The sequence below is a fragment of the Gossypium arboreum genome, chromosome 9 (genome assembly GCF_025698485.1).
Source record: "Gossypium arboreum isolate Shixiya-1 chromosome 9, ASM2569848v2, whole genome shotgun sequence".
NCBI classification, from domain to species: domain Eukaryota; kingdom Viridiplantae; phylum Streptophyta; class Magnoliopsida; order Malvales; family Malvaceae; genus Gossypium; species Gossypium arboreum.
Genome location: NC_069078.1, coordinates 8,617,295 through 8,689,383, shown reverse-complemented (window position 1 = coordinate 8,689,383; position 72,089 = coordinate 8,617,295). Strand labels below are relative to the sequence as shown.

Here is a 72,089-nt window from a genome sequence, read left to right as displayed (position 1 = left end):
TGGATGATAATTAATGACAATTTCGTAATCCTTTAATAATTCAAGCCACCGTCGTTGTCTCAGATTCAAGTCTCTCTGAGTCATTAAATATTTGAGGCTTTTGTGGTCCGAATATACATGACACCTCTCTCCAAACAAATAGTGTCGCCATATTTTCAGAGCGAATACAATGGCAGCTAATTCGAGATCGTGAGTTGGATAATTTTTCTCATGTGGCTTCAATTGCGTCGATGCATAAGCTACAACTCGACCTTCTTGCATCAACACACAACCCAGCCCAAGTAAGGATGCATCACTGTAAATGACAAACTCTTTACCGGATTCGGGCTGCACTAGCACTGGAGCTTCAGTTAAATAGGTTTTCAATTGATCGAAACTTTTCTGACATTTTTCTGACCATTCAAACTTAACATCTTTTTGAAGTAGTTTCGTCATTGGTGTGGCTATCATCGAGAAACCCTTTACAAACCGTCTGTAATAACCAGCAAGTCCCAAAAAGCTTCGAACTTCAGTAACATTTCTCGGAGGCTTCCAATCGAGTATGGCTGAAATTTTGATCGGATCAACTCGAATACCCGATGCGGATACCACATGTCCCAAAAAGCTAACTTCTCACAACCAGAACTCACATTTACTGAACTTAGCATATAACTGCTTATCCCGTAAAATCTGTAACACTAATCTCAGGTGCTCGGCATGTTCGATTTTATCTCGCGAATAGACCAAAATGTTGTCAATAAACACAACTACGAACTGGTCCAAATATTGTCTGAAGATTCGATTCATCAAGTCCATAAATACCGCAGGGGCATTAGTGAGCCCAAACGGCATCACTAAGAACTCGTAGTGACCGTATCTCGTTCTGAAAGCAGTTTTAGGTATATCTGAGTCTCGAACTCACAACTGATAATAACCCGATCTCAAATCTATCTTTGAAAACACTGAGGCTCCCTTCAGCTGATCAAACAAATCATCAATACGCGGTAATGGATATTTTTTCTTTATTGTCACTTTATTCAATTGACGATAGTCGATGCACATTCTCATGGTTCCGTCTTTCTTTTTTACAAACAATACTGGTGCACCCCACGGTGAGAAACTCAGTCTAGCGAAACCTCTATCCGTCAACTCTTGAAACTGAGTTTTCAATTCTTTCAATTCTGTTGGTGCCATACGATACGGAGCTATCGAAATTGGTGTAGTCCCAGGTACAAGTTCGATGCTGAATTCTACCTCTCGAACGGGTGGTAATCCCGGTAATTCCTCAGGAAAAACATCTGAATACTCACAAACCACTGGCACTGATTCAAGTTTACTCTTTGCTATCAAGTACGTACGCAAGATATGCTTCACACCCCTTTTTCACATATTTCTGAGCCAACATCGAGGATATTATTGCTGACAATCCGTTCAGGTCAGTAGACTCAACTCGGATTATCTCATTATTTGCACATCTCAAATCAATGGTCTTTCTTTTGCAATTTACAACTGCATCATGTACAGCCAACCAATCCATACCGAGAATAACAGTAAATTCATCAAACGGTAAAAGTATCAAATTGGCTGGAAAATAGGAACCTCGGATTATTAGGGGGCATTTTTTACACACCTTGTCGACAAGCACATATCGACCCAAGGGATTCGACACTCGAATTACGAACTCAGTAAACTCAACAGGTAGAGTCTTACTGGACGCTAATGTTTCACATACGTAAGAATGAGTTGAACCAAGATCAATTAAAGCAAGCACACTAGTACTATAGAGAGTAAATGTACCAGTGATAACGTCAGGGGAGGATGCCTCCTCTCATGCACGGATGGCATAAGCTCTGGCGGGGGCACGAGTCTCAGATCGAACAGCCGTATCAGTAGTCCCTCTCTGATTACCACCCCTGCCTCCTGTATTTCTCGGTGGTCTACCTCTAGTTGTTGTACCATTCGATCTCCCATCTTGCATCTTATTTTTCTCATCAGGTTCTGTGCAATCTCGAACGAAATGATCCCGTGAACCGCATCTATAACAGGCTCTGTTAATAGATTTACCCTAACATTCACCTACATGTCGTCTTCCACACTGTGGACATTCGGGTTTTTCTTGCCGATTGTTGCCAACATTAGCAACCGAAGTAGCTCGAGAGTCTGTTGATGGTCGCTCCTTAATAGAAATTCCTGCAGTCGTCTTTGATCTATTAGTATCGTCTCTGAACTTCTTTGCAGTCGAGAAAGAAGTTTTACCCATCGATCTTTTGTGAAAATCTCTAGCTTCAGTTTCAGCTTTCTTTTTCTCCTTTTCAAGCTCTTCAGCCTTACAAGCTCGTTCAACCAGTGTTACAAATTTTTTTAGTTCTAAAATACCCACCAGTAGCTTTAAATCTTCATTCAATTCCTCTTCAAATCTTTTACACATGGCAACTTCATCAGCTACACACTCCTGAGCATATCGACTGAGCCTTACAAACTCATGTTCATATTCGGATACCGTCAAATGGCCTTATTTAAGCTCCAAAAATTCTTTGCACTTTTGATCAATGAATCGTTGACTGATATACTTTTTACAAAACCCCGTCTGGAAAAAGTCCCAAGTAACTCGTTCCTTTGGAACAATCGAAATCAAGGTTTTCCACCAATAGTAGGCTGAATCGCGTAATAAGAATATGGCACACTTTAGACACTCATCGGGTGTGCAAGATAGCTCATCAAAAACATGGATGGTATTATCAAGCTAAAACTCAGCCCTTTTAGTGTCATCAGTAGCGGTGGCTCGAAATTCCTCGGCCCCACGCTTTCTAATCAAATCAACAGGAGGTTTACTCATCCTCATAGGATCAGTAGTTGCTGGTATTATAGGCACCGGAGAAGGATTATTTAAATTCGGGAATTGTTGAGCAGTCGGGTTTGTTTAGGCATATTGTGCAACCCACTCATTCATCATGGTAAAGAAGGCATGTTTAGCCCCATCATCTTATTACTCGTAGATGGTTGAGGTTCAACAGGCGCTGTCCGTTGCGTGGGAGCAGGCGCTACACTCTCAACGTCATCCGCTAAGGCTCTCTTTGGAGTGGATTCCATTTACAAATCAAAACAACAATTTCAACCGTCAGAAGTCATCACACTATCATTTAATAGCCTTATGGCATGTATATCTAGATTCATACGCACTACAGTAGTCCTAGAATCGACTAAATCGTAGCTCTAATACCAATCAAATGTAACACCCCTAACCCGTATCCGACGCTGGAATGGGGTTACGAGGCATTTCCTAACATAACACAACTCAAAATAATATTCATTACATTTCATACTTCGTAACTCAATCTCATGACAAAACTTATCCTTTAAAACTTAGACATAATCAAACAGGTATTAGCAACTAACAAAAACTTATGCATGTGATAAAATATACCATTTCATGTTTGATACATTTACTGTAACACCATATACTTTCCTTATTCATACATAGTCGAAACACATCATTAATCATCATCAAATTTAATCAAAACAAATAAATATGTATTAAATTTATAATAACCCTATCATACGATTTGATCCAAACAATCCAAAATACTAGCTCAAATTATATACTATAATCATATATAGAATACCAATTTACAATTAATCACTTATATATATATATATATATATATACTACATATAACTTCCATTCAAACACATGATATGATAATTTGAAAGAACTTAAACATTGTCCAAAACGTATAACACCAATCATATATACCATTCATTAATAACATATAGCATTATATCCAAAACGAATTAAACCATGACTACACATAACCAAATTCAAACTTAATAGTTAAGCCATATTCGCATGACTGAAGTTTTACATATTAAGGTTCGAACAAAAATACATATTTGCCTATACATGCCATAATGTTAAATTAATATTTACTAAAAAGGGTACCAAAACGTTTCAGATAGGTGTGATGACTTCAACGATGGTTCCAAGTACGCAAAATGGGTCGAAGGAAAATCTAAATAAGAGACAAGTAAAAACACCAAATGAATTTTCAACTCAGTAGTCGTAAGCAATAAAATGCAATAATTGACTCAGATAGTGTCGAAATAGAATTAAAAAGGTTCATATATTACCTAAACCATTAATTCAATACTAGTCAACTACCACTAATAAATCAAAATATTACATAACCGATTTCTCACATGTAAGGCTCAATTAAGAAATTTTGCACTCATAGTACCATGTTAACCCGCACACAAAGTGCTTTAGAAATCCACACGCGAATCTACGATTCAACTCTGCACACATAGTGCCAAATAATTCCGCACACATAGTGCCTTACAAATACGCACACATAGTGCCATACAAATACGCACACATAGTGCCATACAAATACGCACATATAGTGCCACTTAAATCCGCATATCTAGTAACCAAAGTTATTTCGTTATAAATAAATGATTGATTCAAGTAACTAAATATAACTAGCCACAAATCTTTCAATCAAGAATACATGAACGTGAGTAATTCCTTTATGACATGTATATACCAATTATGTATAGAATAGCCAACTTCAATTGCTTATAGACTTACCTCTTGTTGGATAAAAACAGCTCTAATCGGCTACTCGATGTTTTTCGCTTTGCCCTTGCTTGATTCCCCTCCTTTAAGTTCTTGAGCTTAATCAACCCCTTAGGAAGGCCGAATGTCCTAGAAAATTTCCTCCTTCTTTCCCTTAGTTACGGCACTTGCAAGAGGAAGAAGATGACCACACTCTCTCCTTTCTTATTTTATTCATCTTTTCCTATTAATTTATTTCTTTTATTTAATTTATTTTAACCATTAGCTAATTGAAAATTATAACAAATTTAACTTAGTGGAAGAAGCATCATTACTTGGCCGGCCATTACTTGAATTTTGGGTAATTTAACATGCAAATCCAAACTTTCACACTTTGTAATTATTTAATCCTTTCAATTACCTATCATAATTTTCTAAGTTTCTCAACTAAGTCCTACTATGAAAATTTACATTTCTTAGACTAAATTAATACATCAAATTTACACACATACACCACCACACATAGAATATACGTAGTTAAATTTAAATTAAATTTTTATGACTCGGTTTTGTGGTCCCGAAACCACATTCTGACTAGGGTATAATTAGGGTTGTCACGGCTTAATTATCTCCTTTTTTACCACATCCATCATATTCGAGTTTAATTGCCTTTAGGCCTCTAGCCTCGATTTTACGTTTTTCTCCAAGTAAATTCTATGTGTGCATGTCAAGGGGCTTATTCCTTTCAAATCGGCAATGGTCCAACCAATCGCGTCCTTATGACTTTTCAGTACCTGGATCGAACTTTCTTCCTCGAGCTTAGAGAGTTTGTTGGAAACTATGATTGGTAGGGCATTACCTTTCCCCAAAAACGCATACTTAAGATGTTCGGGAAGCGGTTTCAATTCCAATTCTAGAGCCTCCACAATAGAAGGTAAAAGTTTAGTATTTGATGGAGACAATAACTTATTAACAGATTCAAAGTCATCAGATATAAATTCAGATTTATCTTCATAAAAAGACTCAAAAGTCTTATCTACTAATGAGTCGATTATGTCGACACGATTTACGCTCAAAATTTTGCTTGGATGACTAATAGCGTCATAAACATTAAACTTCATGATCTCTCCATAAAATTTCATCATAAGAGTTCCACTTCAAACGTCGCTCTTAATGCTAGCGGTACTAAGGAGAGGTCGACCCAACATGAGGTCCGAAGATCCAATAGTGTTATCCTCCTACATCTTTATCACATAAAAATCTACAGGGAAAATAAGTTCATTAACTTTTACCAGTACGTCCTCAATGACTCCTTCGGGGTGCACAACAGACTTGTCTGCCAATTGAATTATAACACTTGTTTTCATTAGAAAACCCGCGTTAAGTGATTCATAAATAGAATAAGGCATAACATTTATGGAGGCCCTTAAATCACACATGGCCTTCTTAATTCCCAAATGGCCTATTTTGCATGGTATAGCGAACATACCCCTATCTTTGCATTTTTCTGGCATTTTTCGCTGTAGCACTGCGGATACATTCTCACTAACACTTACCTTTTCATTACCTGTTAGTTTTCGTTTGTTGGTGCAAAGCTCTTTGAGGAACTTGGCATACCGTGAAATCTGTCTGATGGCATCCAGCAGTGGTAAATTGATCTCGACATTCCTGAATGTTTCGAGGATCTCTTTGTCTTCCTTACTTGTTCGACACAGATTTAATCGTCCTGGGAATGGAGGTTGGATTTTCGCCAGTGGAGGTTTCGCTCTGACCTGTTCGTCATTTTCAGGTTTTTTTAGCGGTTTCTTAGCCAAGATTTCTACCAGGAATTAGTTCCAGTACCTTTCCACTTCGCAGCGTCACTGCATTTGCGTTTTGCCTCAGGTTTGGTTCTGTTTATGATGGTAGCTTCCCTTGAGAGTTCAATCTCTCAATTGATGTGATCAACTCATTTATGGATGCCTCGATTTTCTGTTGGAAATCTTTCGTCTCTCTTTGGAAATTAAGAGTTTGATGTTGAAAATCAAGGACATTAGCTACTAATTTATTGACCATGGTTTCTAGAAAATTGTCTGAATCTCGAGGCTATTGTGGGAACCGATTTTGGTTTGACTGGTTAAATCATGGGTTGGCCCCATAACTTAAGTTAGGGTGATCCCTCCATCCTGGGTTGTAGGTATTAGCGTAAGGGTCGTATCGCCTTTGTGATGGCCCAGGAAAATTTCCCATAGCATCTAATTGAGCCATAGTATTATCATTCAAACTGGGACATGCATCAGTTGTATGTTTAGGGGTAGCACATATTCCGCATAACCGGGCTGTCTTTGCTTTTTCTGCAACAAGAGAATTCAAAATATTAGAAATTCTATCAACCTTATCTTCTAAGGTCGAATTACTTAGCTAGTGAACCTTTCTAAGGGGTTCAGGATTGGCTCAAAATTGCTGAGAATTTGTAGCCATTGTGGAAATTAAGTCTCTTACTTGTTGTGGACTCATGTTGAACAACGCTCCTCCTCTCGCGGCATCTACCATATTCGTCTCCATGGGTTTCAAGCCTTCATAAAAGTACTGGAGCAAAGCCTGTTTCGTTATACCGTGTTGTGGGCAACTTGCACACAACTTCTTAAATCGCTCCTAATACTCGTACAGAGACTCTACATCTTTTTTCCTTATTCCCATGATTTCTCGTCTTAACTCGGCTACATGCGACGCTGGGAAAAACCTGTTGAGAAACAAACGAGACAATTCAGCCCAAGTCGTTACAGATCCAGGAGGTAAATAAAATAACCATTCCCTAGCAGAATTTTCTAAGGAAAAAGAGAAAGCACGCAGTTTAATTTGATCCTCAGTTACCCCTTGAGGTTTTATACTAAGGCAAACCATATGGAATTCTTTCAAATGCTTGTCGGGATTTTTGTTCTGTAACACCCGAAAAGTTGGAAGTAGTTGGATCAAGCCTGACTTTAATTCAAAATCAGTATCTATAGTAGGATACGCGATGCATAGTGACGGTTGTTCCGTCGGTGCTTTGGCCAGTTGCCGAATTGTCTGAGCCATAGGTTGAGGTGCTAAATTAGGGTTTACGTCAACCCTAGCATTAAGCACTTCTTCTGGGGAATCTACTTCTACTTTTTCGCCTTCAAAACTTTGAGTAGGGTTTTCGTTAACCCTAGACTCTGCTTCGTCGTCGATTCTGATTTTTGGCGGTGGATTACTTTGAGTCCCAACCACCGCTGATTGCTTTTTCTTTAGCTTTGTTTCCTTGCGATTAGCTCTTGCAGTCTTTTCAATCTCTGAATCAAACGCAAGAGTTCCTGGAGCAGATCTTGTCATAAGAAACAAAAAACAAGATTAGTACGTTACCGATCCCCGGCAACGGCACCAAAATTTGATGCGTCGTTGAGAGCACCAAAAATATTGGATTCCCTGTAAAATAGTAAAAATAACAATAAAGGGGAAGTAGGGTTGAATCCTTAGGGACCGGATTGTACAAATGCTCGTTTCTTGAAATCCTGAACAATTTCTTAGCCAAGAAAACCTGCGTTCTTGAAAACTAAAAAAATAGAATTAAGAATTTCTATTTGGAAAAATAAAATAAAAATAGAATTTAAAGTGAGTTGAAATTGCGAAATTATATAAATTGCGGAAATTAAAATGAAGAATAGAAAAATAAACAGAGTTTGGGGAAAAAAAGTTTCTTATATGGCGAAATTCCAGCCTCCGGTTGTCTCGTTCCACCTTGGGTTCAATCGTTGGCTTTTAAGTAACCCTTCTCGAGCAGGATAAGCCAGTTATAGTGGAAGAGGACGCCTACGACCACCAGCTCAAGGATTTAGACTTAAAATTTGGCGGAGCTTGACTCTAGCCAATAATCGCTTTTGTGGGACTATCTTCTGCTATATCATCACTTCCCAACGGCGAATACCACGCCGTTTTGTCTCTTGGATTCGCCAACCTCTGACGCAGATAGTCAACGAACTGACTGTGCAATCTTCCCAAAACGTACAAAGCGGCCGTTCCCTGCACAAGTTGAAAAGATCACCTATTAAGGGACATGGACGGAAGCGTCAGCCCCGTAATACGGAAAAGTGATGAATACCTTGTTGAGAAGGCTAAGCGCGGGTTCTAAGCCTCATGAACCTTTTTGGGGAATTTTGACAACCTTAGGCTAGATTAGTTTAGTGGCTCATGAGTTTTGGGAAAGAAATAAATAAAATAGATATGGGATTTTTATTGACGAAAATATGGAGAGAACAAAAGACAGAGTTTTTGGGAAATGGAGTGATTACAGAAAAAAGAGATGTCAAATATATGCCACTCTATCCCCTATTTATAGTACTAGAAAACCTAGTCTATTCCTAATGAAATTCTAAATGATAAATACAAATAAATAAAGATAATTAAAGATAAATAAAGATAAATGAAAATAAATCCTAGAATTAAATCTAAATAAAAATCCTTAATAATTATCCTAATATAATTGAAATTAAAATAGAGTCTTGTGCTATAAAATCTCTTCTTTTGCATTTTAGTCCTTGGGTCTTCCATGTTTGCATTTTTGGCACCACTTCTCTCTTTCTTTGCATGTTGGCCCATTATATCTTCAAATTCACACTTTTTGCCTTTAAATTTTCTCTTGCCTTCAATTTAGTCCCTGAAAGATAAAAGACCACAAAATAATCTAAATTAGTAGGATCATACTCAAAATAATCATGCAATTAGCACATAAAATGTGTCGTTCTAGAGCATTATCAAACTCTAATATTAATTAGAAGTAGAGTTTTATCTCATTTATATGTCCTATGTCTATAAACATAGACTTTGGAGAAGCATTGTATGCATCCCTATAGTCAATGAAATTCATACGTTGTCTTTCGCTCTCTAGTTTCTTTATTCTTTACTTTTCTAATACTTTATCAGCACGGTTTTATTCTAAACTTCATTCTTTTTAGAGATTTCTAAACTTTTGTTCTGAAAAAAAATCTAAAAAAAAAAAAACAAAATCATCACTCAAGTTAAAAATTGTTCCTAGTAGGATTGATCCTAAGAATCTTTTCTACAATCTTCAATAACCATTTGATTACCCAAAAAAAACTCATATGTTGTGCCAAAAAAGATGCCAATACTAATGTGAAGGCTCAAACCTAGAACCCCTAATACACATATCACCTTATATAACTCGGCTACTATAAAGCTTTGAATCTTTTTGCGCCAAGAATTTTATAAACATGTTTATTTGTATTTGTTCAGATTTATTCATTCAAGCATCGAAGATTAGATTTATTCTTCGAGGTGTTGAGACAAGATGTGGAGATTTGCAATAATTTTTTTTTAATATTGTATTTCTAGATTTATTTTAATTTTAATTCATGATTGATTTGATTAACTTGTTTTATTTTTATCTTTACGAAAATAGTGAAAGATTTGATCTTAGCATCATTATTTTTTTTCAATCTTGGATTTATTGAACAAAATTTAGATTGGTAAGGAGCTTCGACATATTTTTATTAAGGTATAATTGTGACTATTTTTTATATGTTTTAAATATGATTGAATTATTGAATTAGATTATTAAATATTGATTCATAAGGTTTACTAATCAACCTTCTTAATCTATTATTTTTAAATGAATGTTTAAAATATACATTGATTGTTGACTTGAATATAAGTTTTTGTGATATTGGTTCCCTTTAAAGAAAGAATCTATGGGGACGTTTAGATGTCCATCACGTATTTGTCGTACATCCAAATATTTTGTTCAACTATATTAATGTTCTTTAAAGAAAATATATGTGTCTTGCTAACTATGTAACAATGAATACTATCCTTAAGATAGTAAAGGATTTATCTTATTTGGTACAAAAACAAACTAATATTATTGCAATATATATGGTTATACAAAATTAGTTGAAAGCTCCAAAAGAGTTAATTATTTGGAAGTACAAAATTTGTTGAAAACTCCGAAGAGCTAATATATCAATATCTAAAAGAACAAAATTTGTTATGGTTAATGCATTAGTTTTAAAAGATATTCTTTGTAAATGATCTCATATTGTGATTGTGAATGGGGAAAATTTATATTTAGTATGAATCGTTCTTGCTATAAATATCTACATTTTTTATAAAGAGATTCAAATATTGAATTATATTATGTATGATATACCTATCTTTATTTTGAAAAGAATTGAGGAATTTTAGGATTTGATTATGAAAGAACCACTTGAATGATGGACTAATTTAAGAGAAAAATATGACCATTGAAATATGATAAATTTATCTAAAATTCATTGTGATTGGATGCATTTGAAGTTGCAATATTGAATTTACAAGTGAGTATAACTCTGTAGTATTTAGATTTCTCAATTTTGTGGGGATAATATTGCTAATGATAACTTGTTAAAGAAAACTTTTTCAACTTTTTATGCTTCAAATGTGCTCTTGTAGTAGTAATATTGTGAAAAAGTTTTAATATATCTTCTACACTAATATCATATCTTACTTGTGGTTGAATGAAATAACGAGCTATTAAATGAAAACTGTATAGCTCATCCTACTAGATCTACTTCATTCCCTGAAGTGAATGCAGCAATACATAAAAAATCTGAAAGACGTAATCTTGGATGTGGACGTGTAAGTTGCTCTATAATAGTAAAAAATGGTTGCCATTATAATTCTTCTCACCAAAAGTGGAAAAATGAAGATAATGTGAAAATGGATAATAAGATTGATACTAAAATTTAAATTAATAGTTTCATCCTATATGTTTCAATTTTTAATTGGTGTGCATTTATGAAATGCTTATACACTTTGCTTAATTTTGCCTATACACCCATGCAAAGAAAATATTTGTTTGTATGGTTTTAGAACTATCTTACTACAAAGTACTTAAGGTATGTTATTAAAATCGATGATAGACTATTTTCTATCTATATGAATATTATCTATATTTTCTCTAGGTCACTATCTACATTAATATGATTTAATCACATGAGACGGTAAATCAAAAGTTTACTAGTCCAAATACATTAATTAGCTGGCATGATCGGTTAGATCATCCTGATCAATAATGATGCGACAAGATGGAAATTTTCAGGGATATTTATTAAAGAACCTGAAGATTCTTCATTTATTAAGTGTTGTTTGTTCTCAAAGAAGATTGATTAAATCTCACTAGCAAAAGTTGAGATCGAACCTTTTGCATTTTTGAAAGAAATATGGGCTCATTTATCCAACAAGTGGATATTTTAATATAATTTTGGTAGATGCATTTACAAGTTAAGCACATGTAAGTTTTCAACTCACTACTTGTAGTTTGCAAGATTACTTGTTTAATTATTTGTTTAAGAACAAAACTTTCAAATTATGCAATCAAGATAATTCTTGCTAATGTTTGCGAGTTTATCACTCAGGTTTTCAATAATTATTTTATGCTAGATACTCGGTGCGAGTAAGTATTGCAAAGCGTGATGTTTATGCATATAAAATGATTTAGCAAAATTAATAATTAAATGCCTCCAATTAGTAGCTAAACCATATTTTTTTAGAGCAAAAGTTTTTGTATATATGTACAAGGCTAAAATAAGAAGACACAATTCAAGTTGTATTAAATTCGTAAAGTTTGTGGACCAATAGTTCAAACATCTAAAGGTATAAAGCTAGTGGGGTACAAATTGTGAAAAGATATAATTTTTTTTTGTGGTGGATGCAATAACCTTTAGATATATTATTAAGTCTGTCACTTTATGAAATATTTGACATGCGTCTTATGATTGTTGTTACAACATTTTACATGAATCACAATATAGTGAAGTTTATATTAAAATCCTTGCAGGATTTAGAATGTTAGAAGCATATAGAAATTCCTAAGAACTTGTTCACTCTGTTTGCCTAAATATTTATATGAATTGAACTAATTTAAACATATGTGATAAATTCAACTTAGTGAATAATAGTTGAAGAAATATTATAAAATGATCCAACATGCGCATGTATAGAAGAATTATGATCAAAGTTTGCTATGACTATTGTTGGAACTCCTGAAGAGATCAAACTATATATCTTCAAAAGTCTTCCTAACTCATCATGACTTTCAGAAAAATGATGATATAAATCTTTAGCAAATTTGTTCAAGTGATCATTTGAAAAGTTAGTATTCAAGATGGAATACATAAAATATGAGATATCATGTAATGTAGTCATGAGGGGAGTATTGAGATTTTGTCCCACTAGATTTTCCTAGTAAGATTTTTAATGAGGCAGCATGTTATATGTATTATAGATGAGTGAATTTCTTTTTTCCTCCACTAAGAATATTTTTCTCAAAGGGTTTTTATCTTAGTAAGGTTTTAATGAGGCACATTATCTACTAATGAACATCCAAGGGGTAGTATTATAAATATTTTATTATTAAGTGGATGTCCATAAAGATCAAAATAAGTTCAATGTGTTTTAAGACTCTAATATTAATTAGAAGTAGAGTTGTATCTCCTTTATACATCTTATGTCTATAAATATAGACTTTAGAGAAACATTACGTATATCCCTATTGATCAATAAAATTTATACTCCATTCTCTTTTCTTTTTTTTTTACTCTCTATCCGTTATTCCATAACAAAACCAGCTATATATCCACAATAAAATTATAAAAATATATATTTATATTATGTCACTTTTGGAAACACTTAAAATATAGATTTATTAATTTACATAATAATGTTAAGATAAAGAAAGAATTATAATATAATCAAAATTATTTAAAATATTGATTTAAAATTAAATTAATGCATGATATAAAGCTAGTATGGCTCCTACCACACTTTATATTGGGCTGATTGTTCTTTAACCAAATTATAGAATACATTTTCAAAGTTAAAATATACTTTAAGTCTTAGTACTCTTGAGCATTTAAAATTTAGTCTTTATATTTTTCTTTTAAGAATTTAATCTCTCTACTTTTTGGATTTAAAATTCAATTCCAATTGTTACCCCATTACATTTTAATTATTTTAAAAAAATACTCACATGGTAATCATGTAACAAAAAAAAATTACAAATGATGTGAATTTAATAGATAATCTTAGCAATGCTAACAACTCTTAAAAATTACATCATCGTTTTAATCAAAATAAAATATTGGGGCTAATCAATGAACTTGTAAAAATCAAGGTACTAAGTTATGTCAAGAAGTTGAAGTATAATGATTAAATCTTAAATTTGAGCATAGGATAGGGATAAAAAATGAAACTTGACCATTGTTATATAATCTATAGAAAAATACGGTTAAGCCATGTTGCCACTTTCATAGTCTTTTTTTCCTTTTTCTTTTTCTTTTTTTTTTCTTTTTGTTAAGACATTTATAAATTGTTGAAAATAATCACCTTTAGCCTTTCAACAACAAACAACTTGTTATTTTTATTTTTGACTCTTGTCAACATGCAAAGGATATGATAGTAAAATACTAAGGTAATTAATATTACATATAAGAATGTAAATTATTTGAACTAATTAATATTATTGTAAAAGTAAATGACCAAATTATGTAAAATTAAAATATAAATATTAAATGTTAGATGTGAGATGTGAGAATAGTAGAGAAATCGAAATTGCAATTTTACCATTATCTTATGATAACTAAAAAGAGGGAAATCATGCCATTAGTTAATCGAAATAATTAGCACAGTTAATAATTTTAGTAACTAATGTAGATTTTTAAAAGACTTATTCTAACTTATCATGCCAATATTTTTTTTTGTTAGAATAGTATTTTGTTTTAAAAATTCACATAAAAATTTAATCGAAATAATCAACAATATTAACTATTTGGACTAAACATTATGAAAAGAAAGGAGCAAATTATTGTAGAAATTCAACTATAAAGATTAAATCTTAATTTTAGGCCTAGTAGAGGGACCAAAAGTGATAATTGACCAATTGTCTGTAAAATGCAAAAGACTAAACATGTGTCAAGTACAGGGACTAAAAGTGATATTTGACCAATATTATATAGACTAAACACGTGCCACGTAAGACCCTCCTTTTCTATATAATAGTATAGATATCTCTATCATATTTCATTTTGAGTTTTGAACTTTGATAGTGTTTCTGGAAAAATAAAAGAATGTTTTATTATTTTTACATAAAAAAGTAATTTAAAATTATTTTGTTTTTTTATTGTGTGCCAATTTATGTCAAAACTGATTTACATGCTGTTTTAGCTCGATTCGTATGGATATTGTTGTCAATAGGAATACGTGAGTTCAAGTGCGCTGAAACGTATTATCTTTCTATTTATGGTCAAAGAGGTATTATGAGTAGTTCTTACACTGACATCAAAACCTATGATATTAACCTTTTTTTTTTCTTTACTTTCTAACCTCTCATCCAAGTTTAAATTTTTAGATTTCGCAATGACATTTTATATCAATACTAAAAGGATCAATTTTAAAATTATACATGAATTTTAATTTTATGTGTAATCTAATATACAAAATTTTAATTTGGTGTAATTATATATGTATAACTTTAATTTTAATTCAATCAAACACATTTAAATAAATACATCAATTTATTTTTATATTGAATAAATATAATTATTTTTAATGCAATATATAAACATAAAATGATTTATATCAATAATTACATTAATAATTTATGAGAATTGAATCAAATCAAATTTTATGTATAAAATTACACAAAATCAAAATTTATGTATACTATTACATATTAAACCAAAATTATTGTATAATTTTGAAATTTATCCCATACTAAAACTTAAAATTCTCAAACAATTATTATCAGCATATTTCTAAAGGTAAATTACAAAATGGTCACTAAATTTTGGTAAAATTTTTTTTTTGCTATTAAACTATGAAAAGTTACATTTTAGTCACTAATGTTATTAACTTATAACATTTTCATCACTCATCCGTTAAAGGTGGTTACAACCTTAACGGTAAGGTGACACATTAATTCAAGGGTTAATATCATAACTAAAACATTCACTTTAGTACTTTTACAAATTATTAAAAAATTCTAAAAATATCAAAAATCTGAAAAGTCATTATTTATTTTTGAAATTATAAAAAATTAATTATAATTATGTTAAAATTTTATAAAACATTTTTATGATAACATGTAAGACATATTGGAATATAGACATTGAAGAGCTATCCTCATCTCTGGAGATTGAATAACATAACCTGAGAGATGAAAGCATTATGTTAAAAGCTTGGCGCTGTGAGTTGAATTTGATTCAAATTATAGTTTAAAACCTGCCTAATTCTTAACCATACATCTTTCTTGTTTGTTTGTATCTGTTGATTCCCCAGTTTTTGTATACGATCGGAACCAGAATGTGGTAGAGGTGAACAAGACAGACTACGACGAGTCACGCAGTGCTGATCATCTTCTCCACAACTGGACAGTTAGAACTGGAAGGGATGTGGACTCGATTACTATTTCATTAGCGGCAAAGGATTCTGCTACGGTGGCATGAAGCTAGCAGTCGGTGTTCAACATCTGCTCCATCGAACAAAAAGGTTGCACCGTGTTCCATCGTCTACAGAGGCCAGCTTGTTTTACCAGCTGCTTTCGCCCTCGCTGCACCAGGCATTCGTTCCAATCTGGTAGTTTAGGGATCGAGATGGAGCGAACGATTCCTTCATCATTTGTGAAACAAATCAAACCAAATTCCATTTCTTAAATTATTAGTGCGATTTTTCTTCTTCTTTTTTTAATGATTTTTAACCTTTTTCTTATATATTATAATTTTAAAAATATTTTTATAATTTCAAAAAATAAATAATGAATTTTCAGAATTTTTATATTTGTAAAAATTTTTAGATAATTTTTAGAATTATTGTTGAAAACATTGTAAAAGCATCAAATTAAATGCTTTCGTAATCAAATTAAATATTAAGCCTTAAATTAATATGTCACCCCACTTCTCCGTTAAAGATGTAAAGGCCATTAACAGACAAATAACCAAAACATTATAAGTCTGATAACGATAATAACCAAAATGAAACTTTTCATAATTGAAACCACAAGTGTAGTGACCCTATTCCTAACCATAATCCCAATCTAATCTAAGTTTTTCATATCATGCTAAACAAAGTCTACATCTATATAAATCAATACAATTACATTCCATCCATGCAATGGACCTGAATCCCTTCTCGAATTCACGTTACCTCTTTGATTTCTGAGATTTTAGTAAAGCATCCATCGACTTATCAATATCGTCTTGACAAGAGAGATTATTGATTTCAATAGGAAAAAAAACCATAATTATACATGTTTCTTTTATATATTCATAAGTTAATTGTCAATCAGGATCTATCGTACATTCTGAACCCACAAATCTCGGAAGCCCAAAGACCTGCTTACGACTTGGTAAAAAACTCGTATGCTTCCCGGTAACGATCTAATACAACATTATATAGGGGGTGAATGGGCTCCAGAAGATTTGAATACGGACCTAATACAGCACGAGGCAAGGGTGGAGAATCTTCGTCTTCCAACCAGCTACGTTGACACACAGAAAGGCCGCTTAAACAGTAGCATGTATGATAATGGTCTCTAGACTTACCAGGTTTGTCTCTCAGTCCACCATTCAGCTCCTGATTCCGAAACAGGAGGTATAAAAGATATAAGCTCATTTGAACAACAAATATTGAAGCCTAATTTGATTTGGAGATAAGTTTTGACAAATTAAAAAAATTTAAAATACGCAGCTAGTCCTACTTGAATGAAATATGATATTTAGTCCCTGTAGTTAAAATTTTTAAAAAAAAATTACTTTTCGGTTTAAAAATTCCGATCCAATCATTAACATTATAAGTATTTTACATCAAAATTTTTATCAACACACCCATGTAATCATACCAAATTCAAAAGTAAATCCTTATGTATAAGCAAATTTTGACCGAAAATATTGTGTTTTGGACTATTTTTAAATTGAAAAATAAATGTACTATTAAATTTTTACCCTTTTAAGTAAAAAACTAAATCTCAAACTTTACCAAAGAACAAGGAAGCATATTGAGTCAACCATGTTTGAATACTGAACCTGTGAGCATAAAAGAATGTATTGCTGCAAGGCCAAGCTGTTGAAAAGAGGTTCCACATTTGCATGCCCCTTACTATGATTATGATCAATATCGATAACATTATCTTGAGATGAGGTATTGTGTTGATCTGCAAACAAGAAGACGAAAAGCAAAATTAAAATACAACTCCCATGAATTATAGAGAGAGAAAAAAAAGAAAACAGAACTGAATCAGGGACTGCTAAACCAGCATACCTCCAATCTCGGAATGACTGCCGCCCAGAGATAAATCCCCATTCAAACCTTCTTCTCCAGCTGCATCTGATGAAGTGGTGGTTTGCGGACTTTCTTCACCACTACCTTCTCCATCTCCCAATGGTATTGGTTTTACTTCTTTAGTAGAATTTAATCTTTTTAGTAATGCAAAAATTCCTCCCTGATCACTTTCCTTGGTTTTATTTCATTTCAACTCGATAAAAACATGAATAAGATGATAAAAAATAAAAAATCACCTGCCAGAATGAGTAACAACCGTCAACCAGTTTATTAGTTCTGCCCTGAAATCCACCCTCCACTCCTTGTCGGAAAACAACCCAATCCTATAGAACTCAAAGTACATGTTTATTATTAATATACTCACAAGAGAATGCTATCATAGTTAGTACAAAGAAAGCTAACAAACTTAAAGAAGTGAAATGATATGGTCTTACAGTTAAGCCAGACAAATCCAGACTATCGACCTCATTGATTAAAATCATTGTCGCCAACCCACAAAAGGTGTACCTGATGAACAAATTAACACAACTTTAGGAGACTCATATTGAGTATTGTGAATTCCAAAACGACATATATGGTATTCATGAGGAAGTAAACAATGAATCAAATTTCAAGGATAAGTAATAATTTTATAATTTGAAACACATGCAAAGATGAGAGCAGAGTAGAACATACCCCCCATGAGCTTCAGAACCAGGTTCCCCAGAAATGCCACCTTCGTAAGTCTGGCAACTTCAAAAAGATGCAATAAATGATTTCAGTCACATGGATGACACAATAAGAATCAAGACACAGCTCAAGTAATCATTAAGAATATGCATTCAATCCAAGGCCAACCCATCCCATAATATTATTTTGAAGTATATGTCGAAGATTAAGTCTTGTGATGCCATTGAAGCAGAACGACAACATGTACTAATAGGGACACTAAGAGTCTTCATTTTTCCTTTCGGTATTCAACGCTGCCAAGGATGGACCCTGGTCAATGAAACAAAGTGGCCAACACTACTACTGACAGACGACATGGCTATTGGCTACAGTAAGAGCTTTCCTTGGTTATAACAGTGTATATTCATGCTAACCAAAGCGCATCACTCAGTCCTGAGAAGCATTCAAGTTTACCACAATTCAAAACAACAGAAAGTGAAGACTACAATAAAAACACCTTGATTTCCTGGGAATGAGAAATATGAGTAGAGGTTCCAACCTTGAAGCACCTAAGACGAGGCTTTTTATGCATGCCACATCAAATAAATGCGCTTACTAACAGCAACAAAATGTAGAAAGCAGACATGGAAACCAACTAAACCTAAAATAGATTTACGACGAAAAAGGAGGAAAACAGATTAGCTGCCTTAAATAACTACCTCAAAGCAAAGTAAAAGCTAGATACTGACCTTAAGATGTAATTTCCAACATTTTGAACAAGTTCATCATCCAAAATATTCAGGAGACTTGCAACCTGGTCAACAAAGATGGCTGACTTATCACAAAGAATAACCTTGAAAACAGTGGTACATAATTTAAAAACAAAAACCGATAATATATTTATACATATGCAACCAAAGGAAACATTAGATCTATAATAATTAGTGGAGTTTTCCAAACAAAACAGTGATATTATTAACTTTTCAGCATACTGCATACTTACTGAGATGGCTGTATAACATGCTCGAACATCAATTTCTCCACCATCATGCATTCTGCGAAAGAAATCATTAAAAATGCTTAAAATTACAGTCCAAATACTTGTTTCAAGGACAAAGATACAAACAAGTTGAATTTTCCTCATACCAAGAACATGATGCCACATACTTAAATGTAGATAGATTCAACTACACAAAACATTAACCTCCAGATACAAAGTCATTCTTAGTGAAGCAACTTCAAAGAAAAAATTAAATTTCATGATATCCACTAGAAGGTGGGTTCAAACTTGAAAAAAGACGAAGAAATGTGTCATACCTGAATCCCCCACTGGCATCTTTCATTTGCCGCAAAAACATGTACAGTTTTTCTCTGAAGGAAATTGCAAACTTCTGTTAAATAGCTTCCAATAAAAACTTCAAATTCAATTATTGCATAACCTGACCACCTATTAATTGATGACAATGCTTTTTCACCACCCAGAGTAACAAGTGAATTGACTGCAGCATATGTTGTTGCAAGGTGAGGCATCTGGAAAATTAAATTAAATTCATTTAGTTCTCTCATATATAATTGAAATGCAATATAACTTGAAAGGCGGTAAGAGGATACCCACACAGCAAAATAGAATGTTTCATATAAATAAGAATCATTCGAGAATAGGCCATCTCCACTAATTACTGTTAGCATACAGAAGACAGTAGGTAAGAGTTTAACAATGATCATATCCAAAATTTTACTTGCCTGTCCAGGTCCACCAGCATAACCACCATTAGGACCCTGTCAGCAGTAAGAACAAATATACAAAGAAGTATCAGATAACCATTCAGAAAAAGAAAAGAGCAACATAGTTAGCCAGTGCGCAATGAGCTTGAGCACCATCAGCACCAACTGGAAGCACCAGGTTGATATGTAACCAAGACCCCAGAAAACTCTGAATCTCCAAGTTTAGCAAATCAGAAAAACGAAACATTTTTTTCATGGAAAAACAAGAATGATAGTTCATTCTATACCAACTCTAATCAACTTGCGACTAGCAACAACAATAAGAAGGTTCCCTACCACACTCCTAGATAACTAGTAACTAATAACAGATAACTTGTCCTTGATAACATGTTAGGGAATAAATAAAACGGATAATGGAGAGAAAAATAGGGTGAATTACTCAACCGTGACAAGAAAAAGGCTTATGATGAAAGTTTTTTAAACCTAAATCTCCATCCTTAACAATGGTGGCCAAACCAAGTATCTATATGTCAAAGTCCTAAGTAAACTAAAAGAAATTAAACTCCTAATATATGTTTCAACCAATCATACACTTTAAGAGATACGACTGAATTACAAATATTATCCTAAGTAAATCTCTTATAAAGTCCTAACACAATCTAAACTTACCATAATCTTCACTAAAGATTCCTAACCTTATTTTAATCAAAAACAAAATCCTATTGGAAGCATGTGTGGTTTTATCTCCTCATGCTTGTATCACAAGCTCTAAGCTGGTAAAACATGGAGTAGGGCACACGCACTATGGCATATCAATCAATGTGCATAAGCACAAGACTTCTTTAAGTAATGCATTTCTTCCAACATAAGGCAACCATACAACTAGCCAAGAAAATACTCTGTAGTAATATATCGGAATAGAAAAGCATAATAAATGCAACTTATCCACTTGCAATGCTAGTTTTAATCTTCTAACTGATAATCAGAACATACAAAGCATTTTCCAATTCATTGAGATCAGCAATGCAAATCTTTATGCCGTGTTTAAGACCATATCCTCAGTAACTCAGTAATAACAACCATTCTTCAAACCAAATTATTAATAATAACAGCAAATGCTAACGTGATTATTTCACTTATAATGATGTTCAAGTTGGATCGATATGTATATACACATGCATATCAGAAATTTGGCTACCTGACAACGACTAAGAAAATCAATAGTATTATCTTCCAATTCAGGATCTACAAACTCGTCCAGTAAAGCAATCGAATGAAGTATCCAATAACAAATCCAAGGACGACTGCAGATTAAACAATAAAAATTACAATTTTATTTTGAATTGTAATCAATTGAAGTACTGATTAAAAAAAACAGCTAAAAAAGTGATCTACTTAGCATCTAATACGCAGAAAGAAGGACCGAGCCCTGTTAATCCTTTCGTTAAGTACTCCACATGATTTTCTCGTTGAAGCTCCAACCTGTCAGAAAAAGTCGAATATAAAATCCAAAACAAAAAAAAGTTTCTAAAATTTAGGGCTTTAGGGATTTACATGAAGGATTGAGAACTCGGAGGCAGGTTGTAGAACGTTTTGAATATGTCGAAGACTTGTTGCTCAACCAATATCTGATCCCGCTGAGTTACGGTTAAACTCCTGAACGATTCCATGGTTTCAAAATCGGCACCGGTGATCAGTGGACTGAGACACTGAGTTGACAACTCGCTTTGATTGCAGAGAAAAAAAAAAAGGAGGAAAGAAAAAAGGAAAAAATAAATTGGGGGAGAATTTAACTGTTTGGTAACGGAGATAAGATAATTAGTGACACTTAGTAATGCGAAGTTATTCCATCGAAGTTATTCCATCAGAAGATTACCTTTATCCATCCCATTAGTTCAAATATTTGTGAATATCTAAACATATGTTCTTTGTCCGTTTTATTGTCTGTATTCGGGGTTTGAGATTGTCTCTTAGTAATATTATGTTCAAAGTTCAAACATGTATTCTCTTTAAGGGTATAATGTCTTTATTAATGCATCCAACACTTATCGGTTTTCATATCTACTCATTAAATTGGGATATTAATATTTAAATAACATTTAATTTTAGATATTCTAACTACTACCAATTATAGATTTAAAGTAAATATAGATATTTATTATATAAAATTTTTTTTAGTTTTGAGAATTCAGATTCTAAAATCCATCATTCAAATTTACAATATTTTTGCAAACAATATTGTTATAGCTCCCTCCACGAACAAGGATACATGGTAGGTAGGAAGGCCAACCGATTGATACACTCTACTTACTACCGACTGGAAGGTTGCCAGGAAATCAGATCTTCTGTTTTAAACAACCAGAAGAGCGAAAGGTAATTGTCCAAGAAAGATGACCACCCATCTCTCCAAACACCTGCCCTTCTATTAAAAATGTGATCTCTTTTGTCACCAAACCCCACGTGAGTTCAACTGCTCCATACCACCAAATCAGAGTGAATGACAAGATTTGTTTCATCACAGACATCCTCGTCCCATCGAAGATATCCGCTCTATGCATCTTGCAATGATGGCTTGATGGCAAGTTTAAAATGTTAATACCATCCTGCACGAGACCTTTGCCTATAAATGCCTCAATAGACGATGAAGAAAGGATCGGCTCTCCAAATATACTAGCATACACCCTACCAACTTACTTTCATAGCTTCACTATCAAACCCTCTCCATCTCTACTCTTTATAACCTCTAGCTCTCCACCCGGACTAGGTGAATCGATTTTCATCGTCACCACCACATCCACCTCCTTACTCCTCGCTTGTTGTATCATTATATCAACAAATATATTTGGATTCGGATATCCAAATCCATTATCAGTTTTTCATTTTAAAATTTAATTTAATTTTTTAACTTACTAAATTCAAACATTTAAAGGATTAGTGTTGATACACAGTATCAACGAAGATAGAAAAAGAGGTAAATTTTAGGGTTGGGAGAGGGAAAGGTAGAGGGTCTCAAGCAAATGTGGCAGAAGATTTAGTGTATTAGGGTTAAGAATAGGGAGGAGTTCCTCTACTAAGTGGTATCTTAGAGTATTTATAAGTTAGTTGGGGTTTGTACGGTAATATAAGGTAAAGAGAATTTTGAAAAGAATTGAATATGTGAATTATTGAAAGAAAAAATAGATTTTTATAGTTGTACATCACAATTGAAAAGAGAAAGAAAAGGAGACCATGACTCAACAACTTTGAATAAATCAAATAAATAACTATCTTTAAAGAAACCGGAATTATTATCCAAACAACCTAAAAACATATAATCAAATCCTAACAATTCATTTCTTGAACTAAAAATACTCTAAGTATTTAGTTTTTGTCAGCTTTTGCACAGACACTCAAGAATCTTCTCAGCTTACAAAACTAATCCAACTTAAGAGGTTTGGTCATCACATCTACTAGCTGATCCTGTGTCTAATTTAGCCAACACCCTTTGTAACCATACTGCTTGACATGCACATGATGTTGCAGTAATAAATTTAGCTTCTGTGGTGGACAAACTAACTACTAGATGCTTTTTAGAAGACCATGAAATTGCTCCTAAGCTTAATGAAAACACATAACCAGAGGTACTCTTTCTATCTTCTATATCTCCAACATAGTCGCTATCAGTGTAAGCAATAAGTTCATATTCTCCTCCCTTCTTATAGAAGATTCCAAACTTAGTAGTACCCTTCAAGTATCTCAAAGTTCATTTTACCACCTGCAAATGTAGCTCAATAGGATTTTTCATGTATCTATTAGCAAGACACACCATAAACATCATGTTCGGCTATGTTGTAGTAAGATACATAAGACTACCAATAACTTGCTTGTAGTAAGTCTTATCCACTTTGACTTCATTTTCATCCTTTGAAAGCTTGAATCCAGAGACTAATAGAACCTTAACAGAATTACTCTTATCCATTCTGAAAGGTTTAGCACCTTTGATGTATACTTATTTTGATTGATAAAAAAGCCATCAGATTTTTGTAACACTTCACTACCAAGAGAATACCTCATCCTCTCAAGATCTGTCATGTCAAATTCATTCTTCATAGAATTTTTGAACTCAATTATCAGCTGCTCATCATTACCATAAACAATAAGATCATCAACATACAAACTAACAATTACCGTTTTCATGTCTAGCCCTTTTATGAACAAAGTATGTTCATAATCGCATTTCTCAAATCCTTCATTTATGAAGTAAGCATCTATTCGACTATACGAGGCACGTGGAGCTTTCTTAACTCCAAGTTTTTTTTTTAGTTTATACAACTTCCCCTTATTTCCCAACTGAACATAACCACTTGATTGCTCTACAAAAATATTTTTAGTTAATTCACCATGCAAAAATGTTGATTTCACATCTAATTGGTAGATAGTCCAACCTCTTTGAGCTGCAAATGCTACAACCATTCGAATTGTTTCTATACAATTAACAGGGCCAAATACTTTAGTATAATCTACTCCATACCATTGCGAATACTGCTTCACAACAAGTCTAGCCTTGTATTTATCCACCTCTCCAATCTCTTTAAATTTGGTTTTATGAAACCACTTCACTTCTACCTTCTTTGCTCCATTTGGTAATTGGGTCAATTCCCATGTATTATTTTTCTGTATTATTTTTGCATCCATTTCTCTCATCTATTTTTCACTTTTAACAGCTTTTTCAAAATGAACAAGATCGCCAGCTGTAGACATCACCAAATAAGCTTCATTATCTTTTTCAGAAAGTCATTCTCTAATCTCATAATTTCTCATCCAAGCCGGTGGTGCCCTGTTCCTCTTTTCATCTGTACTAGAAACATCATCTTTAATTGAAATATCAGAAGAATGATTCCCTATGTCATTATCAGCTTCAGATTCGCCTTCCTCTTCAATCTCATTAATTTCAGTCACTGCATTTTCCTGATCTCCCTATTCTAAGTCACACACAGCAATGTTTTCATACTTTTCATCCCAATCCCATGCCTTATCTTCTTTGAACACAACATCCCTATTTATTATAATTTTTTTTTTAGTTTGGATTGTAAAGTCTATAAGCCTTTGACTCCTCACTAACCCCCAATAAAACGCACCTCATGCTTTTATTATTTAATTTGGTTCTTTTAAAATCAGACACATGAACATGAGAAATACAACTAAAAATACGAAAATACTCAACTGATGGTTTGACTCCGCTCCATGCTTCTTCTGGTGTCTGATCTTTGACAGCAAGAGTTGGGCTTCGATTCAGAACATGTATTGTGATAAACCTCAAAAGTAATATTTTTTAATCCCATGCTTGGCATATTTTCAGATGGTTTATCATAAGATTTAGTGAATTTGATGCTCCTAATCCTTTAATTTCATGTTTTATATCCAGATGATCATAGGAAAGCGAAAAGAGTAAGAAACGAGCCAAAAATAGATAAAATAGACCCAATTCAGTGTTTCACACGACCTTGATACTTCCACACGGGTGATTCACACGCTCGTGTGATACACATGGGTAATTCACATGCCCATGTTCCATGGCAATTTTGACTTAAAACCATATCAGAATTACACAGGGCCAGAGCACCTTCACACGGGCGTGGCCCACGACCATGTCCCTATCGAGCCCAAGTCTAATTCTATTCGAAAAAAGCTAATTTTGGGCTATTGTGGGCATTCCAAAGTCTATAAAAACACCCTAGAAGAGGATCAAGGAAGACACAAAGATAGAAGGCAGAAAATACTCGAAGACAGCCATTGAAATTATCTCGGAAGCAGGATTTACTTCAAGACAGAAGATCTCCATTCAATTTCTATCGAAGTTTTTGGGTTTCTTTATGTTTTGTTATTTTTCCAATTTTGAGATGTTTTCTCCCATTATTATGAACTAAATTCCTTAGATACCTAGGGAAGATGAAACCTAAGACGAATCTTATTATCTTTTGAATTATATGATAAATACTTGTTCTTATTTTTAATTACGAGTTTTAATCCTTGCTTTAATATTCCAGAATATTAATTCAAGTTTTGATGTGCTTATTCAGTGGAGCAAAAGTCCCTGTTTAAGAGTAGGTCTTCCATAATTAAGCGGAGTTGCATGCAATCCTAGAGATAGGACAACATAAATCTATTGAATTAGAGTCAAATCTAATAGGGGAATCCATAGATCAAGTTAATGCGACAATAAGGGTTTTAATTAGAAAGAGATTTCGATTAATCAACCTAGAGTCAGTTATTTTTTTAGTCTCGAGAGAGATATTAACATAAGCTAGGGATTTCTATGGATTAAGTAAAGTGAATAAATCATCTAATTAAGAAGTAATAAGTGAAGTCTAGGTGGATTTTTCCTTAAGTATTGTCTTCTCCATCGGTTTTCCAAAAAGTATTTTCCAACTTTTATTTCTATCATGTCCTTAGTTAATTAGATAATTAAGTTTAGTTTAGAAAACATCCCTCCAATTCTTAGGTTAGATAATAAAAGGATAGTAATTACTAGTATGTTTAGTCCTTGTGGATACGATATTTCTGGTCTCACATTAACTATACTACTGTTCGATAGGTGCACTTGCCTTAGTCGAATTTTTAGTTAGTTTAGCGACTATCATATTATCCAATTGATTGCTTCAGGCCAGAATGTTTCTGGAATCTTCTTTGTGAAAAACATGTTGCGTACCATATTCATAATAGTTTTGTTTTTGCGTTTCGCTACTCCATTTTGTTGCAGCGTATATGCAACTACCAATTGTCTTTGAATGCCATTGTCATAAAAAAATTTTGTGAATTCATGTGATGTAAATTCTCCTCCACAATTAATTTGTAAATATTTGATAAATGAATTTGATTTTTTCTCAATACAAACTTCAAAATTTTGAAAAATAACAAAAGCCTCTACTTTTTCTGTTAGAAAATAAACCCAAGTTTTTTCTACTGAAGTCATCAATAAAGTAACCAGGTACCTTTTTTCCACTATTTGAAGCAGGTTTGATTGGCCCACAGATATCAGCATGAATTAATTAAAGAATTTGTGCCGTCCTCCAAGTGCTTTTCTTTGGAAATGGTGCTTTGTGTTGCTTTCCCGCTATACATTCCTTGCAAAGCTCTGATGAAGACTTGAGTTTTGGTAAGCCATTGACCATCTTCTTCTGTTAGAGTGTTTTCAAACATTTATAACTCAAGTGCCCATATCTGTAATGCTAGAGTTGTTAAACATTTTCTTCTGTGGTTGTATTGAAACAAGTAGGTACTGCAATAACAACATGTAACTTGAACATTCGATTTGCAACCGTCTTTGTATCATGATCAACCTTTTCTCAGAGTGATATACCCTACATCTATCATGTTGAAATAGAACAGTCAGCCCCTTCTCTTGTAATTGCCTCGCATTTAGTAAATTATTCTTCAATTTTGGCACATAAAAAACTCCTATGATGATCTGCACCATTCCATCCATTAGTGATCTTACATTTTCCTTTCTTGTTACAGCCAAGCTTGTGTTGTTGTCTAGATTCACTGTATCTTTATAATTTTTATCATAATTGATAAAATATTCCTTCATCATAATTGATGAAATATTCCTTCTTTCCATACATGTGATTGTTGCATCTCGAATAAAGGAACCATGCATTCTCTTTATTAACATCTTTTGTATCCAAAAATGCCATCAATAGTATTTCTTCTTGAGTTTCTGCATAGTTTGCCTCTTTATTTGAGCATTCCCATTGAAAATGTCCTAATTTGTGACATTTGTAGCATTCCACAGTGGCTTTATCAAGATTCTGTCTGCCTTTCCCCCTTCATTTTCCTTTATAACCACCTCAGCCTCAACCTCTTGAACCAAACTGTTCCCTAGAAGAAATCTTCAACGCCTATGCTTATTCAACTAAAGAACTCGTGTTGATGCGTTGTTCATCCACCAACAAGTTATTCTGTAATTCATCAATAGTCAAGATACTTGTATCTTAAGATTTTTCAATGGAACACACAACATAGTTAAACTTGGAAGTTATTGATATCATAATTTTTGAAACCACTTCAGCATCTGTCTTGTTCTCACCATTTGTTTTCATCTTATTGACTATTGTGAGAGTTTGAGCAAATTATTCTTTAACAGATTTACCAGTCTTCATTTTAAGAATCTCAAGTTCATTTCGCATAGCCTGTAGATGTGCATGTTTTACTCTTGTTGCAACTTGAAATTTCTATTTCATAGATTTTCATATACTTTTGGATGTATCATTATTAAGGATTGTCTCAAGGATTGAATGATCTAATGCTTGAACTAGATAGTTATTTTCCTTCAAATCTTTCAGCTTTTGATCCTCGACCTGTTTCTTCTTTGCCTCTGTTAGGGTTTTACCTTCTACTACTGCAGGTACCACATTTTCCACTATGATCCAATATTCATTTAATCGCAAAAAGATTTCCATGAGCATTGCCCAGTAGTCATAATGTCCATCAAATTTTAGAACAGCAGACTGCACAAATGAACTCTCTATTACCATCTTCAATTACCTAAAAATATCACTTAGAAAGCTGCTGCTTCTAAATTAATCAGGTCCCATGAGGAAGCCTTGATACCAAATGTAAGGTAATGTAAGGTAAAGAGAATTTTGAAAAGAATTGAATATGTGAATTATTGAAGGAGAAAATGGCTTTTTATAGTTGTACTTCACAATTGAAAAGAGAAAGAAAAGGAGTACATGACTCAATAACTTTGAATAAATCAAACAAATAACTATCTCTAAATAAACGAGATTTATTATCCAAACAACCTAAAAACAAATTATCAAATCCTAACAGGGTTCCTACTCAGTTATGCTACTTAATGGGCCCTAGGTGGCCCAATAAAAGGTCCAAATAGGTCCAAATTGAGGTAGAGATATAACAATAGTTCCCCCCAAGTTAAGAGGTACGTTATAAAGTGACTGTGCCTTGAGACTATCTACAGGTTTTCCTCGCTAATGGTAGTCATTGCAAACAAAGTAGTTGGGTAGAGGGTACAGTCTATTGGCTAGTTGACCCGAGAATATACGATACCTTGTAAAGCTTTTGAAATCCATGTGTACCCTTCTTAACAATGTGTTTACAAATGGTATTTCTATTCATAGTTGACTTGTATAAACTTTGCTTTATGATTTAACGGGTGGTATGCCCATTAGCTCGACAATTTGAGAATGTATAATGTATACTCGAGTGGTGTGTTGTCAATTGAAGGATCCGGAGTTATGCAGTAGGAATGTGTCGTATGTATATCGCGGATGCAATTATTAGAAATGTAAAATAGATAAAGTTCAAGCCATCTGTTAGCAATATAAAATGTAAGAGATGTGACTCATTTGTTGGTAATATGAAACGCAAGAAATGCATACTATCCGTTGGTGATATAAAACGTAAGAAAATGTATTATCCGTTGCGTAAGAAATGCAAAATGCTTTGTTAAACTGCGAGCAAAATATTCATTGTTATAAATCATGGTAGAGAATATAGCTTTTGGCCTAAGTTTTTTACGAGTAATATTGGATAAGTGCATAGGAAATGTGGTTGATCTGGAGAAATAAAGTGCATGTGCTCGTAGTTATAAAATTTATTCATTAACTTAACTTTGATCTTTATGAAGATGATGTGCCTCACTTTCGTAGAGAACCTAAAAGGTTCATGGAGGGGCCTGAATGTTGAAGATACACCCCACCTCTTTTGAAAGCCCAAAGGAATCACGAAAGGACCTAAATGTAAAAGATATGGCTCACCTTCACCGCAAGCCTAGAGGGTTCATGGAGGGACCTAAATGTAGAAGATATGCCTCACCTCCACCAAAAGCCCGAAGGTTTTATGGAAGAGCCCAAGTGCCTTTGCTCCCAGATGCATAATGGGACAATTACGAAAGGTGGTAAAGTGGCATACTCCCAAATGCATAGAAGGAGGCTTACGAAATATGGTAAAGTGGCCTTGCTCCTACACGCATATGTGGAGACTTGCGAAAAATAATAAGATAACCTTGGTCCTAGACGCATAAGAGAAGGCTTACAGAAAGTAATAAATGGCCCTACTCCCAGATGCATGGAGGAAGGCTTATGAAGACAATAAGATGGCCCTGCTCCCAAACGCATGGGGGGAAGCATACGAAAGGTAATGAGATGGCTTTAGAGGAGGCATATGAAAGGTGGTAAAGTGGCCCTGCTCCTGAACGCATAGGGGAAGGCTTACGAAAAGTAATAATGTGGCACTGCTCCTAAACACATGAAGGGAGCTTGTGAAAAATATGGTGGTGTTGCTTCCGCATATGGTGAAAGGCTTACATAGATCCAACTCCCAAATGCATGGGGGAGGATTACGATAAGAAATTGTTGGTCGATTGCACTATTGTGGCTCTTGTAGCCTGAAATTATATGAAGAGTAAGGTCCTGCCACAATGAATCACCACCATCAGTCAAGACTACTTGGCTCGAAATTACGTGATGAATGAAGAAATGAAGATATAACATGTAAAATTATAGATATGATACAAATATAGATGATGAATGTAACTACTCATGGGAGTCCTTCACAAATTCCCTTGTCTAATGGAAAACACTATATATATATATATATACCTATATGAAGTCATTTCCATGGGAACCCTTTCACCACCATCTTTTTTTATTAATACAATATATACATATATGCATGACGTTTGTTTTCATAAATATATAAAATATAATACATGCATGTGGCCAGAGATAAACTATGCACTTTGAGAGCATGATATGCCAATATGAAGAACAGACTCTCACCATAGTAAATATCGATTTTATAAATTTAGGATGATTAAGTAGCAATTTTTTAAAATTTAATATTGATCCAAATAAATAAACAAAAAGGCAAGAGTCATCAACAATTTAAGGGTAAAATTGAGAATACTCAAACGACAACAAATCAAAGCATTTATAATGGCGGGTGATAATCGTACGTGAGGCTTGCTATAAATCTCTCATTAGCCTTAACTTCTCGTCTATTTTCTATAAACATGTCTACTCACTTTTAGTTTTATTTTATTTTCTTTTTAATTTTTTTTAAGGTTAATTGAAGTTTGATTCAATGGATTTGTGAGATTTAATTTATTCTTTAATATTCATACATCTTTTGCTTTAATTATAATTGCTCAAATTTATTGAATAGATGACCAGTATTTAATAGTTTAGAATGGTTGTCAACTCAAATAGAATAGTTAAATCTGTAATTGTCTGATTTATTCTAATATTAATAACAAACTGCATAAATCATTTCTGTCGTGTTAATGTGTGATCTAGTTTAAATGAACCCCTTTGTTGGTTAGGGGAAGTAATTTCAAACGAAATGCCAATAAGGATATGACGGAATCTGTATCAGCATTAAAAGCTGTTGGTCAAGAAATGGGGTTTAGGCACATCATAGTCTAGCCACTAAGAAACTTCAGTTTTTAGAAGAAGACCAATTGGGGAAGAATGCCGAATCTTCCCTGATAAAAGAACACCAACATATGACGCTATTAATGACAGATTTATATAACAACTAAGCATCTTCTCAAAATACAAAACAATCAATTATAGTTTCAGCTGAAATAAATACTAGAATTATGAAGCAAGCAGTCTTATTAAGTTGGATGTCAGTGACAATGCAATTCCTAAACCAAAAAAATGGCTTCTAACCAGCAATTTTATAGCTTGGATTGACTAGATTGTCCTGGCCGGAAACAAGTTTAATTGATTCAATAACATCACCGACCTTGACGTCTTCCAAAAAATCCTCATTTTCAGTCACATATCCGAACACAGCATATCGACCATCCAATATATTGGCATTACTCGGTGTTAGTTCACTTTCTTTCAATAGCCAGAATATCTGGCTTGAGGCAGAGTTATTCTCGAACTCCTGTCAGAAATTGAAAGGGAATGTCAAGAGAAAAGGAAACATAACAAAGAACAACTGATGGAAAAAATCGAGTTAATAAATTCTCACTTCTCGAGCCATTGCCATGGTTCCGAAAGCATTGAAAGGGAGCTTTGTTTGAGCCTTGTACAGACCAAGCTCCTGCCAGGAGACAAATAGCAAACTCTTTCAATTCCGGTTAAACTTGAAGCATGGATTTGAACTAAGTTTTGTTTCATTTAGCTCGAAACGCTAATATGAGAGAAAAAGAAAGCTTACCTCCAGTGTTGCTTCATATACAGGTGCTTTCTCTCCATCAACCATGATTTCTAATGGTATTGTCCGAGTTTTCTCGGTACTAGGATCAATAAAGCCCTCTGCAGGACCATCAGGATCTCCGGTTTGAACAACAAACCCATCCGCTGCAGCAAATCCAAGAAGTAACTTAAATTCTACACATATCTTTGAAATGAACTATGATTACTAATAGTAATTAGTGTAGATGTCAACTTGATGTCTATAGTAATCAATGGCAACTATTATCACACTATCGACATTCTATTTCCTTAGTGGTATGACAAATGAAGCACGTGGTAATATAACAATCTTTGAAAATTTCCCTTCTAAAGGCAACCAGCAACATTCGAACGATAAAGGAGAATCAAGAGTTACCTCTCTGAATTTCCATGCCATCATAGAAGTGCCTTTGGACGAGGTCAACAAAATTCCCAGCTGTTACCGGGGCATTATACCCATCGAGAACAATACGGAACACACACTCCTCTAGATTCGGGTTGTCTTTGACTTTAACCTTCATATCCACAGCTGCTCTCCCCTTCAAAAGCGGCATATTCCTATATTCTTCTGGTACTTCATATGGGAAGCCATCTACCATATCCTCTTCAACACTGCAGAAATCCAATTCCCGAGGAAGATCTCAGCTGCAGTCAATGACAAGGTATCTCTATGAGAATAGTTTATTTTGTAAGAGGCTTAACTTTTAAGTCCTTACTAACTGGTTCGATGAAAGTATGACACGGTTTTTAAGGCATTATGACCAGATATCTACAATTAACAAACTAAACAGTTTGTTTGAAGACTAAATTCGTGTATGATACATTTTTTAAGGAATTATGAATCAAGGCACTTCACGTATCTGCAGCTTAGTAAACTTACCACTACATGGATCATTTTCAGGTTGGTTTCAGAAAACAGATGGAATTTAAAACATTATATAGTTTTTGAATCAAGTCTTTCTTAGTGGATGGATGATCTAAGCAGCAAAAGATTTTTTTAAAGATTTGGGATACTCACTCTCCAACATATTGAAGCAGCTCCTTCTGTTTAGGTGCCACCGCATCTCTATTCCGATCCTCAACAATCTGTTGTAGTTCCTCCATCCCGACTTCCAGCTTGTCAAGCAATTCTGCTCCACGGTCCTTCTTTGCTTCGGCTAATCCCGAGATAATTAACATTTTCCCTTGCTTAAGAGCTCGAGACGCTTGCCTCACATTCTAAGATTTTATGAACTATCACCAAAAGCATATAGAAATATTGAACTTGGAGTTGGAATAAAAGCAAGGGAGACTTACTCTCTCGACGGAATCGAGTGCCTTGACACCGGCAATCTTGAGAGACTCGGTTATATCTTCAAGTGGTTTTTGCACTTCTCTAACAGCTTTATTGTTAATTGGCAATGCATATCTCAACAAAGCTCCAGGGTCTTTAATTGGAGGCCCAGAGATTAAAACAGATAAATCTGGCAATGGAGGATTAGCTGCATATGCATCAAGTGATGGGATTCCAGTTATTAACTCAGCTGCCAAAATAATGGAGATTGCACATTCCTTCAGGGAAAATGGCCTCCCTTTCTGCAAAAAAAAAAAAAAAACAAAATATTTTTATTACATCAATTGCATAAAAACTAATCTTTACCACCAATTTCTGCTAAAAAAGAAAAACAAACAATCTATTTCAGGTCAATTGCATAAAAAACCAATCTTTACTCGGAAAAAAGGAAAGAAATTAACTTCAGTATTCTACTTTACATTGACATTCATCACTCATATTATTTGATCAAATTCATATAGAAGAAAAAAGATGCTAGCTTTTCACTAATGATCAAAAGGTACCATTATAACTCAAGAGAAAAAACCCAACCTGCCCATTCTGAAGCTTACACTGAACATGCTTGTGAGGATTATATTTGGGAGTTGCTAGAAAGGTTGAAGCTTTAGTGGGGAGTGTTGGGTTAATCCATTTAGAGGCAGCTAAAGGAGAGTAAGAGTTACAAGAGATAACAGCTGCCATGTTAGCACTTATACTATAAATCAAAGATTTCACGGGGAAAAGAAAAGGAGATTTTTGTTGAGATGGAGGAAGAGATAAGATTGCTGGGAAATACAACTTCTATGGTTAAAAATATGCGTATAGTCCCTATACTTTTCAAAAATTAGGAATTTAGCTCCTATACTTGTAATTCTAGGAATTTAGTCTTTACTTTTCATATTTCAAAATTCAGGTTAAACTATTAATTCAATTATTTTCTTTCTTTATTTTTTAAATTCAGGTTAATTATAATATCATTTTTAGTTACATGACTACCAAGTGAATAATCTTTTAATTTTAAAATGTCACATAAACAAATCAAAAAATATACATATTGTTAACAGTTAGACCTGAATTCTGAAATCTAAAAAGTAGATGGACTAAATTCTCATTTGGTTGCTCACCTTATCCCTTAACCATGAGATATGGGGTTCAATCCCCACCCATTGGAATGGAACACATTTCATGGTTAGTCATTTACCTCTTTAAAAAGCACCTGCTGCGAGAAAATTAGTCATTAATATCGACAATGGACACTTTAGTTTCTAGGGGTGAGTGTTCGATCGAATCAAGTAAAAAAATTTCGAGTTAACGAGTCTTATTTTATCATCTTAACTCGATTTGAATTTTTTTTCGAATCAAGTTGAGTAAAATGAAATTCAAGTCAAGATCGAATCAAGTGAAATTGTTTGAGTTAAATTAAAAAATTAAACATGTCAAATTAAAATCTTGTGACAATATAATTAATTTTAGGTTAGCACATAAATTTGAAACCATATATATTTAAAATTTTTTCAAAGCATACTTTAGTACAATAATCTTGGATAATTAATTAACTTATTTTAGAAAATTATTTAAAATGTTTACTTTCTTTATATATTCTTTATAATTTTTAAAACATATAAAATTTGAAATTTATGTAAATATTTTAAAATTTTGAACATATTTTAAATTTTTTTATAATTTTGTTGAGAGAAAGACAAGTTTGTTTATGTTCAAAATTAAAAGGAACCAAAGAGGTGTTTACGTCAATCTATTATTCGAGTTATTCGAATCGTAAAATTCAATTAGACTAAAACTTGAAACTTGAATTATTTATTTAAGTTGCTAATCAATATTAATTTTGACAAAAAAAATTGTAATTTTCGAAAAATACAACAAATTGACTACATCTTAAGCTAATAATAAAAGGGGTGTGTGATCCATAAGAATTTTGGAAGTGTCAGTTAAGAAACGGATGATGTTTTAGACTGAATTTGGCCACCATAATATGTCGATTTTATCAGAACAGCACTGCTTAGTTCAAAGTGTTGTTAATTATTGTTTCCTCATTACCGGCAGACATAAATGTTAGTTATATGAAGTATCTAGTTTCTTTACAAAATGCTCAACACATCATTATTACATTTCACATCATTTAATTATTCCAAACTTGGTCTTTTCCAAATTAGTTTTTAAACAAATTAATCCATTTCTATAACATCCTCAAAAATTTGATAATATTACACTTTAAAATTATATCAAATCATTAAATTTTATGAATATTTTATTTCAATTTTAAAATTCAAAAGAAAAATTAAGTCATGATATTTTCCAACTTCAATAATTAAACTTTTTTTTATAACTCAACCATTATTTTAATTCATTTTACCCCAAAATTATCAGCTTTCTAATAAGAATGTGCCACCTACCACGTTTTTATCAGTAACATTCTTTTCAGCTTTAAAACAAATTATAACAAAATTGAAATTTAGATAGGAGCAAAAAGGTTTAGGTGGGAAAGTTAAAAAAAGAAAATCATGACTTAAAATAAAAAATTTTAATTTAAAGAAATAAAAAAAAATAAATCTTTTGTGTTTAAATGAAGCTCGAACAAAACACAAAGGAATTCGGAAGGTGAGTTCATGTCACATATATTGCTTCTGGTATGTGCATTAAAAGTGATTGGGTAATGACTGTTATTTACGCTTCAACTTAATATATATATATATATATATATTAACCTCTCAACAAATTTTACTTCTATGTTGAAAAAAATTAATATCGATTAACTTTACTGACATGATCACATCAGCAATTAATTAATTTCAAGGTAATTGCTCGTTGTAATATATATATATATATATATATATCCAAGAATCATTAAAGTTATGGCACCGTCCAGTCATAATTTCCAGATTTATAACCTAAAACATTATCACAGCATTAATTGATCCATAGTAATTCCACTCTATAAAATAAGCAGCAGCACTTTCCTTAAATCCCCCGGACTCACAAATATCATCTAATTATTGGTCTGGTTGATGCACAAAACACTAAACCATTCACATAATTAATTCAAATCATTTCCAGGCAATGTCCCCCTAAAATATACATATCATCTTTTTTCTAAGACCAAACAGAAATGCTCCTACACATCTTCACTTTACCTTTTTAATAAAATATCATTTAAATGATGTTCCAAGAGACAAATTAACTTTTACCTTAACATTACAACATTCACTTCAACTCACAATTGAGTTGTACGTTACAACATTCACTTTTTCAAACAAGTACTTTTTAAAATAATTTTATTGTTTTTTTAATTTTTATAGAGCTCTTCTTTAGATTTTTTTTTTTAAAATTATATATATTTTGAGCAATCTCAAAGTGCCACATGAACATCTCTTACTGATGATTTATATAAAATAAATTTAAAAAAAAAAAGAAAAAAGAGATGACATTGTTTGACAGGAAAGTTCAGGAGCTAATCTAGACAAAAAATATGTTTAAGGAATTGAAAAAAAAATATCAAGGACTAAATGTTGCTTTGTGCCACAACTTTACCAAGATAAAAATAAAAGCAAAAGGGAAAAATGGAATATCACATTCAACATTGCTCATAGTAATGAAGATACCACAGACCTGGAATGACTAATTCAAGCTCATCAGACCGAACCCGGAAACAGGAAATTTTCAAATTTATCTCAAAGATGCATTAGTAACACTTAAAACTGGGGTTTGAAGACCGAACCAAACCAGACAAGATCCCTGCAGTCTACATCATTTATAATAACACAACCAAAGACCCAAGCCCTGCCTTCTTTTTCCCAAAAGAAAAGAGTGTAAAAAAGATAGCAAGCAGGAAAGCAAGAGGAAGATGGTAGCTAGGATAAAAGGATAGTAGGGTAAATTACATGTCAAAGTCTGGAAACTTTTAACCAAATATTTTGAACAAAACGAAATAGTGCAGAAGAAGAAATTACCTGTCTCTATGTGCCGAGCAGACAATTGGTATTTTCCTACAAGCATTTAACAGCATGATCCTCCGATGTTCCTAGATGGAAAAGGCTGCATGAAAGCAGCTTTTGATTAAAAATGACGACAAACCCTATTTCAGAATGGTCAGCAATCAGAGAAGGCATCAAAATTCAATGGAAACAGTTACAGAATTAGAAGTAAGAAATGAAGATTGGGCAACATTCAAATAGCTCCAGCAACTGTCAGTCAGCACTTGTGCCAACTTTATGAAGCTCAAAATGTAAAAATAAAAACAAACTGAACAAAGAAAGATGGAAAGAAAAAGCTTCAATTTTCATTCTTCGAAAGGAACTGTGGTGCATGGAACACCAGCTGAAAAACAGAAGGGCACCAGAGAACAAGAAAGAGAGATGTATAAAGAATGAAATATTGTCTACACCTGCTCAACTTCAACCATTTTTTTCTTTTTACACTAATTCATGCTGTATATGTATATAATCTTTCTCTTTGTGGCAAATTGCCCTTCTGCTTCCCAAGAAAGTAACCGAAAAGATGCAGCAGAAATCAGTCCAAAATTGGATGCATTCTCGCTAGTTAATTGGTCCTGGAGCTTCCAACACCATAGACGCTTCTAAGAATTCTGGTTACTAATCAAAGCATCCAAGTTAGCATGTTAGCCTTATCAATATATACATGGGGCACTGACACCAGAACTCTAGGTCCAAACAGTCGGGGCAAATCCGAACCAACAAACCCAACATTTTGGTTCTGATTGTAGGACTCTCTGATATCCTTTTTGAAATATTCCTGCTACCAGATTCCCTTGCCACAGGGATCAAGTTTGATTGAACTAAGATCCTCTTGGATTTGAAATTTCACAAAGATCAGCCTTCTGGTTCCTTCCTTTTCTTGATAGTCTTCCGACTCACCTTGCACTTCTCCGGCAGATCCAAGTTGGAGGGCAGTTTTGGGCCTGGCATGCTGCTGGGCTTCAAATTGTCAATTGAATTAAAGTCGCATGACTTTTCATAAACAATAGCAGCATCAAGTGAGTATACACGTAGAGCAAGAGAAGACACGGTGGAAATTTTTGCAGCTGCAGATAGCGATGACCAATACCACCACTCATTCCTCAAGTACTCGGTTTTAATCATCTCCTCCAATGCAATTATTGCTTGGACCATCTGAAAATACAAGAGGATGTTATATCCAATCCCACCAAATCAATGAAGTTTAAGAAATAAAACTGAATATCGAAGCAAAAACTTTAACTTCTATATCAGTCCTTAAAGCACAGATTAATCCAACGAACCATTCAACCAATACATGCATTGTACAATTAATGGGTCATGACTACATTAACCAGAAACAGCAAAGTGGAAAAGGTCACTTGAGAGAAACTAACATTCAATCAGATAAAAGTTAATGACAAAAATGCAGTAAACAAACCCAACCAAATACAATATGCTCCATAAGGTATACGAACAAATTAGTCGGTGCTACCACCTTTAAGAGATGCCAAATGTGGTCAATGATGAATGATGGTTAAAATTTACAAAAATAATACTCCGTCTGTGTCAATTAAAATGACACAATTGATATTTTGAGGTCAAACCTTTTAAACTTTGACTCAATTATTTTCAATATTTTAATTAATTAAATTTTACAATTAAGTATAGTTAAAAACTACTTCATTGAAATTTGTTCTTTCAAAGTTCTATCAATAATAAATTTTAAAAAAATAAGATATCAAAGTTGCAAAATTTTGACCACTCAAAAAGTCAAAATGTAACAAATTTAGTGGGACGGAGGGAATAACTACTATAAGAAAGCCCAAAGGGATCTAGACAAACCTCATATATTGTTTCTGCAGATTTAACAAATGAACGCCAGGCCCATCTCCTTTCCATGCATGCCTTAGATGGTCGCAAAGCTTCTTCAGAGAGTGCAGCATCCATATCAAGTAAATTAATCTTTAGTTGCTGCAAAACCTGTGAAACCTTACCAACCAAGGGCCTTAAAGAAGACTGTGGGACTACACAGCAGTGACCACTACCCAGTTCAGGAGAATACTTATCTGCAGAAGATATTCTATCCCTTTGTTCTGAACATCTCAAAGCTGGTCTTCTGTTTTTCTGCACTTTAATCTCATTTGCAACAGTCCTGAAAGAATCATCAGAAAAGCCTTCATTGATTCCATTAGCCACACTCCAGTTTCCTTGAGATAAACCAGGCCTCTTAGTAGCCTTCAATTCAGCCCCGAAACCCCCTATTTCTTGGTGAGAAGGAACAAGTCTTAGGGTAGGGTCACTAACAAAATGAGAAGCAGATGGGACAAATGATGGAATGCCATCTGAACTGATAAGACCAATTTCCCGCACCAATTCTTCATTAGAATCTCTAGTGAAAAATTTGGTACTGATCTCTTCAAAGTTATAAGGACAAACTACTCCGTCATTTTGAAATTTGATCAGCCTTGAACTCAACTCAGAATGCCCGGCTTTAGAATTTTCATCAATTTCCATGTCAACAGTATAACCTACCCGGTTACCATCAGATCTCATATTCCCTTTCCTTTTTAAAGAATCACCAACTGACTTACCTTTCTCATTAGCAGGTGGATCCGGAGTGCATCTACCATCATTATGATCCTTGAATTCGACATCACTCATAAATGTTTTGTGACAAGAGATGCAATGATTTTTGGAGGGCCAAACAGGCTCTAAGCATTTACACCTGTACATTTTGTCTTCAATAATCACCTTTGCCTTTTTCCCTTGCTTCTTCAAGGATTCAGTTATTTCTGACTCAAAGAAGGGACCATACTTCTTCTCCAGCAACATTGCTGCCTTGGTGACAAGAAAACTAGGAAAAGAAGCTTTATCACAACCATCACACGATGAAAAGGCAGTTTGGCACTCATCTTGAACTTGGTTTTTCATTTTTTGGTAATTCTGGAATTTTAGCTTCTGGCAAATAGCCTCTTTCAGCTCTTTTTCTTTTGGGTCATTATCATTCAACCAATTAATGAGTCCTTCGATATCTGCATCTGACTGATATGTAACCCATGGTGAACCAGCCAAAATTGCACCTTTGGCATTGTACACAAACGGACAGGAAGCCTTTGAACCCTGTGCTTTAAAAACACTATCTGTGGTGGCAGAGCTTAAATTCCAGTTAACTGATGTGCAGTGCCCCCGTACCTCATCGCCCAGAAAATTCCTCTTCTTACGTACTACCAAACTTCCATCAACGATAACCTGAGGATAGCCACCTGGCATGGCTGAAATCCAGTATAGTCGGCCAGAAGAATCACTTCCCAAAAACTCCTTACGAATAGATAGCTTTAAAAGCTGAGATTCTAAGCTATTAATTAAGTCCTGCAGATGTTGAATATCACTCTTGATAGTGCTCAACTCAAGATGGTGAGATTGTGACTCATTCTCAGCAACAGAAGGAACTTGCTTAGCTGTATGCAGGCTTGTCGCATCAGAAGACTGGCACTGTCCATTACAATCTGAAGGAGATGATGGAGAAGCCACATCCATTCCCTTAGACTCTTCCAACTTACCATGGAGGTTTGTTTCTTTCCTTGAGTCATCAATTTCCTGGGGCAAAGGATTTGATACAGGCAACTCACTTGTTACAAAGGATTTATCGCTTTTTTCAGGTAATACCATGCTCACATCCACATTGGCTTGTTCACCCTTTAACTGAGCCTCAGTATCCATTGAATTAAAGCATTGACCATTACTGGTAAAACTTTTCTCTGTATGAGTACTAGATGCATGTTTATCTGAACCATTAAGGACGGCAGCCTCCTTTTCACCATCTGATGGAATCTGATCAGTACCATCCTTTACACCATCTCCAACTGCATTAATCATGCTTGTATGGAACTTTGCAGCTCTTGCAGCAACAAAGTCTTCCTTAGATTTAAGGTTTTTCCATTCTATATATGCAGAACGTAATTTCTGATGCAACTCAAATGTTGTTTCAGCACATCGTTCAAGATGTTGACGGATAAGAGTTGAGTTAAGTAATTCATCACATAAAAATTTGAGCAAGAAGGCTCTCTGCACAAGAATATAAATTTCATTAATTTATGAAATAAACAGAGAGCTCAAGATCAGTATGCGTTATGAAAAAAGAACCCAAAAACTCATGTTAGCACAAAAAATCCTACTTTCCTATGTCATTGAAGCCATTTTCTATTGATACAATGACCTTTAATTAAAAAGACAGCATAATGTACATTAATTAGCCAGAGAATCATTTCTATGCATTAGAATATAAAATAAGTTATGGCTGACATTAACATGCTCTAGTAAGGAGATGCAAGGATTTGATCTCATAATAACATAAATGTACAAAAATAACTTCTTTTGCTGCGGAACAGAGCCACAAGATGCAAATAGTAGTAAAATGCAGGATATGATGGAAGTTTCTAGTCAATTCCAAGCCTAAACAAAAGCAGGGGCCCAATTCCAGGTAATAGACCCAACAAAAAAAGAAGAAACGCATAAGTGCACGATAACAACAGGAAGGTAAAAATAGCCACCATAAATGCATTTTCATTCAAGGACACATACAACAAGCAAGAACACGATAGCTTCTATTTTTGATCTGAAATGTAGCAAAAGAAAAACAATAAGCAAAATTCAGAGACTTGCAGTCAACAGCAATCAAAAGAATCAATGTTTTCATGTACAATACTAAAAAAGAAAGGTTAACCAGACAATATGACTAAAAATATGCACACCAAGCAAAGTTCAAAGACAAACCTCATCAACGCTAAACTGCCAATACTCTTTTTCTTCCATCACAGCTGCTAAATGTGCAAGTGCTTCCAAGTAGCCACGGGTAACCTCTCCCTGATACTTTTTACCTCTCCTTCGGATGATAACATGTGAAGATTCCGATGCATCTTGAACCATACGTTTGCTAACACAAGCAGGGCAATACCAGTTTCCTTCAGGAATCCTTGCCAGTGGAGGATTCAAGCAATATGTATGATACTCAGCATCACAAGTGTCGCACAAAAGAACACTATCATCATCTTTGTCAATACCGCACACTTTGCAAACTCCCTCGTCCCAAGGTGCTTTAGGGATATCACTTGTTGAAGCAAGTATATCATTTATTTCCTTCTTTGTTTCAGCATCAAAGCATTCCAATTTAGCATATTCCGCCAATTTCTGAACTAGGATAAGAACCTGCCACAAAATGAATAAATTAACAACTAATATACCACCAAACTAGGTCTAGATGCAAAACAAGCAACACTAATGGGGGAATGACCACAGAGAACTAGAGTACATGGCAAATTATTTATAATTGATCAGGCACCAAAAGGCTGTTGTTAACTAACTCATGAAGTAAATGAGGAAGTATCTAGCCATAATTCCTCAAGATCATGTCCAACTGGGAATCAAATTCCTAAACTTATAGTTGGAACAATCTTTGTATGCAAGTCAGCGAAACAGGCAAATACAATCACATAGCACAATGTCTCCAGTATGAGGCTATGCTCATTTGAACGTAACTGTTAGTGCACCTGACAGACAACCCTATCACTAGTTTATTGTGCTACTGTGAGTGTTTTATTTTATATATGTTAGTTAATTTGAAGAAAGATTAACCTTCAACTTTAATTTAAGAGGATCTAACTAAAAACACTGTTTTTTTTCACAAAAAATGAACAACATATCAATACTCCATTTATAAAAGCTACATCAGTGTGCAAAATTCATTGTACAAAAATATTTAGGCACTTACTGGCCAGTTAATGTTAAAGAAATTTACTAGCAAAGAAATATTATGAAAAATAAAGGAACTAACGAACCTCCTTTTCATACAAGGACTCAAAGTTTTCGGATAGAGACTCTGCCAATTCAACTAAATCAGGATGATCGGCAAAAGCAGTACGAACATTACTCCATAACTGCCACGCAAAAGAAACAATTATTAGATGGAGAATTACATCTGCACAGTTCCAAACTGAGAAAGGCAGCCAACCTCTAAACATGAACATAACACCTGGATCAAAAGTTCAGAAGAAAAAATGTAGAAAACAAGAGAAGTACAAAGATAATCCTGGTAAACGAAGCTCCAAAACAAATAAATGAAACAGATAATAGCTGCAATAGTGGCATACATCAAAGCATTGAGAGTAAGAATCATGCAAGGTTAAAGGCAGAAAAAGCAAAAGTAAAGGCAATCCAGGCACATGAGCAAGCAACTACAGCATGTGAAAGCAATATTTGAGCGTACTAAACTCCTAAGGTTTATACTCCTTTCCAAGATAAAAGGCACAGAAAAAGGCGAAAAGTTAACTTGAAAGGCAAAGTTAAGAGAATTTTCACTCATGCAAACACATGTAACCTATATTTATTGATGCACAAAAGTCTAAAACCTACAATCTTAGACTAATGTAACATCATCAAATGCTGCAGAATAAACCAGTGGCAAGGGTCTATCAACAGAAAAAGTAAGAAGAAGAAAAACAGAAAGCTGTATGCATCAAAAACCATGCAAAAGGCAAGTCAGAAGAAACAAAAGATGTAGAGAGGTTACAACCAGAAAAACAATTAAGCAGTAGGAAACAAATGAAATGGACAGACCTCACGAACATCCTCAAGAAAAGCTTCATGTGATCCACCATAGGCCCCGACAGCCAATCTCAAATCAATAGTCCTAAAATCCAGAGGACGAGACACCATGGCAGGAGATCCAAGGAGCCCCTCATCATCATTATCACTGGAATTCATTAGCTTTCTCCCCAACAAGTTGCAGAAGATCTTTGAATCATCAGCAGCAGCAGCATGACGTAATATGATGCGACATTTTTTCATGATAATATCAGACACAGATAAGACAATCTTCTTTTTACTTATTTCTTTCTCAGGTTTTTGTGTTGAGCATTCATTCTGAACATCAGCTAGCACCGAAAGAACAGCTTTCTGTGTTCAATAAAAGGTAGAGAAAGATGTTTTTTATCAGAATCATGTTTACTACTACATACACAACTCTGAAGGACAGAGCAATTAGAAAAGACAAACATGACAGTATAATTCTTCAGAAGGATAAAAAGGATAACAATTAATTCAAGGATAGAACATTCAAGCTCAAAGATCATGCGCTTCTTTCTTTTACAAGCATCCTATAATATTCAAAACTACCAGTACTTCTCCTGCTTAATTGTCATTCACACTTCTGGTAAAAAATACACAACAAAATGTAAATACAAATGAAGAGATTTAAGGGAAATGGATGGTTGTTAAATACTCTTCCCTTAATTCTAATTAAAAACATATCCAAACAAGGAGAAAGTTTTCGCCTTCAACTCCTCTCTTTTACCTTCCCTTCCCACCCCTAATCCAAACTTGGTCTGCAAATTTACCATATTTAAGTGCAGGCCAAAGGGCCAGTTTAAGCAGTCAGAATATGAAATTTCTAAAATATAATAAGACATAAGATAAAATATTGCAGTACAACAAAATCAATAAATATGGCATAGATTCCTGCTTTCCTGCAACATAAAAGCTTTAAATCACATAAACAAGTGGTTTGATCTTTCTGTCTCCAGCAGCATTTAGGCCAACGTCCCAACCCGCACCCCACAGACAATAATTGTTTGAAAATTTTGAGCATAAAAACTAAAGATAAATCATGCCCAGAAGACGACATAACAAATTGATCCCTCACCATATGTTAAAAAATATAGAAAAATCTACATGCCTTTGAATTCTTATCTTATGCAAATTTCACTAGTAAGATGGTACCTTTGTTGGTCCTGAAGCATTGCCCTTATAAACTTCCTTGCTGATTGAATGTTTCAATTTTTCCCTTGCCCACTCTGGAGGATCTTTTTCCAAAGCTTCATAAACACACCGTCTGATTCTAGTTCCAACATTTGTTGGCAGCTTTCTGACAGGTTCCAGCAACTTTGCCCACTCTGGAATATCACCATCATTGACAAAATTCTTTTCACAAGCAACATTTTGAACAGGCCCTTCATCTTCTACTGTCAGAACATCGCTTTGTCTGTTCAAAGAACCAAAAATTCGCTTTGTAGCCTCTGCAAGCAACTGAAGTTCAAACCAAATTCACAACATTATCTTCTTCTGAACTCATGTATGTAATGATCAGTATGAAACACAAAAAAAACTAGAACCAGCACACGAATTAGTTTCCAGCATACAATTCCATCAATGAATAAGCTTCAATACATCTATACTATTTTATCATAATATGCCAAGGGGCAAAATCAGTTTAACATTAAAATAAAAGCAGCACCTAGAAGCAAAACACCCAGAAACTTGTTCTAAAACAATTGCTCATTCTGCATAAGATAAAATAAAGAGTGCAATCAAGCATACCCACAAAAGGATAAACACTGAAGCAGAATTCAAATCCATAACATATTAGCATGCATATCATTAGCAGATCTTGACATATGATCACAAGGAAAGTGCTAAGTGAGAAGGAAAGATGCACACAAACAACAATTCCTGATGAAAGCATTTCCAAGCTTTCAACAATATCTCTAAAAGAAAAGTGTTTATCAAAAAAATCAAAATATCAAAAGCCAAACTTACAAGCGCATCTGCTTCCATCCCAGCCACCCCAGTAAGTGAACCAGAAAGCACCCCACCATCACCTTGTAAGCAACGAAACACTTTAGCACTCTCACGGGCAGTGATCTCTGCTGAGTCAAGATTCCCATCCATGGATAAGAAAGACAATATGTATCTTCTAGCTAATTCAGGCCAGGTCAACTCATTAATTGGGAGCAGACTGAGCTTAACTTTTTTAGCAGGAGCTGTACTATCTAAATCTTTCTTCCTTCCCCTTTTAGATCTTGACTCACCAGAATCAAAATTTGGATCAACAAGTGCGGCAACCTTTGATTGCAGCTCACTTATTAGCACCCCTAACACTGAGCTGTGAACCTTTGTCAATGTCACGCCAAAGCATCTTCTGTAACTAAGAGATGCAAGCCTTGCCTGGTCAGCTTCCATCATTTCTCCTGTTTCCATCTGTATAAATGGATGTGGGTTTTCAGTAGAATCTGCCATACAGGAATCACTGCTAGGTGATACATTCTTTTCACCCATACCATCAATTCTAGATAAACTTTGGACATCAACTCCTGGCTTTTCACTGTCAAATTTATGAAGGAAATTTGAGTGATTAGACCAGGGATTTATAAGCTCCTCTTCGAGTTCATTTGCTAAAAAAGCTTCTTCCAAACCCATTACTTCACCAAAGCGCCACAATAACTCCCACACCTGAGTATATAAACATAGAAAGTATAATTAAGATCCTCATACAAGAAATTCTACTGTAAATAGAATATATATCCATTTCCTCAACTAACAAACATGAATACCTGATGGAAGTCACCAAGAAGTTCAGGAGGAAGTCTCAGCCACAATGGCTTCCCTGGAGGAGGACCACGGTCATCAACCAAACGGGGCTTTTTTGACTTCCCAAATAACACATCCAATCCTTTTTCTCCCTCACATTCAAGCCCATCTGGCGTCTTAATCTTCAGGAAACCATTTCTGATTGTTAATGATCCTGAATAAGAACTTCTTTTCCTCAAAGATTCATACCGTGAACAGGCCTCAATACCAGGAAGCTCTTCAATAATTTCTTGTACAAATTCAGCATCCAGTCCAAATCTATCCTGTCCCAGCCATTTTGTCAGTTCCTCAGACCAAGTCTCCAGCTCATTATGCTGATACACAAAAGGAAAGGAGAGAGAGACTGGGAAGCCACAGAATTTAGCTAATGGAGTATGGGTCTCTTTATTCTTTCCATCCATCATATCCCAGCTTGATGACCTAATTTCTTTTCCTGCATGCTTACACAAAAACTTCAGAGCACCCTTCCTTTTACTTATCTCAGAGCAGGCATCAATAAATTTCTGAGATATTATTCTCCATGCTGCAGATGAGGAATGTTCTTCCACTGAAATTTCACCAATTTCATCTCTTAACATATCTCCAAATTTTTCACACATGAAACCGGCTTCAAGTTGGGATTCGTCAATATTCTGAACAAGATATGTTTCCTTCAAGTTACTTCTCAAACAAGTCAAGAGATCATTTTCCGTAGGTGGGCAAGGATCTGTAAGGATCCTTTGAATACATCCATCATCATCGAACTCTTTGTTATTATAATAAGTAACATCCCCTTCTTTATTATGACTAGGAGTTTGCTCAACTTTGGACCAACATAGGACAGCTGACCCAATTGGAAGGGGCAAGGCAGAGCATGAACACCTTCTGATCTTGAAAATAGGTCCAGAATCACCACCATCTAAAACTTCAGATACAAAAAGTGACCCAGTGATCTTATCATGCCAACAAGACCTATAACCTATAGGAAATATCAAACTAGCATCATGATAAGAAGGTCTCATGTCAATGAGCCCCAAAGAGAGAATATAAAAATCTTCAAACTGCACAGGAAGCCCATCCTGTAGGAATAAAAAGAAGAAGAAGAAGAAGAAAATCAGGACACTCAATCTAAAGCACTTAGATTTCACCAACTCAACATGACAATTAGCTGAAAGAAATAATATAAGCTACTTGTGAAAAGGAAAAAATAGAAATGTTATGAGCTGCAAACAAATAAGAAAAAATAAATTAACAAGTCTGCTTACATTAATTTGTTCAGATCCAGAGCTACCCTTCTCATCTTGCACAGCTTCAGTGACTTTCATGATACAAGATTTGTTGGCATACTTTTCCAGAATTTGACCATCACATGCAAAGTCCTTGCAATAACCACTTATCAAACTTTCCTTATTTTCAGGAAATCCACTGGCTATTGAAAACCTTGTTGACTTCCTTTTTCTTGGCAGATGCAATCTTTCCTGAAGAGAAGCCCCCTCACGTTTTATTTCAGCGTCCATAGGGCTATGGTTCAGATTCAACCCAAGATAAGAAGCAACATCTAACACTGAGTCAAATGTTTTCCCATCAGGAGAGCAATAAACTGCATATAGGTCACAGCTCATGGAATGCTTTAGTTCCACACGCCAACCTTCCTCCAGAACCCCATGTCTTTCTGAAACAAATTCTCTAAGACGCTGCAAAAAAATGTCACTCGGATTCCGAGATGGAAATCTAATAGCTGTATTACTACTATTCCTCAAAGACCCTAGCGGAGAACCCAAATCTACCTCATCAAAACTTCTATCTCTAGTTCGCATACAATGAAATAAATCTTCAAAACCCACTTTAACAGCATGTGTCACAATCCTAGAAGCTTTTTGAGAGCCAAACCCATTACCCGCATACAAGGAATTCATACAAGTCAAGGGGGCACCTAACCGATTGCCAACAAAAGAATTGTCACCCGCTGTGTGCTGTCTGGAACCAAGATATATGTTAACCAGTGATGATATATAATAACTTAAATTTAAAGAGAAATTTAAAATAAATAAAGCTATTCAAACAAGATGAACTGAAGGAAGAAAAAAATGAGCTAAATCATAAGAGAATAGCACCTTCTCACTAGTAAGTAAATGAGCAGGAGACATACTATTAAGTACACCACTTTTATAGCACAGGAAGAGTGGTATTAAACATGTTAGCTGATTTCCCACTGTTCCAAGTTAACAGAACTTAATGTTTGGAAACAGTTTCATCATGGTATAGACAAAACAAAGCTTCAACATAGCAGGACAAGATAAACAGCATCCATTTAGAATTTTGAGTTTCCTCAATCTATCAAATGAGAACTAGTACAGGTGACTACCTAAGGAGAAGAGTAGCATAACACCACTTCCACAAGGAAGCGCAATCTATGAATCAAGAAACAACCTACTAGAAATGAAAAAGCATGTTAAGGAAGTTAGCAGCAATAAGGCACTTCACAGATAAACAGGTTAAAGACTATTGAGCAGCAATATGAAAGAGAAAGAATATAAACGCAATACAGTGCTGCAATGTTGGCAGCAGTAGAACACCAGAGGAATAAACAGTTAAAGACTACTGAGACACAATTTCAAAGAGGAAAACAATAATTGCTGTACAGTGCCGCAACAAGCTTGGGTTAAACATTCTAATTTGTATATAGAAATTTGTGAGCATGAAGAAGGCTTTAAATGGAAGAGAAAATACTATCTTTGGGTAGCACTTTCTAAGTTTCAACTGTACGAACACAAACTGCATGAAAAAGTCATGGCATTGGCTAACCAGGTGGTTCCAACATAGTCAATATAATATAAATGCGGTACAATGCTGTGATGTTGGCAGTGGTAGAACACCTATGGAATAAACAGTTAAAGACTATTGAAACACAACTTCAAATAGAAAAACAATAATTGTCATACAGTGCGATGACAAGATTGGTTTATACATTCTTATTTGTATAGAGAAATTCATGAGCACGAAGAAGGCTCTAAATGCAAAAGAAAATACTATCTTTTGGCAGTAATTTCTATGTTTCAACTGTACGAACTCAAACTGCATGAGAAAGTCATAGCATTGGTCAACAAGGTGGTTCCAACATAGTCAATACCCTAAAGGTTCAGTGAAAATGGCAGAACTGATACATCTTCGCATAATCAAAATAAACTAACACCCCCCCCCCCCCAAAAAAAAAAACCCCCAAAAGCCTACAATCCATGTGTAAGAGCAGCATAACCCTTCACATGCCAAAGGTAGCAACAAATTACACTTGTAAGGAAAACAATATTCAAACAAGGAACAAAAGAATGACATGGTACCAGCAGAACCACAGTTTTCAGGTCAATGGCAAATCATTCAACTTCAACCCCCAGAATTTTCAATTCATGGAAAAGGACTAATCATCTTAAATCCTTACTTAACATATACTCTCTATCACCATCAAACTGTCCCACCATCAGGCATCAGCTAGTAGTCTTTACAAATTTCAGGACAAACTTTACAGGCAAAATGGGGGTAGATTCGTTTATAGACATTTAAATCAAGTAAACTGCTAAAAAGCAACCAAAAAGACATCAATTATCTCATAAGCAGTATGACTAGTTGTACAATCTACAGCTACCAACCAGTTCAATTACACCCACTGATCAGCTTCAAAACCATTGAGTATAATTAATGTCCTTATGATGAATCACGGGTACACCCTACCTAAACATCCTGACCATATCTAACAGTTCACACACACTACACAAACGCAAACAATCTGCCTGTCAACATGCATTGCAATTTTTAACTAACCCTCAGCACAATATTCCACTACTAGTACACAAATAAACAAGTCAATATTCAATTACTTGCCTGTTATTTGCTTTTAAAAATGCCCTAACCCATCTCCAAATTAACACATTAAGCTAAAGAACGCTAGAAATAAATCAAGCAATCAATATCTAACATCCCCAGAAACCACATTTCAAATTTATTCAACTCTTAAGTCATAACTACACAGTTAACAATAATGCAGGCTGAAAAGACTTACAGAGCTTCAATTAAAAAAAGCTAAACTCGAGTTTCTAATATTAAGCTTTAAGTTTTACCTCAATAACTCCTGCACCTCCTCACCATCGCCGTCACCATCACTCGGCGGGGAAGCATTAATATCAAGGATGCGCTTCTTGGCCTTAAACCCAAGCGGCCACCGTTTACTCCTTACTCCGCGGCCAACACACGCTCCACAAACCCACTCCGCCCCCGAAAGCAACTTCTCGGAAACCCCGGAGCATGCCAAGTGAAACCCTCGCTCACATCCATCACAAACCACCACTCTTCCTCCTCCTCCTCCACCGGGCGTCGCCGCCGACAAGCCACAGACACCACACTGCTCCTCCTCGTTGGCAACGGGAACACCGGCGGCTTCACCAAGAGCCGGGTCGGGATTCTCGTGGATAGCCCGAACAATCGAAAAGGAATCGGGTTCGGCGGAGTCGGAGTCGGGTAGGGTTTCGGCAAAAGAAGAAGAAGGGATCTCGTTTAGATCGATGCCGAGGGGTGAACGAGTCTCGGGCTTTGAATCGTTCGAATCGGAGAGTTCCATTTTTTTTGTTGGTTTTTTCTTTATCCGAGTCGGGGTTTTTCGAAGAACAAATACATTTCTTTCTGAAAGTTTTTTTAAAAAAATTGGAACCGAAGGTTAAAAAAATATACAGAATTGTCAGAGGAAAATATTAAAATAGAGAAGAGAGAAGCTTTTTTTAATTATTTTTATATTTATTTTTTGGATAGGAGGAAATTTACAGTACTCGCTTTATTACACTGACACGTGGAAATAAGTCTAAATTGTTTTCTGTTTAGGAAAGAGTTGGTTTGGGGATCTTGTCTTCGAACGGGGATAACTAGAAGTCAAATAGTTTGAGGTTTTTCTTTTTGTGATAAATATATCCTTTTTTAATATATTTTTATATTTAATTAGGATATTCTACACCCTAGAATGAAATAATAAATATTTATTTTATTAATTTTATAATAAAATATAAAAATAAATATATATTTTTAATATTAAATTTATGGAAAGTAAAATGTTAATTTTTTTACCTTAATTGTACATATAATAATAAATTTAGTCTTCAAAATTCACATATTTTATCAATCTGGTTTGATTTAATAAATTTAGTTCGCAATATCTATACGTTTGTCAATATTTACATGAAATATATAAATATAGAAAGCTTAAATTGTTATTATATCAATCAAATTTATGTATATTTGATGAAAAATGTTAATGTTGCAATTAATTATCTTTTATTGCTCATTTTCAAATTAACAATGATTAAATTACTCTAATTTTTGTAGGAAAGACCAAGTCACTCAATATTAACTTTGAGTTTTTACCTAAAAATATTATTTTTAATCATTTCCTAATTAAATCGATGCCCAATTAATTATCGACACTACTTTTAGTTAAGAGTTTATAGTATAGATGATTTTTTTTGTTTTTTATAATATTTGAATCTAAATTCGTATAATTGCTATAGAATCTGAATTCACTTCTTCTTCACATTAAGATTGAATTTGGAAAGCACTTAGTATTCACATTTATTTGATTGCTTGTAACTGTTAGCAGGTTCCACTGAATTGAGTATAATTAGAGGCGGAGCACTCTAATTATACTCTCCTATCCGTAGGGAGGGATGAGAATTGGCGTAATTATACGGGTAACTACAAACAATTACATTGAAATCTAATTACACTTGCTTTTCAAATATACCTATACATAATTTATGTTTAAGAAGTTATTTTATGCAATAATAATAGTATTTTAACTTTAGAACATATATTTTATTTTAAAATAAATTTATATTATTTTACTAATCTTGTTTAAATAATATGAAGTTTTGTTGACAAATTATTTTTTCATACATTTTACCTACTAAATATTTAACTCAATTTGCATAGGAATTTTTATAATTTATTTACACTAATTTTAAATAAAAGTATAATTAGTGCTTTCCTCTAACACCCTACCCTCAACCCGATTATAGATCCAAATATAAGATGCCACATTGGTTACCAAAGTAATCCAAACAAATTAAATTCAAAACAAATGATTTAACATGCATAATTAAAAATTCAATATAATTAAAACTAACATTTAGTTATTACAATCAGTTACAGAGTACTATAAATAAAAATCAATCTCAAACGAGCCTTAATACGACATTCGAAGTCTAAAATATCAAAATAAGGTAGTAAGACTCGAGACTTAGGGTACAAGTCTTGATACTGGCAACCGTTGAAACATAAAAATTGAAGTTGTTTGTGCAAGTCTTGATACTTAGAGTCAAGTCTCGATACCCGGTGACCAAGTATCAATACTTGTCCAACTAATCTATAGAAATAGACCAAATTTTAAATAAGTCTCAATACTTATTCATACTAGTCTTGAGATTTAAGCCTAGAAATGCAAAAATTACCATTTCAAGTCATTCCAACATGCTTCAAAATAAACATAAACATGTTTAAACATGCATCAAAAGTATATGCACAAATTAAGCATATCAATCTAAGTCTAAAATACAAAATTCTCATCCAATAACATGCTTAATCAAAATATAGCTACCTAAGTAAAAATCATACATTTTAACAATGTACTCAACATTAATTTGGATATCAAAGTTCACTTATATGCACAAACATAAAACCAACATGTCACATATGCATTAACAAGCATTGATCGACATAGAAATTTGACATATAATCATCATTACAGAATATTCACTCAAAGGTCTTAGTACATGCCTGAACTAAACAAAAATGCAAAATTCATTACAAATCAAAGGCTTCAGCTGAAGTTTCCCTTTTCCCGACATTGTTTAAGCTTCAAAAAATACGAAAACCTCAAATACTTGTGAACAAAAAAAACAAATACGTACATATATCCATTAAGAAATAAAACATACTATAATGTCAACATAATCAACACTTAAATTATGCTACCATGACCATAACATCTTCAATATAACATCTTTTATCACAACTCTATTAAAAATAGTGCATCTCAGTAATTTATGTTTACTTTGTTGTTCATGTTTCTATTTTGCTTGGTCAAGTACTTTGTTCCTAAAATCTAGGAATAAGTTGCTTAGTTGAAGTCAATAACGCACCTTATTGCTTCCTTAATTTTCTAGAATAGTTGGAGTTTTTTTAGGAACACTTTGTTACATTCTTTATGTATTTAAACCCTTTGCAACATGTTAATAAATAATCAAGTTTTTCTCAACTATTTCTCTTGTTAACTACAAAATGCTTGCATCCCTGTTTTGTTTCATGGTATCAGCGCCAGGTTAAAAGGAAAAAAAAAACTGTTACTTTGTTTTTTTGTCTCTTTGTCTATCAAATCATCTGTTTTGTCTTGTTGGAAGAGATTCGAAGCTAAAAGCAGAGATGGAGTTAGCAAATGGGGGAAATAGTTCTAACACTCAGTATGGTGTTGAGAGACTTGTAGGGACGAACTACAAGTATTAGAGGATGTGTATGGAGGCATTTCTTCAAGGCCAGGATCTTTGGGATCTGGTTACAAGAGTAGATACAGAAATTCCTACAGACACTCATGAGAATGTTAAAGTCCAGAGGAAATGGAAGATTAAATGCGGAAAAGAGCTCTTTGCATTGAGAACTTCCATTAGTAAGGAGTTCATTGATCATGTTCGTGACGTTAATTCACCAAAAAAATTATGGGAAACTCTTGAGTGATTGTTTTCTAAAAAGAACACAGCTTGTTTACAATTTTTGGAGAATGATCTTGCATCCTTAACTCAAGGTAATATGTCTATTTCTGAATATTTCTTGAGAGTTAAAAGCATTTGTTCTAAAATTTTAGAATTAGATGTTGAGGAGAAAATCAGTGAAGCAAGAATGCGACGATTTCTAATTCGAGGATTGAAGAAGGAGTATATTCCTTTTGTTACTTCTATTCAAGGTTGGGCGAATCAACCTTCAGTTGAAGAATTAGAGAGTCTACTTTCCAATCAGGAGGCGTTGGTGAAGCAGATGGTGAAGAGCCATGATCCCGAAGCTGTTCTCTTTTCAAAAGGGAAGGATTACAAGAAAAACTCATGGTAAAAGAGCAACAAAGAAGAAACAGATAAAGGGAAGGCTACTGTCGGTTATAATCAAAATGCTGTCAAGTGCTATAGATATGGTAAACTTGGGCATATAAAGAAAAATTGCAGGGTAAAGCTTTCTAAAGCTAATATCGCAAGTGAAAAAGATGACGATGATCGAATACATTGGGAGCAATGCTTCACTGTAGAAGCAAGTGGAGGGTCAACTCATATGCAGACTCTTACCAATATTGCAAAATATGAAGAGAAATAGATCGTAGATTTAGGTTGTTCTCATCATGTCACTGGAAATGATTCACTTTTTTCAGAGTTGCGTCAACACAAACAAGATCGTGTCATTGTTACAGCTGATGATTCAGCTTATCCTGTGGCAAAATAAGGTGATGTGCAGATTGGCATAGATGCTAGAAGTTCAGTCAAATTGAGCGATGTTTTCCATGTTCTAGGTTTGAAAAGAAATTTAGTTTCCGTTGCTCAAATTACTGATTCTAGGAAATATGTATTATTTGGGCCTAAAAATGTAAAAATTCTCGACAACATGAAAAACATCTCTGCTGATATTCTTACCACTGGAGAAAAGAAAGGTTCTTTGTATGTCTTATCAGCAGGAAAAGCTTATGTGAAGAAAACAAGCTAAACTAATAGTACAGAAATTTGGCATGCTCGGTTGGGTCACTTAGGCTACCAACTACTGCAGCAGATCTCTTCCAAGAAGTTGTTAGATGGTATACCAGTGCTGCGTGATGTTCGTGAATATGTAATTTGTCAAGGGTGTCAATTTGGCAAGTCGCATCGTCTTCCTTTCATGGAATCCTCAAATCGTAGGACAACTATGTTTGAATTGGTTCACACCGACTTAAAAGGACCAGTAAACACTCCTAGCTACAGTGGATATCGTTATGCCATGGTGCTAATAGACGATTATTCAAGATACACCTGGGTGAAATTCTTGAAGGAGAAAAGTGAAGCACTTTCAAAATTTGTTGAATTCAAAAATGGTGTAGAGAATGAATTTGGGAAAAAAATTAAATGTCTACGGAGTGACAACGGGGGTGAATATATGTCCGATGAGTTTTCTCAATTTTGCAGTGATAATGGCATTTTATGGCAGATGACATGTCCAAAAACTCCTCAGCAAAATGGTGTTGCTGAAAGGAAATTGGCTCATCTTGATTCAATGAGCCTTTCATGGTTGCATGATAAAAATCTGCCCCGAGAGCTTTGGGCTGAAGCTTTTCAATGTGCATGCCATGTCATAAATCGTCTACCTCCATGGCCAGGTAAGGAAAAATCTCCATTTGAATTTCTATATGGCGAAAAGCCAAAAATAAATTATCTTCGGGTATTTGGTTCTATTTGTTATATTCATGTTCCAAAATCTGATCGAACTAAACTTGATCCAAAAGCAAAGAAATGCATTTTTGTTGGTTACGATTCATGTAGAAAAGGCTGGAGGTGCCTGGATCCAGAAACAAAGAAATTTGTTGCCTCTAGAAATGTAGTGTTCAATGAAGTGTCATCCTATTTCTCTCCACATAAACCTTCTCTTCAACTTCATTTTGATGCTGGCAGTGATCAGATGTGCCTAGAAAAACAATTAGAAGATCACTTGTAGATGTCAAATAATGATGAATCTCCAGCTTCAAATTCTAAATCAGTGCTGAGGGAGTCTTCAAAGGAAACAAGATTGCCGAGTCATCTTCGAGATTACGAGGTGCAGCTCAACCAATATACCATTGTATCTTGTTTTTTTTACTGTTGGAATGGATGAGGAACCCGCAAGTTTTGAAAAATCCAAAGGCTATCCAGAATGGAAGTCAGCAATGGATGAGGAGATTGAGGCTTTAAACAAGATTCAAACATTGGAATTAGTGCTTAAACCAGAAAATTACAAGCCCGTCACTTGTAAATGGGTGTACCGTTTAAAAAGAAAATCTGATGGGACAGTTGATCGATGTAAAGCACGGCTCGTAGCTCGTGGATTCTCTCAAAGTTACGGGTTAGATTATGAGGAGACGTATAGCCCTGTTACAAAAATGGTAACCTTGAGAACCATTTTTTCTCTTGCAGCCATGAAAATTTGGAAAGCATGGAATACAGCGAGTTAGATTGTGAAGTGTTCATGGAACAACCTACTGGCTATGTTTCAGAACAATATCCTCATCATGTCTGTCATTTAAAGAAGGCATTATATGGTCTCAAACAAGCACCACGTGCTTGGTATGGTAAAGTCGCTCAATTTCTGATTTTTTGTGGATTTAGAGTTTCTAAGGTTGATTCTAGTTTGTTTATTAAGCTAGAATCAAATGCACATTTGCTAGTTCTCTTGTACGTGGATGATATGATAATTACGGGGAACAATGAGGCTGAAATGTCTATGTTGAAAAATGAACTCTCAGTCCGTTTTGAATGAAGAACTTGGGAGAGGTTGGTGTTTTCTTGGTTTAGAAATTAAAAGATTAAACCAATGATATTTCATTTGTCAACATAGATATGCAAATCAAGTTTTTCTCAACTATTTCTCTTGTTAACTACAAATTGCTTGCATCCCTGTTTTGTTTCAAACTCATTAAAACACCATTCCAAGTAAAGAAAGTTTTTCATGAGATTCCTTAAGCATTATCACTATTCATTATATTTCATACTTTCAAATGGACTAGCATCAATATCTTTCAATGTAATAACATTATATAAATCTTTAACCATTTAAAAATATCGCATCTATTAACCAAATATGGAACAAAGAATAAATCCATGGATAGTCTTCGAACACACCAAATAGTTGCACACAAGTGTAATATGCAGAACTGCACTCCGAAGTGTATAAGGATATGACTTTCTACCAACCTCACCATAAATGTGCAATGCACAACTATACTATACTCTGAGGTGCATAAGCAATCCTGAAACCAATACCATATGAGAGCTCTATATCTTATGTATGTCATGTAACGACTCGAATTTTAGTGGTGTCAAAAAATGCGATTTTAAGACCCCATTTTTGTAAACTGAGTCCGTAAATATAAAATAAAAATATTTATGGAGTTAATATAAAAATATTGAAATTTAATTAAATAACTTAGTTGAAAAAGTAGTTAATTAAATCCAATGACTAAATTGTAAAAATCTAATCGCTATTGAGTTTTAATTAAGAAAAGGCTTGAAGACCTAGGTAGTAATTATTTCAAGGACAAAAATGGTTAATAAACCAATTTTAGTTAGTAGATACTGGATGGAGATGATGTTGGCCATTAAGTTAAAATAATTAATTAAGATTAATTAAATATACATCATGATTAACTAAAATAATTAACCTTTAATCTAACTATATATAGCAAAATTAGTAGAAGATGATGTCTCTCTTCTTTCTTAAGATTGCCATCCATGTAACAGCCTGATTTTTAGTGGAATCGAAAAATATGGTTTCGGAACCCCATTTTTTATGTTCCTATCAGTAAATATTATTATTTAATATCTATGAGGTTATTATAAAATTTAATTAAAATTTGGGCCATTAATTTTGTTAATTGGATAGTTAATAAAGGTACAAGTGTAACAATCTTAAAATCAGTGGTGTCGGAAAATGAGGTATCAAGACCACATTTCCTTAATCAAATCGTAAATATTTTTATTAAATATTTACAGAGTTATTATATAGGTAAATTGAATTTTGGATAGATAATTTTGTCGAATTAGTGACTAATTAATGTACAAGGATTAAATCATAAAAGTGATAAAATTTAATCACAATAAATTTTTAATTGTTAAAGGGCTTATATAGTAATTAAATCAAGATTTATAATGGAAATTAAACCATTTTGGAATTGAGTGGACGGTTAGTGTGTTTTTATTAGAATTTAATATAAAATTTTAATTAAATTATTATTATAATATGTTAAAACATAAAACAAAGGTTGTCATCGTCATTTTTATTTCTTCTCTTGACCTTTTTCACTAAAGAAACAAAAGGAAGCCATTGTTTTGAGCTTCAAATATTCGCCCGTTTGCTTGGTAAGCCATTTGAAGTCCTTTTTTTTTTTTTTTAATTTTATGTCTTTGAGATCATGTTAACTCAATTTAGCTAACTCGTGTATTATTTTTAAAAAACATTAAAGTTTCTAAAATTTTCCATTGATGAATGTTTGAAGCTTTTAGTACTAAATTGTTAGATTTTGAGCTTAGATATGAAAAATGACTAGTTTGTAAAGTTAATTTGTTAGTTTTGTAAAAAAAAGACTAAAATGTAAAAATTTAAAACAGTGATGTGAAATGTTGATAAAAATAGATAGTAGAGATTCTATAATAAATGGAATTGAAATTGGATTGTAAATTGGAGCTCAAATGTGAAAGTTATGATTGTTTCGGTTTTAAGGACTAAATTGAATAAAATGCAAAAATATAATGAGCTTTTGAAATGAAATTGAATCAATATATGATTAAAATAAGCTACCATAAGATTTTTTGAATTTATAAATTAAAATGAATTATCATATAGAGCGAAAATTGAACCAATCAGAGGATAATCGCAGAAAAGGAAAAATTGCAGACTAGTCCTCAACGTCTTGCTTGTAGTTGTTTTGTTTGGTAAGCTCATATCGAACTAACTATATTTTTATGTTATGTTTTATTTTTATTATAATATCTTTTAGTATAAGCTAAATATAATTTGATAATTTTGACATTTAAGGATTAAATTGTAAAGTGCAAAAATTATTGTTATTATGAATGGATACGATGTATTGGATGAATGTTTATATACTTAAATGAATTTTATGTGGTTTTAGTGTTGTATGAAAAATAAGAATAAATATATGAAACTATATGGATGCAAAATGTGGTATGATTGAATAAAATATATGTAATAAACCATTTTCAGTGGTGCAAGAAATGGGGGTTTCGAAACCCTGTATTTTGATAATAAAGTCATTTAATATTATTATTTAATATTTACAAGTCCATATTAGGCTTATGTTGAATTTGGGTTCAAAAATTTTGTCTGTTGAATAGTTAATTATGGTTTAAGAACTAAATCGTAAAAGTAGTAAAAGTTTAATTGCTACAGATTTTTAGTTGCTAAGGTTTCAATATGGAAAATTACCCTTTCTATATGGAATGTGGGTGGTGGATGACAACATTCCCCTCTTATATTTGCTTAATTATGCTTACTGTTAAGTTAATGAAGTTTAAAGTAGTTAATTAAGGTTTATTATATTTCAATCAAAGTATAAAAGAAAGAGAAAGCATTTTTCCTTTCATCTTCCTCACCAACCGTCCAAGAGAAGAAAGAATAGGGTTTCGACATTTTCATGCTTTAGTCCTTGATTGGTAAGCTGTTTTTAGTCTATTTCTTGTAATTTTTATGTTTTTAAGATCCCGAGAGCTTGATTTGGCTAGCTAGGGACTATTTTACGAAATTTTTAAAGTTTATAAAAGTTACCATTGATGTATTCTTAAAGCTTTTGTGGTTATTTAGTTAGATTTGAAACTTAAATATGTTAAAAGGACTCGTTTGTAAAGTAAAAGTTGCTAGTTTTGAACTTAGGGACTAAAATGTAATAAATTTGAAATTGGCATAAAAATTATATGAATATAGGTTCTAATGGACTTTAGAGCGATGGAATTGAGATCGATTTCGAAATTGAAGCTCAAATTCTAGAGTTATTGTATTTTCAATTCTAGGGACTAAATTGAAATAAATACAAAACTTGAGGACTTGTTCCATAGATGAAATTGAACTATTACATAATTATATTGTGCTGTTAAATGATATTTAGAATGAATAATTGAGTTAAAATATGATTTAGATCAAGATTTACAACAACTGGAGGATTTACGCGAAAAATGGAAAATTGTTGAATAATCCCTAACACCTAAACCATTGTTGCTTGCTAGGTAAGTTCATATAGTATAACCAAGTTTTAGTTGTTTTTGTTTTATATTTATATATGTGTTTATGTTCTATTGAAATTTTGAATTGGTTATTAATTAGTACACAAATTGAGGATTGAACTTAATTGAAATGGAATGTTAGTAAATGGAAATGTTGAGATTAATTCTGATGAACTTAGTAAAAGTCTCTTACACAAGGTTATGGGTTGAATTTTTGATGATTCTGAGCTCCAGAATTTGTTGCGGACTCAAAGATACATGTGATACAAGTTTAGCTCGAACGAGTAACCTGATGTCGTTTTATAAGTTTAGCTTGGACAGGTAACCTTACATGTATATAAAGCCCTAACCAGACTATCTAGTATGTCGTTAAAGGTTTAGCCTGGATGAGTAACTTGACAATGATGTATATGATTAGCTCGGGCGAGCATCATATGTTATTTTCACTTGTGTATTAGGCTTTTTTATAAGTTTCATCGGTAAGTTAAAGACAAGGAAATGTGATAATATGAAATTGAGATTGGGAAATGATGGATATAAAGTAGATATGTGATGGACTGTAGTTTTCTTACCTTTACTGGGAGGCATTTTCTACTATTCTACTTTTAAATAAACAAAAGAATAATTTAGTGATAATTCATGGAATAATAAAATGAGATAAGAGATACTTAAACCTCGACCCCCTTGTTTTTTCTTTGAATGCTTAATGGTTTTGCACCCAACTTTAGCCTTTAGAATTAACCAAAGAGATTGGTGTAGCTAAGGTTTGGATTGAAAAGAGGGTTTTGAGAGGATTAAAGAGTTTTTAGTAGTTAAGATAGGTTTATAAGGTGCTTGGAGGAATTTTTAGGTTAAAACTAAATATTTACAAGACTAAAAATAGGGTCAAATAAGGTTTATGCAGTCGGGTTGCGCGAATGGCTCGGGTTGACCCTGAAAATAATTACAACGATATCGCAACACAAGGGTTCCGTGGATGTCGCGACATCGGAGTTTGTTGTCACGACACACCCTGCAGTTTAGAATTTTTGGGAAACTGTCCGTTATGTCTCGACACAAAAGAGTGGTGTTGCAACAGCAAGATGATTTTGATGCTGCTGGTCGCGGTGTTATTATACAGGGTTACAATGTTGCGGCACCAACTCTCTTCTTCCAAAAATTTTGATCTTTAGGGTGCCTCAGGTGTATTAGCCCTTTTTTTGATCTTCTTACAAACTTTTAGTAACTTGGTTAGAAAAATATAATAATTTGTACAGTTAGTTAAAGTTATATAAAAATGTCAGGTCTTATTGTTGGACTCGTCTGTCAACTTGGTTAATATGCACTTGGGTGCTTTCAACAATTTGTTTCTGGCCATATTAGTCGAACACCCATCATGTCATTATACTTTTTCGTTTATTCTGCACTAATCACCGACAATTCTTTCTGCAAATCATAACCAGTAATCACTTGTTGATGTGATCGTCTCGTGATAAGTTTTATATTTATGATTGATCGTACTTGAAAACTAACTATTATCACGATAAAGGCAAGCGTACCTATAGAACAGTAGTATAGCTTATAGCAAGATCGGAATGTCGAACCCACATGAACTAAAAGTACTAGTATTAATTCTCTTTTTATTATCTAGCCTAAAAATAAAGGGGTTTGTTTTATCTAAATTAATTAACTAAATTAAGAATGCACAGGAAGAAAATTGGGGAAATACTTTTGGGAAAAACTGATTCATTTGGACAATACCCAAGGAAAAATCCACCTAGACTTCACTTATTATTTGACTCTGAATCAGAAGATTTATTCACTTGACTTGATCCGTAGAAATCCCTAAGTTATATTCTTATCTCTCTCAAGACCAACTAGGTTGATTAATTGAAATCTCTTTCTAATTAAAACCCCTAGTGTTGCATTAACTCGATCTATGGATTCCCTTATTAGGTTTCACCCTAATCCGGCAAAATTATGTCACCCTATGTCTAGGGGTGCAATCAACTCCGCTTAATTATGCTAGATCTACTCTTAGACAGGGACTTTTGCTGCTCTGAATAAGCACATCAATACTTGAATAAATATCCTTGAATATTAAAGCAAGAATTAATAACTCATAATTAAGAACAAATCAAATATTTATCATATAATTCAGAAAATAATAACAAGATTCGTATTAGGTTTCATTCCCTTTAGGTATTTAGGGGATTTAGTTCATAAGTGTAAAAGAAAACATATCAGAAGAATAATAATAACAAAACATAAAGAAACCCAAAAATCCTGAAGGAAATCGAAAGGAAATCTTCAGTCTTGAAGGAGAATTAGGCTTCTGAGATGGATCAATCGGCTTTTTTCGAGTAATTCATTGCCTCCTACTTTGTGTCTCTTTTAGTCCTCCTCTAGTGTTTTTAAATAGGCTTTAAAATGCCTCAAAGCCCTCCAAAGTGCCATTTTCCAATTAGAACTAGACTTGGGCTCGACAGGGACACGCCCGTGTGACACGCCCGTGTGCGAGTGCTTCAACCCGTGTTAAAGGCTGTTAAATAGACATGGGCGTGTGGTCTACCCGTGTATGGAAGTCCAGGCCGTGTTGATTTCTCACATTGACCTATTTTCTCCCTTTTTGTCCCGTTTCTCACTCTTTTTACTCTCTTGCGCTCACCTAATTATAAAACATGAAATTAAAGGATTAGGAGCATCAAATTCACCAAATCTAAGGATAATTCATCCAAAAATATGGTAAGCATGGGATACAAATATGGATAAATTACAATTTATCAAATACCTCCACACTTAAGCGTTTGCTTGTCCTCAAGCAAAATCCTCAATTCACAATTAAGAATTCTTTTTTCTAACTTATAATTCCTATCAATAATATCTCAAAATAAACCATAGGTAATCACACATTGGGAATTCAACTAGAAGAGCATCAAAGTTTCAAACATTCCAAGTTGAGCATTTTACCACGAAAACATAGGTGTCTCCCCTCATCTAAGTAATCACCTTTGATTCGAAATATCATAGAACTCAACATCCTCACTAAAGATCCACTCAAATCACTTGAGGTGTTTAAGGATAACAAATTAAGCACTCATCAGTCAATATGAAAAGTTATTACCATAGGCTTGCGTGAAAATCAAATCTCCACCACTATATAATGAGATGATACATCAATCAAAAGGTCTTTAGAGGGTTGTAACATGGCTTTGGTTAGGGGGTGTGGTTATAAGCTGAAAAAGAAGGTTAGAATCGAGATTGAATTGAAAAAATTACCTAAATAGAAAAATACTACAATTGACAATTTACATTCCTAATTGAGCTTTTCTTCATGGATAACATCGTTTTAATTTAAGCATTACATAATTTCATAATAATTTTTTTAAGAACAAATCAAATATTATAGAACTTTGCTAAAAATAAAACATAGCTAAGCAATTTATTCAAATCGAATCTCGACAAAAATAGGGATCAAATTAATTGAGGGGATTTCAACAATAATGGGTTATGGGTTAATATTGAGGGTAATTCAATGAATGGCTTGTTAGGCTCAAGGGGGTTCACGAGGGTTAATTATGAAGGTAGGCTTTTATGGAGTTAGTGGGTTAAACCTAAGTGCCTTTATCATATCAACATATCAAGTCTAAGGTGTGGTATTGACATGCATAATCAAGCAAGTTCTAGAATAACAATTCGATATTGACGCACTCAAAGCAACAATAAAAGTGAGCATAAAGGTAATAATATATGCTTTAAAGGCTCAAGATCTTACAAAATTATGGCTTTTTGATGTTAAACCTGTGAATTTCAACTCAAGATAATACCTAAACTTGGGGAAACAACCTAAAAAAAATTTTAATTCTCAAAAATCAACTTATCATGCTTGATTCTCTAATTCCTTAAAGTTTAAACAATCAATGCATAAATGCCTATTCTTTAATTGAAGACATATCAATAAAAATCATAAATTAATCAAAATTCATTCTAATAATAATATGAGAAGATTATTTGAGAACAAGACAAAATTCAGGGATTTTTCTAATAATGATATAAATAACCCCCTCACTTAAGATGTACATTATCATCAATGTACAAAGTTAGATTTACTGAAAAATATAGATATAAGATTATAAGATAGGGAGAGAAGTGAAACTTCCTAAATGTTAAATGGAATCCTTGAGTTGGAGTTATGAAGAGTAATCGGCCAAGGAAAGGATGAGATTGGAGAAGGATACTCCGGTGATGGTAGAGGTTGGGTTCCACAAGTGCTGCGCCAAAAGAATATTATAACTAGTGGTAGCTATGGTCGTGGTCGAGCAGTCGTGGAGGACCTTTTCTAGTGGAGTTGTAAATTCCTAAGTAATTGTGAGCTTTGGAGCACTTTATAACTGCGATAAAATCAATAACTCTTTAGGAAATACAAAGTAGCATGATTACTCGTAAAGAAATGGCCAAAAGTATAAATTGTTTAATATAAATTATAAAACCTAAGGATGAAGTAAAAATAAAATTAAAGAAAAATAAAATAAAAAGTAGTTTTAAAAAGATAAAAGTAAAAACATAAAAATAATAAATAAAAGTCTTTAAACATCTTCATCGCCAGATGGTTCGTGAGGTGGGGGCGACGATGAGATGTGAAGGTGCTGACAAATCTGATGTAGAGTTGCATCAATGTGATCAAAGCGCTGAAAACATTGCTGCTCGAATCAAGTGAGGCGTTCTGAGATGTCAGAGAGTGAAGCCGCCGCATGAACTAGACGATGAATAGGTGGTGGTTAAGAGGCTGGATCCTCGTGAAGTGGAGGGACATCATCAGTAATGTCCTCTATGTCCTCTTGCTCGGCTGACTAGACGAGGCGGTACTGGAGAGGATCAAATCCACGTTATCACTCGATCATCCTCATATGGAGCATACTCGAGATGCCCTATGGGGACATCTGACCGATGAGGGTGACGGAGGATGCTTATGCCGCTGTGTTGAGGTTGAAGTACCGTGCCAGGCGAGTCACATAAGGGCCTATGGAAATTACCCCCTTTTTGTGCCGCTCCGTCTGATGGCAAATGGCAAGGGTAATGAAATAGGCGAGGTCGAATACATGCCCATACGCCATGCTCTAGAAAAAGTAGGCGTCGTTGGTGTTAACGACGCCGGTGCTCTCTCTCCACCTTATCAGTGTGTGAGCTAGGATAATGTGTAAATATCTCAGGGATGGAGCGAGAGCCGATGCCTTGGAGCGCCTAGGGTTATAAGTGGCCGAAGCAGGGACTAGGGCCTTCTAGCAGTTCGAAGGAGAGTAGTGGATGTGGCGATAGAGGCTGTCGAAGTCGTCGTCATCCATGAACTTCTCTGTATATAGTCCCAGTGCGACTTGGAACTCAGGTACCCCTCAACTGGCGGACTAAACTGTCGAGACGAAATTGGACCATTCTGGGATCATCGAACTCTATCATAATGACTTGGAGGTAGAAGGTTGAACAGAGTTAGAATGTGAGTTCGAGGTACGTCGGCTCGATGATCTCAAAGAAGAGCCCCCATGGTTCAGCAGTCAGAAGAGCTCGGACTGCGTCAGCGAGTTAGATCTGCTCTAGGGTGGTCCAATCAATGCAAAACCTAGGGGTAGGGCCTATAGTATCTGTAAATGTTCCTCTTGGGGTCCCAAGAGAAATTGTAGAAAGGGGTGGCAGATTTCGGTGGTGGGACAGAGGAGGATGCTGCTCCTTTGCACTTCTTCGAGGCGGGAAGGTAGTCTTCTTGCCTCTTATGTTCGTCATGTTGTACCTGAAAACAACAGAAGTCGAAAGCAGTCCTTAGCAGTCAGTCAAGAGTTGAAAGAATATATACTGACACTAATTATGGCAAAAACTAAAAACTAATAAGAACTTTATAGGAACATATTGTTAATACTAAGCATAGTAACATATGATAACAAACAAAGAGTAAAGATAAAAATAAATAGCCAGAAACTAAAATAGGCACAATAATAAAACTAAGAATGATAACCATTTTAACAAGAACAAATGAAGAATAATAATAATAATGGTTACGAAAATAAATAACTAAATAAAATAACTAAAACAAAATGAGATAAAAAAAGGAAAAATAATATGTGAAGGGAACAGAGAACCGATAGTTGTTGGGGGTGGATTGAAGTGGAACGACGGTGGAAGGCATTGGCTTAGACGATGAAGTCTAAGATGGCTGCTATTCGGAGAGGAAAAAAAAGGGATATAGGGAAGATAGAACAAGGTAAGTAGAAGGGAGAACTACGGGTGGCTGGTTGGTGGGGGGAAGAGATTTCGGCATCTAGAGTGAGGGATTTTGGGGAAGGGAATGATGAATAGTGAGGGGTTTATATAGATATTAGGGCACACAGCCGTGGGGCACACCTGTGTGCCCTTATTTTAACCCGCGTGTTTTGTGGTTTTCAAATTTGGGTGCGTCTGAAATTCGGCCCACACCCGTGTTCTTTGGGCGTGTTGGTGTACAAGGCCGTGTCTCACGGCTGTGTCCTACTTCGTTCGCTTCTCCCACGCCCGTGTTATTTTGACAGTATCAACCACGGCTGGTGGGCATGGGCGTGTCGCACACTCGTGTTAATTTCTCAGTTTCTACCACGGGTTATAGACACGGGCGTGTTGCACGCCCGTGTTGATTTGGCAGAATTGCCCACGGCCACATCGTACAGCCGTAACAATGTATCAAATCCTGTGTTGGGGAAAATTTTGCTCTGTTTTCACACGGCCGTATCGCACGGCCATGTCGCAACCCGTGGTATGAGCATGGCCTAAGGCACGCCCATGTACTTAGCCGTGTGGATTTGGAAAACCTGCGTTCAAGGACTTAGTTAATGATTTAGATGTTAAAAACAAAAATTTAAAGAAATCAACACTGTTAGTGCTCGAGTTGCCTCCCAAGAAGCGCTTATTTATAGTCTAAGCTAGACTTACCTTTCTAGGGCGTGGTCATGGTGATGCGAGGAGTGTACACTCATCATTCCTACTATCAATTTTATCAAAATAAGGTTTTAGACGGGTACTATTTACCTTAAAAGTGTCAAATTTGGAATGAGTTACCTCGACTGTACTGTATGGGAAAATGTTAAGTACCGTAAAAAGGGATTACTCCATTAGGTTCAGAAGTGGTAATACGAGGGTCTACTGCATCTAATAGTACTTTGTCTCCGACCTTAAATTGATTTGGTGAAACATTGAGTTCGTCAAGGCGTGGTTTTGGTTTATTGTGTGTTCTCGATTTTTGTGTTCGCTATTCATCTAGTTCCTCGATCTGTAGCCTTCGCTCTTCATAGTTAGTCCTTTGTCATTACTTGAACATGGCTTATGTATACTCTTTGAACGTGTTTCCTGCAAAGAAGGTTGCACCACATGATCAGTATTAGTAACATGATTTATACAATCACTCTCAATACTCGATGTGTTACTCGGATTACGAGCTTGAAGGGTGATTGTTTCATCACCCACACGAAGTGTGAGTTCACCTGTACCAACATCAATATTAGTTCTAGCAGTTGCTAAAAAGGGCTTTCCTAAAATTAAAGGCACGTCATTATCCTCTTCTATATCTAGAATAACAAAATCAATTGGGAATATAAACTTGTCAATTTTAACAAGTACATCTTCAATAATACCCCTAGGAAATCTGATTGTTTTATCTGCCAATTGAATGCTCATCCTAGTTTGTTTGGGTTTCCCAAGACCTAGTTGTTTAAACATTTTATAAGGCATAACGTTAATACTAGCCCCTAAATCAGCCAAAGCATTTTTAACGTTTAAACTACCAATTAAGCAAGGAATCGTAAAACTCCCTGGATCTTTCAATTTGTTGGGTAGCTTATTCTGTAGAACAACTGAGCAAACTGCGTTCAACTCCATATGCGACACCTCATCCAACTTCCGCTTGTTTGCTAAAAGCTCTTTTAAGAATTTACCTGCGTTCGGTATCAGTTTCTGCTCACTGTGGTCCACCTCATCCTTACCTTTACTTACCACAATTTCTTCCCTCGATTCAGGTTCAGGTTCAACTAACCCTTCTTTTTCTCGAACGGTAATCGAGTTGAGTTGTTCCCTTGGGTTAGATTTAGTGTTACTTGGCAAGCTACCTTATGGTCATTCAGTAATCAATTTGGCAAGTTGGCCTATCTGAGTTTCGAGCCCTTGGATCGATGCTTGTTGATTCTTAAGTGCTGTTTTGGTATTTTGAAAACGAGTCACTGACTTTGAGATAAAATTTGTTAGCATCTCCTCAAGGTTCAGCTTCTTTTCTTGCTAGTAAGTTGGTTGTTGAAAGCCTAGGGGATGTTATGGACCTTGATTTCTTTGACCACCCCATGAGAAATTGGGATGGTTCCTCCAACCTACATTATAAGTGTTACTATATGGGTTATTTTGAGGTCTAGAATTATTGTTACCCATATATTGAACTTGTTCCTCGTCGGTGCTAGGGTTGAAGGATTGATATTTTTTGTGCACTCCTCATCCATTTGCATCGCACCTCATCACTGGATGTATCTGAGTAGAACCATATAAATCGTCATTCTTTTTATTTAAAAGTTCTACCTGTTTAGATAGCGTAGTTGTGACAGCCCAAAATTGACCCTAGTCGGAATGTGGTTTCGGGACCACAAAACCGAGGCATAAAAATAATTAAAAATTTATTTTGATGCCTATAATATGTGTGTGCTCATGTATGACATTTTATGATGATTGATTTAGTGTTATAAAGGTGAATTCCACAAGAAAGGACTTAGTAGTGAACTTTGAAAGTACGATAGGGAAATGTGTGATGACTAATTAAAGCATGCATGCAAAATAATGGACTTGCATGTCAAATTCCCCTTTTTACAAGTGATGGCTGGCCATGACAAAAAGATATGGGCTAAACATGTCATGAAACATGTTTTGTTGGGCATTAGGGAGAAATAATAAACAAATAAGCATGGGTAAGAAAAGAATGAAAAAAAAAATGTGTGAGAGAGTAGCATTCCCCATTGCCGTGCAACCAAGAAGAGAAAACAAAAAATTTGTTCATCCTTGTTCTCTCCTTTTGGCCAAAAATACTAAGAGGAAGAAGAGATTTTTGCTTCATTTCCTTTGTTTAGAAGAGATCTAGAAGGATATTTGGCTAAACTTGCATCAAGATTGAGGTATGTATGAGGTTGTGTCATGAGATTCATGCATGTTTTAGTTGCCAACTTGATGTTCATGTTAGCCATGGTTCAAATCCTTGTTATGCCATGGAAGTGGTATTTGGTCAAGGTTGGTATTGTGATAAAGCCATTGCATGTTAAGTGTGAAGCTTGATGATGATGCATGCAATGATGGATTGTCTACTCTTGAAATTTCTTTGTAGCCATCTTGAGTAAGACTTTGAGTTTTCTTTTGTTTAACCATGATTGAAGATAAAAGGGCATGATTATGATGTATTCGCCATGATGCATTCATGAGCATGGTTCATGCTTCTTGCATGTTAGTTAAAATTTGTGTTTTAGATGGCTATGGACACCTTGAAATTCGCCATGCTCATATATGTATATATATGTTTGCACATGATGTTTTGGCTATGAAGTAAGTGATGAATATGTTTGTTTAAAGAAGAAGATGTTGAAGAATGCTTGTGAAATTGCAAGCACATTCGGCCTAGCACACATATGAGTGCTTGATGCTATATTATAAGTTTTGAGCTACAACATGCAAAGCATTAACTAGTAAAATGCATGCTGTTTTTGTGTGGTATTAAGTGCATAATTGGCCTCAACATGGACATGTATATTCGGCCTTAGGTAGCCTATTGAAGGCCTTAGCTTTTCCTTGATGCCCGAATGAATTGTATTGAATTGCTTGATGTAGTATAAAATGTGCATGACCATTGTGTATTCAAGCTAAAGGGTGGCCATTTGACCATTTAAACTCCTTGTCATATTCGGCCATAAGCTAGCACAATGAGGTTTTAATAAATTGAATTTGTTTGAATTAGCTCAAGAGCTTAGAGGGCCACAATTGGACAAGGGGAAGGAAAAAGTGATCGAATAGCCGTAAAAGCCGTTCGACAACATCCGAGGTAAGTCCTCAAGAAGTGACCTTAATTGAATTATGTGGAATGAAATATGGATGTATTGATTATTGATTTATGTGTGTATGAGTATTCGAATGATACCCGGGCTAAGTCCCGAAGGCGATTATGCTAGTGATTATAATTGTGTTTGAGCCTTAGTAACGAAAATGAAATATGTATGTCCAATGATTATTGATGTATGTGTGCATGAGAAATTGAATGATACCCGGGCTAAGCCCCGAAGACAATTATGCTGGAAATTATATCCGGGTTAAGACCCGAAGGCAATTGTGCTAGTGGCTACATCCGGCTAAGACTCAAGGCATTCATGCGAGTCATTCTATCCGGCTAAGACCCGAAGGCATTCGTGCACGTGGTTATATCCGGTTGTATTCCGAAGAAGCTTGGGCTGGAGGTGAGTGTTGGTTGCTGTAATAAATTCAATTAGTACGCTCGAAAAGCCCAAAGAATAAGGTACGTTTATATGTGCATTGGAAAGTCGACATATTTGAGCAACATTCGCTCAATCGACTAACGAATTTCAGCTATTGGAATGGTTGATACTTTGTGAAAGTATATAATGATGAAGTGTGAAGTAAGAATGATTATGAGAATGTGTATTAATGAAATGATGCATTTGGTTATGTGAATGTATTGCTTAAATTAAAGCTGATTTTATTCCTTGAGACTTACTAAGCATAAAAATGCTTACCCGTTGCTTTGGCTCTCTGTTTTATAGATTACGCCGATAGCAATCGGATCCGGGATCATTAAAGTCAAGTCATCCACACTATCAACGCCTCTATTTTGGTATAAATTTTGGTTGAACTTTAAAATGGCATGTATAGGACTACCCTTGTTGGTTTAAATATGTGTGATGTATATGTGTACGGCCATGCGAAAAT

General features: G+C 34.4%; 3 protein-coding genes across 4 annotated transcripts; all 3 read right to left on the bottom strand.

The window, feature by feature from the left end:
* Positions 1-16,708: 16,708 nt before the first annotated feature.
* LOC108487072 (protein farnesyltransferase subunit beta) lies at positions 16,709-22,086 on the bottom strand. Its single transcript, XM_017791299.2, has 14 exons — positions 21,788-22,086; positions 21,629-21,715; positions 21,432-21,537; positions 20,252-20,287; positions 19,956-20,038; positions 19,826-19,879; positions 19,512-19,563; positions 19,258-19,322; positions 18,536-18,592; positions 18,295-18,367; positions 18,097-18,183; positions 17,840-18,020; positions 17,605-17,732; positions 16,709-17,155 (listed from the first exon to the last, which is right to left on the bottom strand). The coding sequence occupies exons 1-14, from the start codon at positions 21,901-21,903 to the stop codon at positions 16,919-16,921; spliced, it is 1,362 nt and encodes a 453-aa protein (XP_017646788.1). The 5' UTR covers positions 21,904-22,086; the 3' UTR covers positions 16,709-16,918.
* Positions 22,087-31,743: 9,657 nt separating this feature from the next.
* On the bottom strand, positions 31,744-34,533 carry LOC108487394 (peptidyl-prolyl cis-trans isomerase, chloroplastic). Of its 2 annotated transcripts, none has more exons than XM_017791726.2 (7): positions 34,292-34,533; positions 33,724-34,002; positions 33,446-33,645; positions 32,804-33,039; positions 32,411-32,553; positions 32,222-32,293; positions 31,744-32,134 (listed from the first exon to the last, which is right to left on the bottom strand). In XM_017791726.2, the coding sequence occupies exons 1-7, from the start codon at positions 34,439-34,441 to the stop codon at positions 31,907-31,909; spliced, it is 1,308 nt and encodes a 435-aa protein (XP_017647215.1). In that variant the 5' UTR covers positions 34,442-34,533; the 3' UTR covers positions 31,744-31,906. The 2 variants fall into 2 exon arrangements, with proteins under 2 accessions (XP_017647215.1, XP_052875188.1); XM_053019228.1 differs by having other exon boundaries at positions 34,312-34,435.
* Positions 34,534-37,211: 2,678 nt separating this feature from the next.
* LOC108489187 (methyl-CpG-binding domain-containing protein 9) lies at positions 37,212-51,912 on the bottom strand. Its single transcript, XM_017793528.2, has 10 exons — positions 51,222-51,912; positions 48,375-49,086; positions 47,094-48,188; positions 46,300-46,992; positions 45,484-45,789; positions 44,323-44,661; positions 43,545-43,643; positions 42,484-42,915; positions 39,553-41,775; positions 37,212-38,883 (listed from the first exon to the last, which is right to left on the bottom strand). Exons 1-10 carry the CDS (start codon positions 51,716-51,718, stop codon positions 38,584-38,586), a joined length of 6,696 nt encoding a protein of 2,231 aa, XP_017649017.1. The 5' UTR covers positions 51,719-51,912; the 3' UTR covers positions 37,212-38,583.
* Positions 51,913-72,089: the final 20,177 nt, after the last annotated feature.

Bases quoted from the DNA above. Each gene is read 5' to 3' on its own strand.
- LOC108487072 (XM_017791299.2), bottom strand. From the start codon at position 21,903: ATGGAATCGTTCAGGAGTTTAACCGTAACTCAGCGGGATCAGATATTG. The intron at 18,184-18,294 runs GTAAGACCATAT...TGAGTTCTATAG, and splicing joins TGGATTTGTCTGGCTTAACT to GATTGGGTTGTTTTCCGACA. The intron at 18,021-18,096 runs GTGATTTTTTAT...GAAAGTGATCAG, and splicing joins GTTGTTACTCATTCTGGCAG to GGAGGAATTTTTGCATTACT.
- LOC108489187 (XM_017793528.2), bottom strand. From the start codon at position 51,718: ATGGAACTCTCCGATTCGAACGATTCAAAGCCCGAGACTCGTTCACCC. The intron at 42,916-43,544 runs GTTCGTTAGTTC...ATTTTGTGGCAG, and splicing joins AGTCCTTGTATGAAAAGGAG to GTTCTTATCCTAGTTCAGAA. The intron at 41,776-42,483 runs GTTTGTCTTTGA...ATTCTTGTGCAG, and splicing joins GGCAGTTTAGCGTTGATGAG to AGAGCCTTCTTGCTCAAATT.
- LOC108487394 (XM_017791726.2), bottom strand. From the start codon at position 34,441: ATGGCAGCTGTTATCTCTTGTAACTCTTACTCTCCTTTAGCTGCCTCT. The intron at 33,040-33,445 runs GTGAGTATCCCA...GGATTTCTGCAG, and splicing joins CTGCTTCAATATGTTGGAGA to TGTTGAAGAGGATATGGTAG. The intron at 32,135-32,221 runs GTGAGAATTTAT...AATTTCTGACAG, and splicing joins CCATGGCAATGGCTCGAGAA to GAGTTCGAGAATAACTCTGC.